We start from the raw sequence: 71,300 nt of genomic DNA, 5'->3' as shown, positions 1-71,300 counted from the left end.
GGGCCTGACCGCAGCTCCCTTCCGTTTCCCCACCTCTTTCCTGTCACAGGAAAAGTGCTTGTTCTCCTGAGACCCGGTTCCAATCGTCAGAACACAAGATCGTCGTAGCTTCCAGGCCACAGCACTGCACGAGGGGTCCCTGTGTGGGCAGAGCTCCCCCGCCTGCGGCCCTGCGGCCCGGCCTCCTGCTCAGCGCCAGCCTGGTTCTGTATCTCTGCCTGCAGATGAGGCTCTGCTGCTCATTTTCTCCCCCGTAACCCAGCTACTAATTACCACCCGGCAGACATGCTGCCAGCAGTTCAGAACTAACCAGCCAATGAAAAGCTTTCTCTCCATCAGCCTCTTCGGGCTGCTCAGCCACGTGGGAGAGCTGTGTTCCCTCACCTGTCGGCTCCACTCACACAGGCCGACCCAGGGACAGAGCCACTCCCTGCTGCCGCCAGGCCATCAGAGGTGTCTCAGGGAGACCAGGAAGCGGGGAGAGTGTTAGTGAGTGTGTGTGCATGCGTGTGAGTGTGTGAGAGTGAATGTGTGTGCGTGTGTGAGCACATGTGTGAGCATGTGTGTGTGAGTAAATGTGTTTGTGTATATATATGAATAAGTGTGTACGTGAGTGTGCACATGTGTGTCTGTGTGAGTAAATGAGTACATGTCAGTGCGTTGAGAGCATTGTATGTGTGAATGTGTGTGAATGATGAGTGAATGCGTGTGAGTATATGGGAGGTTGTGTGAGTAAATGTGTGTGAATATGCATGTGAGTGCACGTGAGCGTATGTATTTGTGTCTCCCAGGACCTCCTGGGTTCATGCCCAGAGGAATTTGAGCTGAGGATTACAGTGGGGACAGACAGGGGGTGCTGCTACTCCTCCCCGTTTCTGGAGGGGTTTAGGACCAGCTGAGAGACCCCACACCTGAGAGCGCTGCTCTCCCTCCTGAGCAGGCAGACAGGGCAGCAGACCACTGTCTTCATTTGGCAAATGGAGAAATGAGGACAGGTGTGTAGGCTGACATCCTGGCCTCTCTCGCCACGCCTAGCACTCTGAGCATCACGCACCAGCCCCACAGCCTCCACTGTCTGGGCCCTGCCAGCCGACCGCCCCCTCCCGGCAATGGGCTGCTCTGCTCTGTGCCCAGGAGCAAGTCACTCAAGCCTCGCTGGGACTCAGTTTGTCCTTAGCAATAGCCTTAGTAATAGCCAACAGCTGACTGGGCGCTGATTGGTGCCACATACTGTTATCCTCGTGAGCGCCCTCTGTGGAGGAGGAGCATCCATACATCTGTGAGTGTTTCCTTAAGATGAGGTCATGGACATGCAATGCACTCTTTTAAATAATTTTATTTTTTAATGGGGTGACATCAATAAATCAGGATACATATATTCAAAGATAACAAGACCAGGGTATCTTGTCGTTCAATTATGATGCATACCCGTCACCCAAAGTTAGATTGTCCTCTGCAATGCACTTTTGAAGGGTAGACAAAACGAAGGCTTCTAATGCGTCTTCCCAGTGGCCCTTCAGAAACCCAGTACCGCAGCGTGCTCCTGCCGGACAATCGCCTTCTTTGCTTGAAAATCTCAGTCCCACCTTTCTGAGCGCCTGGCTTGCAATCCCAAAGGCAACCCCTGCACCAGTGCTGCCAGAAGTTTCACAGGTCTCAAAAGACATCCCAGTAATCAGCCAAGGTGTTTTGAGGCTCCTTCCCCTTTTCACTCACACACATGTGGAAGGGGCACCCCGGCCTGTATACACAGGTACATATGTAAAATAATGTTTCCATTGAGTCTTCAACAGATTAGGGGCTTCCTACCCAGTTAAGAAAACCAATGTGAAATACAGGTGCTAACATAGATACCCAACAGCCTTGAGACAGTGGGGGTTGTGGTGCTAAGAGATGGAATGGCCAGGGATTCTATCGGGCAGGAGGAGGCTCTCCAGGTGGGAGGGGGCTGCTAGTTTCACCCACTTCTACTTTACAAAATAACTCATCAGCTTGGAGAACGAAGCAAGTCGCTGGCTAGTTCCCATCCCAGCACCTCCCAGACAACCTTCCGAGCTAAGGGCAGCTCTGCAAAACATTTCCAAACTCATTAGCCCTGCGAAAGCCCCATTTTGCTTACACAACTTCCACTGGCCCTACCGACACTCCCTAAAAGCATTTCCCCTCTTAAAAAAAAATGTCCCCTCTTTCATTCCATCCATTGGCCCGAATCTCGCAAATCTCTACCTGGCAAAAGGGTAGGCTCAAGCATTTGCCATCTACAGCAAAGAACCTGAACTTGGGTTTGAATTTGGTATGAGAAAGATGGGAATGCAGACTGGTGCAGCCACTGTGGAAAACAGTATGGAGATTCCTCAAAAAATTAGAAATGGAACTGCCCTTTGACCCAGCCATCCCACTTTTAAGAATATATCCCAAGAACACCATATCACTGACTGAAAAAAAGAAATGCACCCCATGTTTATGGCAGCATTGTTCACAATAGCAAAGATCTGGAAACAGCCCAAGTGTCCGTCAGTGGACGAGTGGATTAAAAAGCTGTGGTACATATATACTATGGAATACTATGGGGCTATGAAAAAGAAGGAAATATTACCTTTTGCAACAATATGGAGGGACCTGGAAACTATTATGATAAGTGAAATAAACCAGGCAGAGAAAGAAAAATATTATATGACCTCACTCATTTGAGGAATTCAAGGAATAATGAGAACTGAGGAACTGAATTGAGACAGAGGAGGGATCAAAGGGACCAGAGGAAAAGAGGACAGAGGGAAAGGGGATGATAGGATGAGATAAACCTGAAGGGAAGGGGGGAGGGTGCTTTTGGGAGGGGGACAAGGGAGATGTTGAGGGGAATGAGGGGAGGGGGGAGGCATTCAGGGTGACCCTAGAATCTATGTAAACACAATTAATTAAATTTTAAAAAAAAAGAATCAACAGGGTTAATAGAGTCTGTGTCCCTCACCATTCACAGCCCCCAGCCTGGCTTTCACGCACCACATTCTGTTCTCTCTAAGACTCCACACCTGGGGCTGGATTTGCCCAGGGCCAGGATGGGCTTGCCTGGCTCTGGACCCCACCTACATCCCAGGCTCCAGAGCAAACCCAGAGCCAACGACCACGGCCTCCCAAAGAAGCGCCTTGATTTACAGTCAAGCATTAGCACTGCAAATTTTCTTTTATTTTCCCAGAAACACATGAAAAACTTGGCTCTTTCATTTGCTGACACAAATCTTTATCTTCCCCCCCGCCCCCATTATTCCTCCTTCCCCAGTGCTCTTCCTCACCTCCCACCTCTGCCCGTCACCAGTCCATAAATGAAAAGCTATACTTGTAGAGGCAGGGAGATTGGATCAACTGACTCATCTTGCAAATAATTTTCCTTCTGAATCTGCATCTCCTCGGAAGCACACATCTGTTATCACACGTCACAGGCAGGAGAAGGCGTTCCCTGGCCCCTGGCTTGTGTCTGCTAGACACCCAAAGGGACCGCCCACTGTGAACTTGGGCAAACTGAAGAATCTGAGCCCCTGTACCCATCCTGAGGGGCTGGCACATGCAATGGGATCTCCTGCAACCAGCCTGCCCATGGAATCCTCACCCCTTCCCCATGCCCTCGCCTGCTCAATCTCCCCAAACTCCACCGTGACCGTGTCAGATGTATTTGGTGGCACCAAACAGGACAACTTCCCTGCCCCCCTCCATATGCCTAGACTCACTGAGGACAATCTCACAGTCATCCACAACACTACAAAGACTCAGAGCGAAGTTACAGGGCCACAGAAGCCTCGCAAGACAAGAAAGGCCCGCTCTTTGTCCCAAGTACCTCTGCAGAAGAGCCTACCATCCAAGCAAGTTGTTTGGTGTTTGTTGGCAGGAAATGGGGAAGCCTTTGGTAGTTTAATGTTGCTTTTGAGCCTTGGGATAGGGTCACCAACTGACTTGGGGGTATAGAAACCTGCTTAGGATATTTCATACCTCACTGGAGGAACTCATCACCTTGACGGGCAGCTTCCAGGCCTGTGATCTGTGACAGCATCAGCACTGCTCAGAGGCTGGGCCAGAGTGCCGCCCCACCCCCCTCCAGCCTTCTCCTCAGGACTACAGGGAGGCGAGCAACTGAATTAAGAATTCTAAGCGTTTGGCCTGACCTGTGGTGGCGCAGTGGATAAAGCGTCGACCTGGAAATGCTGAGGTCGCCGGTTCGAAACCCTGGGCTTGCTTGGTCAGGCACATATGGGAGTTGATGCTTCCAGCTCCTCCCCCCTGTCTCTCTCTCCTCTCTCTCTCTCTCTCTCCTCTCTAAAATGAATAAATAAAAAGAAAAAAATTTAAAAAAAAAAAATTAAAAAAAAAAAAAAAAGAATTCTAAGCGTTTGATGATGACAGAAATCATAGTATCCTGGCTCTTTTGAGTTCACTTGTCTTCCTGAGAGCCTTAAACATTTTCACAAAGACTGTCTTGTTTGTCATAAACAGTCCTATCAAAGTAGACATTGACAGAAAGTACATCATTGAGTTCCATAACAAAGTTGAGGCTCAAAGAGGTTAGGTCATTTGTCCAAGATCACACAGCATGTAAAGAAATAAAACTACAATTGGCAGTTTCTTAAAAGTTAAACATACATCTGGCATGCAACCCACTCGTTTCATACCCAATAAAAATGAAGTTATAATCACTGGTGCCCCAATATTGAAAGCAACTTTATTCAGAATAGCTAAAAACTGAAAACAGCTCAAAGGTCCATCAATAGGTGAGTGGGTAAACAGATTATGCTATATCCCTACAATGCAACACAACTCAGCGATGAGAAAAAAACCAACCACTGGTGCGTGAACACTGGGAATGAATCACAAAAGCATTATCCTAAGTGAAAGAGGCCAGACTCAAAAAAGCAAAATAGTACATAGAATAAATTACTTTTCTACCAAATTCCAGAAAAAGCTAACTAATCCACAGTGACAGACAGCAAATCAGTGGTAACCGGGGATGGGAGGGATGGAAGGGATGGATTACAAAGGACATGAGGAAACTTTCAGAGGAATATGTTCCTTGTCTTGATGCTGGTGATGATTTAACAGATGTATTCATACGTTAAAACTCAGCAAATTGTTCACTTTAAACATATACCGTTTACTTTGTCAATTATACCTCCATAAAGTTATTTAAAACGTTTACATGTAAAAAGGAGAAGGGAAACAAGACAAAAGGAAATGCAAGTAGGAAATCTGGTGCTAAAAATGAAGTTAGTGTGAGCCATGCTACCTGCTAGAAGCACAACTCAAACTGTTTTCTATGTTTTCCAGTAGTGAAGGCAAAGAGGGGGGAAATGAGTTCAACACCAAACAACAAAACAAAAACACAGCGTCTAAGAAGCTAGAAATAAATCCATTGTTTGGAGAAATCCCGTCAGGTTTCCCATCCTGAGCACATGAGGCTGGAAGTCTCAGTACTTCTCTGGAGCATAAAATGAACACTCATTGTCAATCAGATTTCTGAAAGCTAATGCAGGCAGCAGCCGTGGTGTGCTTGCTGGTAGGTGCTTAACAACCGGCCCTTGGAGGGGGGCAGTCCTGATTTGTAGTGTTTGCCAACTTCTATAGTGTAAATATTTCCACCACAGTCAATGTCAAACTCCTAACATGAAGTCATTGGGCACAGCCTTGGGAAGAGATGCTCAGTAGCATCATATAGTGTTACCACCACACAGATAGTTCAAGAGCATAGATAATAGCAAAATTATTTATGGGATATATATTAGGGAAATAATTAGGAAGTGGTGAGTTATGGGTACTTATGCTCCTTGCTTTTAATATAATTTAATTGTAAGCTTATATAATTTAATTTTTAATGATGGCTAGCCCATAAAATTTCTGGAGATTTAACAAATGGACCTCCTGATCCGCACTAGCCAGCTCCAGTTCACCATGGGCAGAAGCTAGAGGATGTAATAGCAGGGCCGTGTATCCCAAGGACCTGCAGTTAGATATGGTGACAAGAGCTGAGAAGCAGGAGAGGGTGACTGAAGCCACCTGTTAGACACAGATGGCAAGGCAGGTGCTAAGGACAGGTTCCCTGGCTTTGCGATAACAAAGAGCTAGGAAGCTACCCCCTGGCAGCCTCAGAGAGGAACAGATAGCACCTGTGAGGATTAAGTGATGGGGCTTCTTGCTGTGAACATACTTTAGGAATGTTCTCATTCCTTTAGTGGCCAACCATAGACTCACAGAATCCTGGGCCAGAAATCCAATGGAACCCAATGCCTGTATAAATGGCATCTTTGAGAGGTGTTTTTTTTTGTTGTTTTGTTTTGTTTTTGAGAGCAAGAAACAGAAAGGAAGAGATAAGAAGCATCAACTCATAGTTACAGCACTTTAGTTCTTCACTAAATGCTTCTCATATGTGTCTTGACCAGGGGGCTCCAGATGAGCCAGTGTCCCCTTGCTCAAGCCAGCAACCTTGGGCTCAAGCCAGCAACTTTGGGCTTTAAGCCAGAGACCTCTGAGCTCAAACCAGTGACCATGGGATCATGTTGATGATCCCACACTCAAGCCAGCAAGCCTGAGCTCAAGCCAGATGAGCCCATGCTCAAGCTGGTGACCTCAGGGTTTCAAACCTGGGACTTCAACGTCCCAAGCCAACACTCTGTCCACTGCGCCACCACAGGTCAGGCCTGATAGCTTTATGATAGAAGACTTTCATCAGCAAGGAACTCACTACTTCTTATCATTCATTCACCAAAAGTTTGCTGAGTGCCTACTCTGCTGAGGCACTGTGCTGGGTGCTGACCAGACAGCACTGAATGGGGCGGTGGAGATCCCCAACCTCATGCAACTTCAAGTCTGCTTCAACTGTTGCAAAATCACTCTGGGGGCTTTGGAATCGGGCCAACCAGGCCTTTTCTCAACTCTGCATCATCCTAGTTATGTGACCTTGGGAAATTTCTCACCCTCTGAGCCTCAGTTTCCACACCTCTAAAATGGGACTGACAGCCCCTCTGCATGATGAAGTCTAAAACTGATAAAGGGGCCTGGCTCACAGCGAGTGTTCGTGTAGGCTTTGCTCTACCCTCCAAAGCCACAGAGTACGTCTGATTCCTTCTGCACGTGAGATTCCTCCAAAAAAGTGGAAGTAACAACAATGATAACAACAATAATACACAGATCAAATTCTGTGCCTCAGGAACTGTTCTGGGGCTCTCTGTGCATTAATTCATTTAGTCCTTTCAATAACCATGGGAGATAAGTACTATTATTATGTAAATTAAAAATGGAGGCCCAGAGAGGTTGAGTAACTTCTCAAAGTCACACAGCTAGTAAATCATGGCATCAGGACTTGAGCAGGGGAAACATGCTGAAACCTGACATCCTCACCTCCCGAGGTGGTTTCAGGTATCACACCACCCTGGTTCCTCCCACTCCCTACAGCACCAGCATTGGACTAACAGCCCCACACATGGTCCCATTTCCCAGGGCAGAAGGAACAGAGCTGGTGGTCCCTCCCACTGCTGGGCTCAACCACCAGTCATTTCCAGCCCCTGGCCCCAGGACACTGTCTCCTCCCCTCTCTGCCCTCTTGGACACTCACTGGGCCAAGACAAAAAAAGAAAGAAAAAAAAAAAGGTGTTCTAGTAAAGTTACCAACTGCTCTTTCTTAGAAAATATTGTTCTTTATCCTAGACTGTCACTTCCCTTTTTAATGCCCTTTTTATGATATAATAATGGTGGCCTGTTTTTGACCATAGTTTTAATATCCTCAGTTATCAAAATTAAAAGTTTGTCACCACACGTAGTCCCAACATCAAGAGGCATAGGCTTTACCTGTCCATGAAAGCCCAAAAATTGGGGCACTTGGCTGTCCCTCTTCAGCCAGACCCTCCCTACAGATCCCCTGGTGGCCTGATGTCTCACTGCTCCCCGGTGCCAGCCCTGTGGGTGACCCAATGGAGGCCTCTAAGGTTACAACATGGTCATGGCTTCGGTTCTGGGGAAGGAGCAGGCTGGCCACCACCCATACTCGCTCAGCCCTGGGAAGGGTGTTTGTCTCCTCTCTGCTGTGCCCCAGCACCTCGCCAAAGAACAGAGCAATGAACTAAGTCACCACAGAACTTAGCTCCATTGTCCCATTCGATGCTGGCAACAGAAACTGAGTCTCAGTGATGTCAGGTTACTTGTCCAGTGATAAGCCTCTGTGCTGTAGAGTCCAGAGTGGAGCCCAGGCAAGCCGATCCCCAAGTCTGAGCTCCTAAGCATCGTGCTTGTAAATAAAATAAGACACTCAATATTAGTGGATGAATTTTTGTTTAAGTTCCCTGGGTGATTCTGATGAACAGCTGGGTTTGGAGATGTTCGTCGCAAATGGCAAATGCTCTCATCCAAAGTCCCAGCAGACGCTGAACTTTCCCACAGAAGCTCTGCCCCCTCTTGATTTCTGACAAACAGTCATCACATATGGAAAGCTTACTCTGGGCGGGCATCATCCAGGCACCTTACATGAATGGACTTCCTGAATCCTCCCCTTTAGTATAGCAATTGTTATTGTTCCCATTAGATAGGTGAGGAAACTGAGGCACGGAGTGGGTGGGGAGCACAGTCAATAGGAGACAGGGCTGGGATTCAGAGCCAGGCAGGGCAGACCCACCCTCCAGCTCCTACCCTGGGTGGCGACCCTTAGCGCCATTTCCCTGGCACAACCCTGGGCTGTGGTCCAGGTGGGCATTGGCATTGTTGAGCAGTGTGATTTTTATCTTGACAAGTGGCCCTTTCACAATTGCCATTTCCCCTCCACAGCCCAGAGCGGAAATGAAAAGGGGAGAAAAGGAGAGAAGGCGACAGCAGAGCCTGATGGATGTGCCAGGGTGGATCACACCTTAAACCAAAAATCCATTCTCCTTTGTCCACATGAACAATGTGTGCAGGAGGCTGGCAGGAAGCAAAGGCAACCCGCCCGCCTGGCAGGAGAGCTTGGCACACCTCTGGCCAGTGTGGGCACCCCCCTGCCGGGGAGTAGGCAGGGGACGGAGGAGGGGCAAACACATGGTGAAATCTCAAAGGTGGGGAGCAAGCATCATGACAACCCTGGAGCGTGGGTACTGGGGAGGACCCCAGACAAGCTGGAGAGAGCCTCACAGCGCCCCCCTACCTATAAAGGACCCTGAAAAAGTATCAGGAAAAACATTTCTTAGGTGGCCTCAAATCCCCAGAGAAACCCGGATCACCGTACCCTGAAACCAGCCAAATCTGCCCAGGACACCAGACTCGGGGGGACCTGGCGCCACGCTGTGGTCGGTCTATGGTGAAACATTGTCTGGGGCCCCTCTTACATGTGACGCCTGCCTAGGGGACACAGGAGGGGAGCCAGTCTGAGGGGCTTCCAGAAGTGAGTCAGACACATGTGAAGTGTGACACCAGGCAGGTTGTCTCTCCCCAGGGCCCAGCAGGTGTGTGGTCAATGAGCTGGCAGGATGATAATAATATCAATAAAAAGCTAACATTTATCCACTGTTGACTATGGGCCAGGCACCTACACTGGTTATTTTATGTAATCCTCCCAACAACCCTATGGTGTGGACACTCTGTAAAAAAAAACCTTCTGTTTTATAGATGAGAAACTGAAGTCCAGAGTGGTTAAGTAATGCATCCAAGATCACACAGCTGGTAAGTGACCTAGCAAGGATTTGAACCCAGCAGTCTGGCTTTGGAAGATGAATAGCAGCAAGGATGGGGATTTGGAGACTAAGACAGGGGCCAGGCAGAGAGCCTTGGGTCATTGGTATGAAGCAGGTGCAATCTGGGTGAAGAAGAGGCCATGCCCTGCCCCTTGCCCCCGACCTTGACCTTCTCTTTAGGAACCCGAAGTACCCATCTTTCTATTGATATAATCAGTCCAGAGTTGTTCTAAATGGGCACCGCCAGCCACAGAGGCGTGGAGGCATCCCAGAGTGTGAGGCAGGCCCAGGAGTGAGGCCGACAGAGAATTCTGGCTCCGCCCCTGGCGGGAGTGCTGAGGGCAGGAAAACAGTGTGTAGAAAGCCCAGCGCCTCAGTAAACATCTGCTGCCACCGGGCTCCTTACTGAGTCACAAGTCCTAACGCGCACCCACAAAGCGTCTCTCTTTCTGAACCACCACCAGTGGGGGCCCTTTTTGCTGTTCTGGGTGGCTCGGTGTCCTCCGATGCTCTGCCGGTCCCCTGTGGCTCCCAGGGACTCCGCTGTAAATGCTCAGCCCCTCCGCAGTGTCAGCCGGCCCCTGGGAAACGTCACTGGATGTACAAGCTCCAAAGTCCACATTCACTGGTGAGGGAAGAAAGGGATCATGTTGCCCATTGGGGACCCGGTGCTCAGGAGCCATAAACCATGCTGGTGACAGCCGCCTGACGGTTTGAGGGCCCTTGCCGGTCATTTGCACTCCGCTTTAATGGCCACGATGATGAGGCAGTCACTGTTTGAGAATCCCGCGCGGGCTACTACCAAAGCTTTAAATCTGTCACAGAGGTTAAGGGAGGAGCACCTCATTTCATCTTTTTGGGGGTGCCTGACCCCAGCCCTTTTATTTTCCTCTCGTTCCTTTTTTGTTTGAGGTTCCGAACACACACGTCGAATTCTAACTTGGGGGCTCAGGGGAGTGATGGCCACTGTATTTCCCCATCTTTCTTATTGTCTTTGGAACAATAGTTTGCTGTGTTTCAAAGCGTACAGGCTCATCTCAATGGGGCAGAGCATCAGAATTAAGGAACCGGGGCGGGGGGCAACGCCGATCTGGAGACAGCACAGGCACATCCGCGTCCATCGTGTCCCCACCGGCCCCGCCAGCCGCAGCGTGGTCTCAGCCGCCACCTCCTTGACTTCTCTCTCCCTGAACCCCAACCTCAAGCCCATTAAATGGCCTCTGAAAGGAGCTAGGACCAGTCCTTTCACCAGGGCAGAAAGTGTCAGGGTCTTAACCAGGAGGTAATCTCAAATTACCAAAAGCTGCTGGTGCTCTTATTTGATCTAAGATTCTGTGCGTGTGCGTGTGTGTGTGCATGTGTGTGTTGTGTGAGCATGCCCGCATGACAGAGACAGCAGAGGCAGAGAGTATTAAAAGCTAAAGGGAGTATAATATGAACCATCCATTGGCACAAGGAAAGAAAGAGCTAGCTAAGCATTGCTTGGCAAGCTATGAACCCCCTTTAATTAAGTGATAAATTTGGAAGCAGGGAGATGAGCGTCAGTAAAGAGACACTCGGTTTAATTACCCATTCATCTGTCTAGCTCTGCCAGGACACTGCTGTGCCACCATTGCCTAGACACACCAGCACACGGGTGCGCAGGACTGAGGCTGCCCAAATGCACATTCTGGTTTGGTTCCAGCTCCTTCCATGTTGAGAGAGAGAGAGAAGAGGTGGGAAGACGGCGACAGCACAGAGTAGCAGCTATAATTCCATCAAAGGGTTCTGGTGACACTGTAAACCACCAGACACGGCCAGAGCGGTTTGTCACCAGAGCCCCAGTGGAATTGACTCAGAAAGCATTGTTGCAGATTTTTCCTAAGTGAAGCCAAAATAAAGAAGCTGTGTGTGTTCAAAACGTGGCTCTCCATCATCTCGAGCCCTGTGTTGCTATTAAGGAGCACACCCGGCGGTATTGATCCCAAGTCCGACTCTGAGCCATTGCGTTGAGCAGAGCGGCCTGGCCACGCACTGTCTGCTCTTCAGTGCAGATTCGGCCGGCCAAGGGCTGGGCGGGGCCCCGGGGGGCAGGCTGGAAACCAGGAGCAAAGACTTCAGGATTCTATTTTTGTGTTCTCAGCAGACCTGGAGCTCTGGGTCTAACTGCAGAGCTCAGGGCTCTGGGGTCAGCTCCATGGAAGCCACTCACAAGACCCTCCAAAGGCCAGGGCCAAGGAAGTTGAGAAGAGCTGGGTGAGGGGGGACCCTGATCAATGTGGAACCTAGGTTTGGTGCTCTGGGCAGGATAGGCCTCCGGGAATCTGTGGTTCGGGCTCTGGAGCATTTCTAGAATCTGAGAGAACAGCAAAGTGAGGAGGCTTTGGGGTACCAGCGGGGGTCCTTTGTGTCACTAAGGTGACTAAGAAGGTAGCTCCCACCTCTATCAGGGATACCAAACCTCAGTCACTGTTTATAGAATGTTCTCGCTATGTGGAGGTATATGTAGGAATTTGTATTTCTGGAGGACTGTATATTATAGGGGAATAGGCATTTCTGTCTGTGTAGGGGATATGCTTATGGGATGGACCAAATCTGTCCTGCTTTGGCCTCTGATTCCTAAAATCTGCTCTCGTTAACAACTCACCAGACTTCCTCGGGCTGTGTCAGGAGTAAATGAGCCTGAAACAGCACAGGAGACTGCCTTCAACATACTCTCAACTTTAAAAACTAAGACAAAGAGAGCATTTGGCAAAGGACCATTCAGGTTTGGCCAAATCCAGGGCTTTGGAAAAATGTCTTGAGATGTTTCACCAAACCTAGAGCAAAGCCGGCAGGGACTGGCTCTGGTCATTATGGGTTATTTGCAGCTTGTTTCTTTCCAGAGCAATTATCTTCTAAGCTCCTCTGGCCCAGCCTGATTTCTGCAGCTGTTGTGTGCAGGTCCGTGCCTTCACAACCTGACAGGCATCTAGAGACGGCTCTGGCAGGAATGCGAGGGCCGCAGCTTCAGTCCAAGCCCGCGAGGACCCTGGACTGCTCTCTGCAGGTCCCAGGAGCATCCTGAACCGTGCCAGGGCGCATTGGGCACAGGAGAGGCAGCAAGTCAGCGTTCTCCCAGCTGGGCCCAGCCAGACTGGCAAAGTCTTGCTCACTGGAAGGCCAATACCATGGGATACCCAAGCTCTGACAGGCAGAGAGACACAGCAGGATGATGGAGCCTGGGCCTCTGGGGGAACCCTCAATGCACAGGCAAACTTGAGAAGGTGAGAGGCTTGGTGGTTGAGCCTTTGGGCTTTTCGCAGCTGGCAAATCGGGGCTCAGATCCTGGCCCACGGCTCACGGTGGTGACAGGGCCAGCCGTGTAAACCTCTGAGTCTCTGCTCCCACCGCCCCGTCTGGGCTCTTGTGCTCATTAAGTGTGCTCCCGTGTGGGACATTTCCTCTACGTGCATGGAATGGACCTTTAGACACCTTCTTACATCCTCTCCATCTTTTTTAAGTTTTGGGAGCTGCCTACCCACTTTCAGTCCATCTTCTGCTAAAACTGCAGCCCTGTTCACTGGTCTGTGCCTTGTGCCGTCCCCACGGCTCTGCCCACCCAATAGACAGTCACTCACGGACCTCAGCCCCCATGTCCACCCTTTACTGTGTGGGGTGGAGGCCACCTGCTGGAGACAAGTTCCCCAGAGACTTCCAAGAGCTCAAGAAGTAAATAAGTCCTCGGGGAGTGTATCCTCAGAACTTGCCTCTCGTCCTGATAGTGTGACCTTAAAGTCCATGTCGCCCACCTCTGTTCTCCAATCATGTGGCCAGACTGAGAAGGAAGGGGGAGGATTTTAAGCCATGAAAAGGCCAATTATCAGCACATATACCACATACGCAATGACCCTACTCCACCCACCCTCAGCACCTCCTGCAAAAAGTGAGGGTGGAGGGTGTTGAGACCTTCGGGAGAGGGTACCTCCAGGGGCACCCACACACTCTTTTCTTATTATTTCTGATTCGCATGCCCGTCAACACTTCCCAAGACAATAAACAAAACACCAAGGAACAAAGAGCAGCCTGCTCCCTGACACATTTATTTCCAGATGCCCTTGTATGCGTCTCTGCTCACCAAAGGGACTTTTCCAGCTACCCAAGTCAGTCTCAGGCTGTCCCCCGTGGGCCCACTCCTGGGCTGGGGCGACTTGTTCTTCCCCAAGCCAACCCTAAAAGGTAAGACCGAGAACAAGGGCTAACAAATTGTTCTGGCCCACGGAGCCTGTTTCGCCTGCTTTCCTTCCTGTTGCCCGACGATGGTAAATTGCAGGTACATCTGTTCTGAATATCGGCCCCTCGCCTTTGATCCTCTGCCCCGTGTCTGTCCCACAGCTGGGGACTGCCACGCCTCAGACACGGCTTCTGGCTCCTCTTGCGAAAGGCCTCGATTTAACTTAATGGACTAAACAGGGAACCATTTCTATATGATTAATTAATTAGGATCCTATTAAGAAGGATAATAATATAATAACTTAAATAAGACTGCAAGGCCTCGCTGCCAGTTTATAAAAAGACTACCAAGAATAGCACAATTACAAAGACATTAAAGACAGAGGGAGCATGGAGCAGTGGGCCCAGCTCTGGCTACGCTAGGCTTAGGTTGAGGGGTTCAATCCAGAGTTCGACTGTTTGACCTAAGATTTACTTGCCTTCTCAGAGCTTTCCTCCCCTTGGGCAGATGGCAAGAGTGAGGTGCATTTGTCAGTGCTGTTTGGAAATCCAACAGATGCAATGTATGAAAATTGCCCAGGACAAATAGATTTAAAATACATGGAAAATATTGCTCAGGAAATTCCAATACAGTAGCTGGTACTAAGGATAGAAATAAATAGAAAGAGGTCTGTCACCCTGGCCAGATAGCTCAGGTGGTTAGAGCATCATCCGGATACACAAAGGTTGCAGGTTCGATCCCTGGTCAGGGCACATACAGGAGCAGCTTGATGTTCCTCTCTCTCTCTCTCCCTGCCTTTCTCAAAATAAATAAATAAATAAATAAATAAATAAATAATAAAAATAAAAGCAGTCTGTCAAACATGGTCCATTCTGTTTTGTCAGCAAATGTCTTATTTTTCACTGCACTTCAGATCTGCACCTGACCTCAAGTCCTTTGGAAGTAAGTGATGGGCCCTGGCCAGGTGGCTCCGTGAACAAAGTGTCATCCTGGTGCACCCAGGTCTCAGGTTTGTCCCCGGTCAGGGCACAACTGAGAAGCAATCTATGAGTTCACAATTAAATGGAACAGCTAAGTGGAGTAACAAGTTGATGCTTGTTGCTTGCTTTCTCTCTCTCTCTTCCAAATCAAGGAGAGAAAAAAATTTTAAGTGGGTGAAGTCCCATCAAGAATCATCTTAGGCCTGACCAGGCGGTGGCGCAGTGGATAGAGCGTCAGACTTTGATGCAGAGGACCCAGGTTCGAGACCCCGACGTCATCAGCTTGAGCTCGGGCTCATCTGGTTTGAGCAAAAGCCTACCAACTTGAACCCAAGGTCACTGAATCCAACAAGGGGTTACTCGGTCTGCTGAAGGCCTGGGGTCAAGGCACATATGAGAAAGCAATCAATGAACAACTAAGGTGTTGCAACGTGCAATGAAAAACTAATGATTGATGCTTCTCATCTCTCCGTTCCTGTCTGTCTGTCCCTGTCTATCCCCCTCTCTGACTCACTCTCTGTCTCTGTGAAAAATACATAAATAAATAAAAAAAATTTTAAAAAAGAATCATCTTAGTTGATTACAAATAGATAAACAGTTTTTGTCTTCAGATGAGTAAATAACTTATGAGTAAAGGTGATTTTAGTTAGTAGATTTGCTGGTTGGCACTTGGGTATGTGGGCATTAGTACATATATTGGTGAATGGTCCAGGGCATCTCAGTGCCCCTCACAGGCCTCTCACCTCCCCCACACTGCTCCTTCTCCTCCCTTCCCCACCCTCCACACTCTTGGCAATATCACTACACAAGGTCATCCACCTTGGACCCTCAACTGACCTGGGACTGGTGACCCAATCCCTCAAGGCCTTGCCAGATATCTCTTCATCTAGACCTAAACTTTCATCTGTAAAGGACCAGATAGTTAATATATTAGGCTTTTCAGGCCATGTAATTTTTCAGTTCTGTCTTTGTAGCCTGAAAGCAGCCATAGATAATATGTCAATGAATGTGGCTATGTGCCAATAAAACTTTATTTACGGCCCTGGCCGGTTGGCTCAGCGGTAGAGCATCGGCCTGGCATGCGGGGGGACCCGGGTTCGATTCCCGGCCAGGGCACACGGGAGAAGCGCCCATTTGCTTCTCCACCCCTCCGCCGCGCCTTCCTCTCTCTCTCTTCCCCTCCCGCAGCCGAGGCTCCGTTGGAGCGGGGATGGCCCGGGCACTGGGAATGGCTCTGTGGCCTCTGCCTCGGGCGCTGGAGTGGCTCTGGTCGCAACATGGCGACGCCCAGGATGGGCGGAGCATCGCCCCCTGGTGGGCAGAGCATCGCCCCCTGGTGGGCAGAGCGTCGCCCCATGGTGGGCGTGCCGGGTGGATCCCGGTCGGGCGCGTGCGGGAGTCTGTCTGGCTGTCTCTCCCTGTTTCCAGCTTCAGGGAAATGCAAAAAAAAGGAAAAAAAATTAAAAAAAAAACAAAAACTTTATTTACAAAAACAGGTGATGAGCCAAATGTGGGCCAAGAATCTCAATAGTTCTTAGTCATTAGTGATTAGTATATTGGATCCAGAGGCTCACATTCTTACTTCCGGACTAGGGTTTTTCATACTTTATTTAGCCTTAAGTCATGACCAATGGGGGATGTTTTAGACTCCAGGAAAAGTGCGATATAAAAGATACTTGAGACGTAGGTGTCTTAAGTGTCTCTCAGTCACACTTGTGCCTAAAGCCCACTACACCTCATCGCCTCTAATGCTGGCATTTTCAAATCGAATTGCAGGAAGACTTCAAGCTTGCTTGTATCAGTGGCTCTCAAGCTTGAGAGTGCCACGGAATCCCCCAGAAGACTTGTTAAAACCCAGGTTACTGGGCCCCACTCCCAGAGGCTCTGATTTAGTAGGTTTGGGTTAGAGCCAGAGGATTCACATTTCTAACAAATTCCCGGGCAATGATCGTGATGTTGGTTTGGGGACCACGCTTTGAAAATCACACTGCTTGTTTAAAAAAATAAAATAAAATAATTAAATAAAGGTATACTGCCACCTAGTGGATTATTCATAGTAGTACCCTATGCCAACTTCCTTTCATTTTTAAAGTGCACTAAAAATCACACATCTTTTGTCATGGTGAAGAATCAAATTCATAAAGCCAATTTGTCATTTGTATACTTGGAATTCCATAACCACATTCTAGGTTTCTTTAAAGAAATGGTGGGTCATATTATTTACAATAACATGGCAACAATTTTAAATCAGCTTAAACCAGAAACAGATTCTTTTTCACCAGGGTAAAATAAAACACTTTAAATATCTAAATAGAATAAAACCACGGCTGGGTCTGTTCTCTAGCCACTCTTCTATTGCCAGATACACAGGCCTCTCCTGAAAAGCAAAATCCACACCTAAGCCCTTCGACCCACTATTGGTGAACCACTTCTATATGGTGCAACTGATGGAAGTCAGGACACAGGCCAGAATGAACCCGTTTCAGACCCTGGGCTTTGTGATCTCTGCACACACAGAACAGTAGCAATGGTAAAGGACCCTGGTGATAGGCCACTGTGCAAATATCTGCATCCCAACATACCCAAATGCAATTACCCATTTCCAACTACCCATCCTAGCAAAAGGCCAGGGTCCCTAACTCCACCTGGCACAGAATAAAAGGACACTATAGCCGCCAATAGCAGATGACTTGGGATTCCATGCTTGGCAGACTGCTGGATTCTTGTCAGTGTGGGGAAACATATTAGGGCTCTGCTACAAAGGATGGCGTGGTACCAGGAGAACGGAAATGACAGGGACCGGAACAGTTTTTGATGCCAACAGTTTATATTTGATCTCCAGATGCAGTGCAGCTGACAGCTAATTAGTTCAACTCAGATCTACACAGATTCCCCTACTTCTTTCCACACATGCTGTGGGCATGCTAGTGTGAAAATGTGTCTGCCTGGGGTTGTGCTTTGATTGAGAATTCTCTGGAATGAAGACACTTGGAAGCCCTGAGAACTCTGGAGCCCCGGCACGTGGAACATCTGGTGAGACAGTCTTTTCCCCTGCTGCTTGGCCCGAGAGCAGGTAACGCGGTGGTGGCTTTCCTTATTCGTGGCTGCTCCCAGCCTACCAAAGCTGGAGTAAATTGCTGTTTCGTGGTTCAGTGTACGAGGCCACCGTTAACTGCAAACCTCGGTGGTCAGGAGCTACTGGATGTGAATTCTGTGGCTACTAATGAAAAAGCAATTGTGGTGCATTAGCTGGTGAGCTGTCTAGGAGGAATGAGAAGGCCACGCAGAGCAGGATGGGAGCCCTCACTGACACGAGAGATCACATAATGAGACCGACATAGCTGCTCCCTCCCCTTTATGGCCAAATTCAAATGTTACATCTTCTGGGGAGAGCAGGAGCATCAAGACCCCGCTCTCCTCTGGCCTCAGAGGACCAGAGCTAACACTTATGGAGCCCTACTGTGCACTAGGCATTTTTAGATGCACTGTAGTCTTCACAACAACCCTATGGCTAAGGTGCTATTCTTACCTTCATTTTGCAGATGAGAAATCTGAGTCATGAAATCGATTGCCCCCACTCAAATGGCTAATGGATGGAGAAGCTGGGGTTTGATCCTAAAAGTCTGCCTCCAAAAGGTCATGCTCTTAACCAGTGGTCCCCAACCCCTGGGCCGCGGACCAGTACCGGTCCGTGGGCCATTTGGTACCATTCCGCAGAGAAAGAATAAATAACTTACATTATTTCTGTTTTATTAATATTTAAGTCTGAACGATGTTTTATTTTTTTTAAATTACCAGATTTCCACCTGACCTGTGGTGGCACAGTGGATAAAGTGTCGGCCTGGAATGCTGAGGTCGCCGGTTCAAAACCCTGGGCTTGCCTGGTCAAGGCACATACGGGAGTTGATGCTTCCTGCTCCTCCCCCTTCTTTCTCTCTCTCTCTCTCTCTCTCTCTCTCTCTCTCTCCCCCCCCCCTCCCCCACCCCTCTAAAATGAATTTTAAAAAAATTACCAGATTTCCTCTATTACATCCATCTAAGACTCACTCTTGACGCTTGTCTCAGTCACGTGATACATTTATCCGTCCCACCCTAAAGGCCGGTCCGTGAAAATATTTTCTGACATTAAACCGGTCCATGGCCCAAGAAAGGTTAGGGACCACTGCTCTTAACCACTACACCATAGTGAGTTAGACTCATTAGTCAGGCTTGGTCTAAACCATCCATGGCAATCCAAACCCTGGTGACTGGTCCAGGAAAAGGCAAGTGTGACCTTCACGCCCCTGTAGTAGAATTACACGTCACCCCTTTACCATGACTTCATAGCAGACTAAGTGATTTCCTGGCCTCTGACTTTGGGCTCAGCCACGTGACTTGCTTTGGCCAATGGGAAGTTTCACTACATGATTCAAGCAGGGACTCTAAATATGCTTGCACCATTGGCATACCCCCTTGTCCTAACAGGCCCTAGAATGAGGCATGGAACCAACCCAAGTTGGACTAAAGCCCAGAGCCAGGCCCAAGTGAACCCAGCCTTAGTCAGCAAACCCTAGCCAACCCACTAGTTGGGTACTATAAAGCATCATGCACTGATTCAGCTCGTGACCCCATTCTAGTCAATGATACACCAGGAAACTTTCCAGAATAAATGGAGCCTCCAGAGGATGAACATGAGGCCATTACCCCTTTTGACCTTGCCCTTGGCTTCATCCTTGGACACTTATGAGGACATAGTGCCTCATGCAGAGCAACATCTGGTGACCACAAGCAACAAGCACAAAGTCAAAAGGCCAATGCTGAGGAAGCCCACACAGAAAAAAGGACTGATCCTAGGTCCTCAAAGAACTCATCAAGCCACTGAACGATCTCCACTCTCCACATTTTTTGTGAAAAAAACAGTCTTCTCTGTTCCGGCCTGTTCGTTGAGATTTCTATTATGCACAGCCAAAGTCATTCCTGACTGCTATTGACTTTCTTAAGTACGGAAACACTTTTACAAATGCCTTATCTTCATATCTCCCTCTTTTCTTTTCTTTTTTTTTTTCTTCTTCCTTTTTTTTTTTTTTATAGTGAGAGAGAGAGAGAGAAGACAGGGACAGACAGGAAGAGAGAGGGATGAGAAGCATCAATTCTTTGTTGTAGTACCTTAGTTGTTCATTATGTTCTCATATGTGCCTTGACTGGGGGGCTCCAGCCTAGCCAGTGACCCCTTGCTCAAGCCATTGATCTAGGGCTCAAGCCAGTGACCTTGGGCTTCAAGCCAGAGACCCATGGGGTCATGTCTATGATCCCACCCTTAAGCCAGCAACCCCGCAGTCAAGCTGATGAGACTGTACCCAAGCCTGCAACCTCTAGATTTCAAACCTGGGTCCTCTGCATCCTAGACTGATGCTCTATCCACTGCACTACCACCTGGTCAGGCTATCCCTCTTTTTTCTTTAAATTGGTTGGTCTCTCCAGAAGAGCAGGAGGGAAGCCACTATTCGCTGTTAACATCAACCAATCGATGCTCTCTGCGCTCACCTTGGAGTGATCAGTTCAGATTCGCCACATGAGAAGCAGCTTAACTAACATCAGCCCTTGAATTTTGTTCATTAAGATATCCAAGCTCCTAGAACACTTTCTAGCATATCATAGATGCTCAATATAACGTGTTAAATGAATCATGTAGTTGAGTTGTCACTATTTCTCTGGGAATCTCTCTTGACCGTTTTGTCTTCACAAGGGGCCTCCTGGAAATCGCTCCCAAGAGAACTTTGTAAAGCCTGCATGTCAGACAGATGTTCCAAACTCAGTGGAAATCTTCTCATGATATGATTACAAACAGAAACCATCACAGCTTCATTAAGATGCAATTCTCATGCCATACAATTCACCTTTTAACGTGGATCAGTGGTTTTTAGCATATTCGCAGGGTTGTGTAACCATCACCACAACATAATTCAAGAACATTCTCATCATCCCAAAAGGAAACTCCATACTCATTGACAGTCATTCCCCACCACTCCCTCCCTCATCCCACCCAGCGCCTGGCAACCACTAATCTACCTTCTATCTCTATGGATTTGCTTGTTCTGGATATTTCATATAAATGGAATCATACAATATGTGGTCTTTTGTATTTGACTTCTGTCACTTAGCAAAATATTTTCAAGGTCCATTCATGTTGTGGCATGCATCAGAACGTCATTCCTTAATAACATTCCTTTATGTGGCTATACCATACCTGTCCATTCATCAGTTGATGGACATTTCTATTCTTTGGCTCTTTTATATATTTTTTTAAGATTTTATTTATTGATTTTAGTGAGAGGAGAGAGAGAAAGGTAGGGGAGGAGCAGGAAGCATCAGTTTGTAGTTGCTTCTTGTATGGGCTTTGACTGGGCAAGCTTGGGAGTTTGAATCGGTGGCCGCAGCGTTTCAGGTCAATGCTTTATTCACTGTGCTGCCCCAGGTCAGGCACTACTTACTATTATGCCTTATTAGCAGCTCTTATAAGTGATGCTGCTATGACCATTTGCTTACAATGTTTCTGTGGCAGTATGTCTTCAGTTCTCTCTGGTACATGTGTAGGAGTGGAATTGTTGCCTCATATGGTAACTCTGTATCTAACACTTGGAGAAACTGTCAGAGCAGTTGTACCCCAAAGCAGCTGCCCAGTTTTATTCCCATCAGCAATACATAGAAGGGTCCGGTTTCTCCACCTCCTCAACAGCACTTGTGATTATCTGTCTCTGATTACAGCTATTCTGGTGGAGGTGAAGTGATATCTCATTGTAGTTACACTTTGTTTTTCCCTGAGCATCTTTTTGTGTGTGTGTGACAGAGATAGAGACAGAGACAGAAAGAGGGACAGATAAGGACAGACAGACAGGAAGGGAGAGAGATGAGAAGCATCAATTTTTCATTGCAGCACCTTAGTTCATTTATTGCTTTCTCATATGTGCCTTGATGGGCAGGAAAGGGGGTGGCTACAGCAGAGCAAGTGACCCCTTGCTCAAGCCAGCGACTTGGGCTCAAGCCACGACCTTTGGACTTAAGCCAGCAACCATGGGGTCATGTCTACGATCCCACACTCAAACTAGTGACCCCACACTCACACTGGTGAGCCCGCACTCAGGCTGGATGAGCCTGCACTCAAGCCAGTGACCTCAGATTTCAAACCTGGATCCTCCGTGTCCCAGTCTGACACTATCCACTGCATCACCTCTGGTCAGGCTGAGCACGTTCTCATGTGTTTGTTGGCCATTTGTATCTCTTCCAAAAGTGTAAAGCCTGACCTGTGGTGGTGCAGTGGATAAAGCGTCGACCTGGAAATGCTGAGGTTGCCGGTTCGAAACCCTGGGCTTGCCTGGTCAAGGCACATATGGGAGTTGATGCTTCCAGCTCCTTCCCCCTTCTCTCTCTCTCTGTTTCTCCTCTCTCTCTCTCTCTCTCTCTCTCACTCCCTCTCCTCTCTAAAAAATGAATAAATAAATTAAAAAAAAGACCAAACAGCCTGACCTGTGGTGGCGCAGTGGATAAAGCGTCGACCTGGAAATGCTGAGGTCGCCGGTTCGAAACCCTGGGCTTGCCTGGTCAAGGCACATATGGGAGTTGATGCTTCCAGCTCCTCCTCTCTACTCTCTCTCCCTCTCTGTCTCTCTGTCTCTCCCCCTCTCTCTCCTCTCTAAAAATGAATAAATAAAAAAATAAACTTTAAAAAAAAAAAAGACGAAAAGTGTAAAGACATACATTTAATCATGTTCACATAAGCTAATTTTGCTGAAAACTTTTGTGAAGCTGCATTATGAAACCAAAATTCTTTTTTTTCCTACTGATCAATAAAATATTATTAAAACCTGATTAATTCACATGATTTAGAATGCCTGTATCAATAACAAAAGAAAAGGTGACGACTGTTTTCCCAGCCACCAAGATCCCATCACGTAATATATATGTCTGGCTTGGGAAAAAAATCAGTCCAGTTCAGAAGTGCAATCAGAATTAGTAAAAAGTCTTAAAAATGCTTAAATGGCTTTCAGTTACATGTAGTAACTGAAACTAGTTTACTGTGTACTTTAAAAGTACAACTTTTCTCACTTTTATATTTGTCTACTAATAAGTTTGTTCTCTTGAGTTGCTATGTGTCAAGCATGATACCAGGCTTATTCCAACTATTGGTTCTTTTTTTTTTTTTTTTTTTTTTTACTTTTTTAGATTTTATTTATTAGAGAGAGAGGAGAGAGAGAGAGAGAGAGAGAGAGAGAGAGAGAGAGAGATAGAGAGAGAACAGGGGAGGAACAGGAAGCATCAACTCCCATATGTGCCTTGACCAGGCAAGCCCAGGGTTTTGAACCAGCGACCTCAGCATTCCAGGTCGACGCTTTATCCACTGCGCCACCACAGGTCAGGCCCAACTATTGGTTCTTTTAAACTTCATGGGAACCCTATGAGGTAGCATGTGTGTATTAGTTATCAATGCCACATAACAAATCATCCCAAAAGTTAGTGGCTTAAAACAACAACCATAATTAATTATCTCTAGTGGTTTCTGTCAGACAGAAATTTCGAGAAGGCACAAGGGGTATGGCTTGACTCTACTACATACACATCTGTGTCTCAACTGGAGGTCATGGAATCTGGGGACTGAAAGACCAGATATCACTGGTAAATATCATCCATCTGGTAGTTGATGCTGGCTGTTCATTGAGACCTACACATGGCCTGTCCATGTTCTTCACTCTCTTGTTGGTGATCACAAAGGGTTATAAATATGCAAAAATTAAACTATTGTACACTCAAGATCGTTCACTTTACTGTATGAAAGTCAAAGTGTTTTAATTTAGCACTGTGGTTCCCATACTGAAGATTTCAATAAGCGAATTAAATTCCATACTCCACCCCTCAAGGGAAGAAGTATTTTTTTACAATGATTTTGTGTTAATGTTATTGCTAGGAAAAAGCCCAAAGTTTGTGACTTGGGTTTAAAAAAAAAAAAAATTATACTGATTTTTAAGCTATGCTCCTTAAGTGACACAAGGCGGCGCTAAACCCCTGCCGTGATCGCTTTGAGGCGCTGCTTTTCTTGCTCACCTCCTTTCTGCTTTCAGGCTTAATCCCTATGTTCACCGTCCTCTAAACTAGCAACCGGAGAGGACTAGACTGGTTCTTATTTAAGACCTTCTATTTTGTTATTATGAATGAGAAATGCTGATAGAGGATTTTGTAAAAAACTGTGGTATATTTTAAACATTTTACATTTATTTTACAAATATGTGGTGAACATCTTCCAAAAATTCTAGAGTATCTTTCTGAGATTGTTGGATATTTTTTTGCATCTCTCACCAAAGGACCATTTCCAGCTAAGAAACACACACCTGTCCTCTCCCAACTCACACACGGGTTCAGCTAGGGAAGATGCTGTCAGTGTCTTCCTGTTTCTTGGGGTCCATTGCAGCCTATAGAGCTCCCATCAGCCTGTATGTTTCCAAATAAATATATGACATCCCAATCCACAGGGACAAGACTAAACTAGTCATCCAAAATGTAAATATTTTTTATAGCTAAGAGGAGTTTTGTTTTGTTTTGTTTTAATGATTTGACCACAAATGCTCGTTCTATTACAGCAAAAAGTCAGGTGGGACCTCTGGTCCCAGATTCCTGGCTTCTACAAGTAGTTGTCATCTGTCAGAAACTAGATTTTGACTCTAACTGGAGAAGGAGCCCAGGCAGAGCTCACAATCCTGCGTGAGCGATGAGCTTCTGAAGGGAGCCCGAAGTACAAGGCCAGTGCTAGGAGCAAAGAGAGGTCTGGGGAGAGGGCGCTTCGGAGCTCCTGAGTCTCTGCCCCTTCAAACTTGCACACTGGCAGAGAGAGGAAGTCTCTGCTGGTAAAAAAAAAAAAAATACAAGACTTTTGGGGGCAGGGAGTAAGTCACATGGAAATCCTATCTATCTCAGAGATATCTGAATGTTCCGTAATGAGGCATTATCTTGATTTGGAGGGAAGGAAAGAGAGCAGACCAAGGAGAGGAACTGCCCATGAGTATAATATTTCTTTTCTTGCTTACTGTTACAACTCACATAGTGCCCACTACAAACCAGGCACCAGTCTAAGCACATTGCACCCACTGAAGCCTCCCAACGAGCCTCTGAGGCAGCTATTATTAACATTTTTTAGAACAGGGGAAACAAACACAAAGTGGGTGGGTGATTTTATGAGCTAATCTGAGTCCCCCCCCCCAAATTCATTTGCTGAAGACCCAACCCCCAATGTGACTGACTGTATTTGGAGACAGGACTTTTAAGGAAGTCATTAAGGTTAAGCAAGGTCATAAGGGTGGTGCCCTAATCCAATAGGACTGATGTCTTTATAAGAAAAGAAAGGGGGAGACACCATGAGTGTGTGAACACGGAGAAAGGCCATGCAAGGACACAGCAAGAAGGTGGCCTTCTGCAAGCCAAAGAGAGAGCTCTCACCACAAACCAACCCTGCTGGCCACTTGATCTTGGACATCCAGCCTTTAGAACTGTGAAAAAATAAATTTCTGTCATTTAAGCCACCCTGGCTGTGATATTCTCTTATGACAGCCCTAGTAATAAATGAAAGAACTGACATTTGAAACCAGATTGTTTAGCACCTTAGTCCATGATTTTACTGGCTTTTGCACAGAGCTTCTTGCCCTGAGACAGGAGAGAACAAGAGTCTTATTGGAGAATGAGCTACCAGCCAGTCCTCAGACATGTATTATATTTTCATGTCTACTAGTTCAATGTGAGTCTTTTTTATATCTTCTTAACTTCTTTTTATTTATTTATTTATTACAGAGACAGAGAGTGAGTCAGAGCGAGGGATAGACAGGGACAGACAGACAGGAACGAAGAGAGATGAGAAGCATCAATCATTTGTTTTTCATTGCACTTGCAACATCTTAGTTGTTCATTGATTGCTTTCTCATATGTGCCTTGACCACGGGCCTTCAGCAGACTGAGTAACCCCTTGTTGGACCCAGCGACCTTGGGTTCAAGCTGGTAGACTTTTGCTCAAACCAGATGAGCCCACGCTCAAGCTGGAGACCTAGGGGTCTCGAACCTGGGTCCTCTGCATCCCAGTCCAACGCTCTATCCACTGCGCCACCGCCTGGTCAGGCTCTTCTTAACTTCTTAATAACTGTTTTGATTTCTTTGTCTCTTAATTTGAACAACTGTATCAGTTCTTGGTAACTTTAATTTTTCTTCTCATTCTGAGTTCTATTTTCCTGTTTCTTCAATTAGATGCTGTATGTTATGTATTTGACGTTGTTGGGTACTGGGTAGTTGGGGGGTATTTTTTTTGTAATAATTATTCTTGATCTTTGTTCTAGGGTGTAGTTAAATTACTTATAAACAGTTTGATTCTTTTAGGGGCTGAACTTCTGAGCCTTTTAGGCAAGACCCAAATAGTGTTTACTCTAATGATAGTTATTCTCCATCGCCGAGGTGGGTGGGAAAACACTAGTAGTCCTGGCCTCTTCCAGAGTTCCGTGGGCAGCTGTCTCCTCTCCAGCACTCTGTGCCATGAGCACTTGCCACTGTGGTCTCCTGGGCTTTCTGTTCTATCTGCTCAACCAAGGGAACCATGGACTCCGCCTGGATTCTCCGGGATCACTGGCCTGGAACCATGGGCGTGCCATAGCCTGTAATCACTGGGATCACTGGCCTTTCTTGCCTGACTTCCAGCATCTTAAAAACTGTCATTTCATATATGTTATCCTTTTTTATTGTTGTTTCAATCATCATGGTAAATCCATTTCCTGTCACTCCATCTCGGTTGGAAGTAAAAGACTCCTATTTACTTCTTCAATGAGATTGTATCATCTTTTTTCACATAGGTCCGATGCCTTCTCATTACATTTGTCTAAATGTCAAACTTTTATTGTTGCAATTGGACTATTTCCTCCCATTTCCATTTCTGGGAGATTCTTTTCTTTTTTTAATTTTTATTCTTCCAAAATGAGAAGCGGGGCGGGGGGGGGGTGTCAGACAGACTCCTGCATGTGCCCGATCGGGATCCACCTGGCATGCCCACCAGGGGGCTATGCTCGGCCCCTCTTGGGCATTGTCCCCTGCAATCAGAGCCATTCTAGTGCCTGAGGAAGAGGCCATGGAGCCATCCTCAGCACCTGGGCCAAGTTTGCTCCAATGGAGCCTTGGCTGCGGGAGAGGAAGAGAGAGAAAGAAAGAGAGGAGGAAGGGTGGATAAGCAGATGGGTACTTCTCCTGTGTGCCCTGGCCGGGAATCCAACGTAGGACATCCACACACCGGGCCGATGCTCTACCGCTGAGCCAACAGGCCAGAGCCTAGGAGATTCTTTTTTTCTTTTTAAGATTTTTTTTCTTTCCTGAAGTTGGAAACAGGGAAGCAGTCAGACAGACTCCCGCATGCACCCAACTGGGATCCACCCGGCATGCCCACCAGGAGGCGATGATCTACCCATCTGGGGTGTTGCTCTGTTGCAACCAGAGCCATTCTAGTGCCTGAGGCAGAGGCCATAGAGCCATCCTCAGCGCCCGGGCCAACTCTGCTCCAATGGAGCCTTGGCTGCGGAAGGGGAAGAGAGAGACAGAAAGGAAGGAGAGGGGGAGGGGTGGAGAAGCAGATGGGCACTCCTCCTGTGTGCCCTGGCCAGGAATCAAACCCAGGACTCCTGCACGCCATGCTGACGCTCTACCACTGAGCCAACTGGCCAGGGCCTCTTTTTAAGATTTTATTTATTGATTTTAGAGACAGGACTCATAGTAGTTGCTTCTCACATGTGCCTCAACCAGGCAAGCCCAGGGCTTCGAACCAGCAACCTCAGCATTCCAGGTTGAGGCTTTATCCACTGTGCCACCACAGGTCAGGCTCTAGGAGCTTACTTCTAGAATAGAGAAAATGTATTGCTTTTGTATACATAATATTGTATTTAATTTGTTAACAGATATCCTGAATTGAATCATGCATTGGTCATAAATTTATTCAGTGTCATAAAACAAAGAAGGGAGGGCAGCATCTAGGGCGGGTACAGCTGCTCGGCTATGCCAACAGGGCCCAAGTCAGCTCCACTCCCCGCATGTTGACTTTAGTCCTCATGCTTGTTACTTCATGGCACAAAATGGCTGCTCCACTCTAGGATTCACATATGTGATCTAAGCAGAAAGAAAGAAGGAAGAAGCCGGGAATGGCAACTACCAGATCTGGAAAGCCAAAGATTTCTCAGAACAAATTAGATTGTCTTATTAGCCAGAACTGTAACATTTGACCACCTGTAACACCATGCCAGTCTTGGGAAGCAAGAGTTTCACCAGAAATTTTACCACAAACGCACAAGAAAAGATCAGGGTTCTGATTGGTGATGAAGAAGGAGTTGGACAGGCAACTAAGAGGTCTGCAAGCTACTCTTGCATTCTTAAAATAAACCCTGCTGGCTCACAGTGAATTCTTTTATTTATTTTTGTTTGTTTTGTTGTGGGGGTTTTTTGTTGTTGTTTTGTTGTTGTTTTTCTTAAGTTGGAAACAGGGAGGCAGTCAGATAGACCCCCGCATGCGCCCGGCCAGGATCCACCTGGCACACCTACCAGGGGGCGTGCCCATCTGGGGCGTCACTCTGTTCCAACCAGAGCCATACTAGCACCTGAGGCAGAGGCCACAGAGCCATCCTCAGCGCCCGGGCCAACCTTGCTCCAATGGAGCCTTGGCTGCAGGAGGGGAAGAGAGAGACAGAGAGGAAGGAGAGAGGGAGGGGTGGAGCAGATGGGCACTTCTCCTGTGTGCCCTGGCCGGGAATCGAACCCGAGACTCCTGCATGCCAGGCCGACGCTCTACCACTGAGCCAACCGGCCAGGGCTCAGTGAATTCTTTTAAATGCATTGCCAGATTAAAGTTGAGTTTTTTTGAAGTTGATTTTTTAAGGCTATTGTGACATTCAGGATCAAAGACTTGAACTAAAGTATAGAAGGATAGAAATATATTCACTATATTTTCAGAGGTGGTATCAAGGCCCTGTGACCAGACCTAAGTAACTGCACCTAGAAATGCCAGGAGAGGAAAACAGTGAAAAGAGAAATTGAAAGTACTGCATAACCTGACCTGTGGTGGCGCAGTGGATAAAGCATCAACCTGGAACACTGAGGTTGCCGGTTCAAAACCTTGCACTTGTCTGGGCAAGGCACATATGGGAGTTGATGCTTCCTGCTCCTCCCCCCTTTCTCTCTCTCTCCTCTCTAAAATATGAATATTTTTTAAAAAGTACTGCATAGATTTAAAAGAGGATAATGACCTGTGCTATTAAGTTAAAATTGCCTTTAAACACTAAATATTTGTGAAATCTTCTGAGTTTCAAATTTCTCTTAATTTGGAATATCCTAATTATGTGTTTAGCATTTTAGTCACCAAGTAGGAGAAATTATACCAATCTCTCTGCACTTGCTATGACAGTAGTCTTACGGTTTTTTAAAAATATCTGAAAAATACATACTGAAATACTTAGATAATTATACAGCTAGTATTTGCTTCAAAAGAACATAGGAGTCCTGGCCAGATAGTTCAGTTGGTTAGATCATTTTCCTGATACTCAGAGGTTGCTGGTTTGATCCCCAGAGAACATACAGGAACAGATCCAAGTTTCTCTCTCCCTTCCTTCCTCTCTCTAGTCAATTTTAAAAATTTAAACATGTGTGTGTGTGTGTATGAGTCATGGAGGGGAAAGTAGATAGAAATAAAGATGAAATGATATTGACCACCTGGCCTGTGGTGACACAGTGGATACAGCATCGACCTGGAACACTGAGGTTGTCAGGTTTGAAGCCCTGGGCTTGCCCAGTCAAGGTACATATGACAAGCAATCAATGAACATCTAAAGTGAGGCAACTATGAGTTGATATTTCTCATTCCATACCCCACCCCTACCCCCTCTTTAAAATCAGAAAAAAAAAAAATATTGATCATGAGATGACTAAAGCTGCATATTGGGGATTGGGGTTCTTTGTATTCTTCTTTGGAATATGTTTGGAACTTCCCATAATAAAAAAAAATTTTAAGTTTATGGAATGTAAGCATCTATGTCTGTATATATGCAAACTTTTTAAATGATTACCAGAAGGTTTAGTAGAGATTTTATTCCACAGGATATTTGCTTTGTAGAAGTGAGCAGTACATGGTCAATATTCACGGAAGAGTTCTGTTACTGCCTGAACTTGGTCATAAGCAGCCCTGGGTACAGCCTCCAGTAGCCACTGCCACCATCCTCATCACCGTCCCTACATCCAGAGTCCATAACCCCAAATGATTCCTGAGTCCAGTTCTAGATTCCATCAAATTCATAACATTATTCAAAATGACAATGTTTGGTACCAGCAACCTTAAGCCAAAAATGCTTCAAAGATTAAACAATCACACATTTAAAATACATAGAAAAATAATATAATTAGAATTTATACAAAGTAGATTATTACAAAACAAGTACACTACAAGAAATACATCTTATATCCAAGCACATAAATTTAGAAATATACATGGAAATATATGTTTAAGAAAAAAAAAAACATTTATTTTTCAATGCTGAGTGGGAAGGCATAGACTGAGTTGTTTACTGGTATAACTTGGAAGAGAATTGCAATTTGCTAGCAGAAATTTTCACTCCCTCATTAAGCTTCTAAAAACAGTTCCTGAAGGGAGATCAGACGGCTGTTCCTCTTTCCAAGTTCTGTTTAATTTCAGCTGTATATTTCCCATAGAATCTTTCTGCCTTCTTGTTGAATTTGGCATTCCTTTCATTAATGTAATCAATATCTGCATCATCGTTATAAGGTCGTCTCCGGCTATATTTGTCTCGTTTTTCAATTCTGAGTGAAAAAGAAAATCATTTACAAAATGTAAAATTTGCTTTCTTTTTTGGTCTTAATAGAACACGGCCAAACAGCTAAGAATAGAATCAGTTAGAATAGCACACTGCGGCGGGTTGTGGGGAGCCATTTTCAAGAAAATCAAATTAAAACTGCTAATTAACAGCACAATCACGGGTAAGAACCATGAAATCCAGTAATATATATAAACTCATCCTCAGAATGTCTCCAAAGGTACAATAACGAAACTAGACATATGAAGTACTACTTAAAAGAACATGATTCCAGTAATAATTACATTAATAATAACCATAGCTAATAAAAAGTACACAGCATCTGATACACACTATTCTTAATATTTCACATGTGTTAACTCCTAAAATACAAATTCATTCTATCTGCCTGATATTTACATCAGTAATAAGATATACAAATGTAATGGAGGTAAATTTGCCAGAACATTCTTACTTCAAACCAAATAGCAGAGCAGTTATTAAATAAAAGTTCTTGAAGAATAATTTTCTTTAGACCCTTCCCTGCTTCAATTATAGCAATTCAATCTTATCAATATTTTGATTCTCCATTCCAAATCATATGGACTCAACCCAAACTTACTGTTTGTCCCCAAAGCCACTATATATGCTGAGTCAGAAATTAGCAAGTATAATGTCTATCTGTTCAACTCATTCTAGTTATGTACATTTTGACATTAACCATTTAAAATTTCATACTGCTCTACTGAGTACTTACTGTTTTTCCAGATCTGTGACCATCCTATCAATTTCCTGTGTGGAAGGCACATGTGTTCCATGAAGAAGACTGTTGGATGTTGGGAAAAACTCTTCTCCACTGAAAAGACAGCAACATGGACTTATAGTAACATTATACGTGTTTCCCATTCTCAAATTTCAAACTAAACAACCATTCATGATGAGAGATAAAAATATATACATATATTTACTGTTGGATCCTCCCTTAACTTAAAAAAATAATACAGAATTGGAAGACACCTAATCAATCACTTTCACCTCCTTTCTATAGATGAAAGATGCAAGAGCCAGAGGTCAAAGGACTTGCTTCCAAGTCAAGTTACTTGTCTTTCTTTTTTTTTTTTTACAGAGACAGAGAGCGTCAGAGAGAGGGATAGACAGGGAAAGACAGACAGGAACGGAGAGATGAGAAACATCAATCATTAGTTTTTCGTTGCACATTGCGACACCTTAGTTGTTCATTGATTGCTTTCTCATATGTGCCTTGACCGCGGGCCTTCAGCAGACCGAGTAACCCCTTGTTTGAGCCAGCGACCTTGGGTCCAAGCTGGTGAGCTTTGCTTAAACCAGATGAGCCTGCACACAAGCTGGTGACCTCGGGGTCTCGAACCTGGGTCCTCTGCATCCCAGTCCAACGCTCTATCTACTGCGCCACCGCCAGGTCAGGCAAGTTACTTGTCTTTCCACTAAAGCTGGGATCAGCAAGCTAACCCATCTGTCTTTGTCAACAGTTTACTGGGAAACAGCCATGCCCATTTGTTTGTATGTCCTCTATGCAGCTTTCACATCACAACCGCAGAGCTGAGTAGTTGTGACAGAGACCACATAGTCCACAAAGCCTAAAATGTTTATCTGGTCCCCTACAAAAATAAAGTTCACGCATGCTGGCACTAAAGCATTCTGCCTCCTAAACTAATACTTGAGTGACTATGATCACCTGGGTATTAACCACTCAACACCCAGTCTTAGAATGCCCAGCTAGAGCCCTGGCCAGGTAGCTCAGTTAGTTAGAGCATCATGCCAATATACCAAGGCTGTGGGTTTAAACTCTAGTCAGGGCACATATAAGATTCAACCAATGAATGCAAAAATAAGTGGGACAATACACTGCTGTTTCTCTCTCTCACTCTGTCTCTCCCCCTATTCTCTCTCAAAGCAATCAATAAATAAAATTAAAAAAAAGAATGCCCAGGGCCTGACCTGTGGTGGCGCAGTGGATAAAGCGTCGACCTGGAAATGCTGAGGTCGCCGGTTCGAAACCCTGGGCTTGCCGGGTCAAGGCACATATGGGAGTTGATGCTTCCAGCTCCTCCCCCCCTTCTCTCTCTCTGTCTCTCCTCTCTCTCTGTCTCTCCCTCTCCTCTCTAAAAATAAATAAATAAATAAATAAAATTAAAAAAAAAGAATGCCCAGCTAGAAAGATAACCAGGTGGTGAGCTTAACTGTAGTGGAGAGAGCAATAAATACGGTTGTGAAGATTAGAAATCAGCCTGGCCTGTGATGGCACAGTGGATAAAGTGTCGACCTGAAATGCTGAGGTCGCAGGTTTAAAACTCAGGCTTGCCCAGTCAAGGCACATAAGGGAAGCGACTACTACAAGTTGATGCTTCCAGCTCCTCCCCTGCCTTTCTCTCTCTCTATCCACTCTCTAAAATCAATAAAATCTTTAAAAGTAAATAAATAATAAAATCAATAAACAAAATCTTTAAATAACTTTTAAAAAAGATCAGAAATCACTCCTAGACAGCTGTCTGATAACCCACACATAAGCATTACCTAAGCATTACTTATGTACACACACACACAAACGTATCTACATCACCTCAGGGTGGGAAAAATAACTGGCATTAATACTGACAACTTACTGCTTTTCTCTCAGACTCTCATATGTTTCCATGTCAGGTTTGATCTGTTTGGTCAACCGATGATACTGGCGTAACTGGGCAGCGGCATAATCTAAAAATAAAGTGAGAATCAGAGATCGTATACTTCCTTGTTTGGTTGCTACCACTCAGAAAAAAAAATTATTATTAGCAATATATGCACAAGACACCAATCTAAGCATAGCCTCTATCCTGAAGGTGCTACTACTAATACAAGCTTTGATTAATTTTACCACAAAAAATAAGAGAACCCAGCCAACTGAAGCACAGCCTTTCCTGCTGCCCCAGGAGACAGATTTGTACTGTTTTGCGTTTACACCCTTTACAGAATAACCCTGGCGGGGCCTATCCTTTCATAAACCAGAAACCCGGAAGGCAATGCTTATCTCACAGACTCAATCAACAAAATAAAAGCCAATTTCACCTGAAAATCCCAGGTCGGGGTTTTTCCTCTTCTTTTTCCTCTCCCATCGCTCTGCGTCTTCTGCACTGATCTCCAACAGCTTCACTTTCTCATAGTTCTCCCCTCTCGCGGCACATTCCTAAAACAATGGGAATAACTGGAAACTTACAATGACGATACAAGAAATTATTTGATCTATTTTAAATCAAGAAATATCGAATAAAGACATCTAGCAATACGTTTAAAGTAACAATATTCAAAGAACACTCAGGAATCTGCTGTGGTATATAAGAAATAAGCACAATGACATAAAGACAACACTTGTTCAACATTTATCAAGTGTCAGACCCTGTTTTAAATGTTTTATATGCACTGACTCATTTAATTTATAATTAACTCAATTATCATTATAGTCCTCATTTTACAGATGAGAAAACAGAGGCACAGACAGGTTCAACAACTCACCCAAAATGCTGCAGCTAGTAAAAAGCAGAACCAAGATCAGAACTCTGTCTGGCTCCAGAACCAGAGAAAAAAACCAGCATATTCTACTGGATCACTACAACAGAAAACTTGAGTAACCCCTTTATGAAGACAGCAAAGGAGTTCCTAACCTTTTTCTTTTCTTCTTCTTGTAGTTCCCACTCCAAACGAGCTTTTTTGGCTTCCCAGTTTGCAGGTAACTTAAGTCTTTTATCTTCTTCCACAACTTCTTGGTGATTTAATTTACGAGCTTCATTCTAAAACCGTAACACAAAAGTTTGAAGCTGAAACACCAAAATCAGTCCAAAGAGATCTTGCCTTCTTTGAAGTTCAGGGAAGACACATTAATGAGGGAACCCCATTTTATCCTAAAAGCAACAGAGAGCCATCAAAAGGTTTTAAGCAAGGGAACTAACTGCCTAACTGCATTTGTACAGACTCAAGAAAAGTGTTGGGCTGTACCGGTTTGCTGTTCCAGAGGCCTGGCAGTGAATGTCCACTTTGCCTCTGTATGGCCCCTTAGGATTGGATGGAACAGGTTTCAAAGTAGCAAAACATACAGTGGCACCAACCAACAACTATATATGGCATGGAAAAATATTAAATCACATGATTAGAAAGATGTTCTACTTTCAATTCTCTTTTAATCCTGATTAATTTATGGGGAAAACTTCAATTTGGGGCTGGGGCTTTAATACCTATATTAAATATCTCTACTCTTTTCAAGTCACCCCTCCCTTTTAAAAAAACTTACTTTTAGAGAGAGAGAGAGAATCACCAATTTGTTGTTCCACTTATCCATGCATTCACTGGTTGATTCTTGTATGTGCCCTAACTAGGGATTGAACCCATAACGTTGGTATATCAGGATGATGCTCTATCCAATTGAGCTACCTGGCCAGGGCCCCTCCTCCTTTATAAATATTTTAAAAACTAAATAAAATGTCTATTTGAATTACTTTGTGAAAAGTCTGTTTTAAAATAAATTTACCTATCCCTGACTGGATAGCTCACTTGGTTAGAACAACATCCCAATACACAGAAGTTGTTGGTTCAATCCCCAATCAGGGCGAATACAAGAAGAGATTAATGTTTCTCTCTCTTTCTCTCTCTCTGTCTCCCCCCCCCTCTCTCTCTAAGATCAATAAATAAAAATTAAAAATAAATAAACCTAACTGCATAAAACAAAAATGAGTATATCACCTTAGGACAAATTAAGACTGATGTTTCTTAAGTCACTGGCTGGTGGCAGTCAGTCCAGGAAGTCATGCTCCTAATTTCCAACCATATGTTCATTTACATAGTCCGTCCATGTAAATATTTCATTTACATAGTTTGTCCAAGTAATATTGTGTTTATTAGATTAATGTTTGAGGGCAAAGAGATATACTTTTCTCAACTACCACCCCTCATTTACTCTGGACTCTGGCAATGCCTTCCAGATGAAGACACCAAGAACACCTGAAGTCCAACATTGTGTTTGCAGCACTGAAGGAAGACACAGCAAACCATACGGAACTAAGGGGTTTCGGTGAGAGTGTGTTAGGAGGGGCTAGCTGTAGGCTTGGGTTTGTACCAGGCGACTGGGGTAAAAATTCAAAGACACTGTCAGAAAATTTATCTTAAATTTTTACAGCCTGACCTGTGGTGGCACAGTGAATAAAGTGTTGGCCTGCTGAGGTCACCGGTTTGAAACCCCGAGCTTGTCTGAACAAGGCACATATGGAAGATGACGCTTCTTGCTCCTCCGACGCTTCTTGCTCCTCCGCCACTTCTAGCTCTCTCTTTCTCTCTCTCCTCGCTCTATAAATGAATAAATAGCCTGACCAGGCAGTGGCGCAGTGGATACAGAGTCGGATTGGGATGCAGAGGACCCACAGTTTAAAACCTCAAGGTCGCCGGCTTGAGCGCAGAGACAGACTCCTGCATGTGCCCCAACCAGGATCCACCTGGCAGGCCAACTAGGTGCAATGCTCGACCCATCTGGCGTGGTGTTGCTCTGTTGCTCAGCAACTGAGCTCTTCTTAGTGCCCGAGGCAGAGATCATGGTGCCATCCTCAGCACCCAAGGCCAACTTTCCCCAAGCCAGCCATGGCTGCAGAAGGGGAAGAGAGAGAGAGAGAGAGAGAGAGAGAGAAGCGAGAGAGGGAGGGGTGGAGAAGCAAATGGATGCTTCTCCTGTGTGCCCTGACTGGGAATTGAACCCGAGACATCCACACAGGGACAACGCTCTATCATTGAGCCAACTGGCCAGGGCTTTTTTTTTTTAAGATTTTTAAAAATTTATTCATTTTAGAGAAAAGAGAGGGAGAGAAGTGGGGGAAGAACAAGAAGCATCAACTCCCATATATACCCTGACATATGTGCCTTGCTACCCAGGCAAGCCTGGGGTTTCGAACCAGCAACCTCAGCATTCCAGGTTGATGCTTTATCCACTGCGCCACCACAGATCAGGTGACAGGAGACAACTTTATAGCTAGAAATTATACTGTTGTAAATGCCATACTAGAGGTAGGAACAAAGAGCCTGCGGAGTACAGAGGAGAGAGTAATACAGTATGGGGGGCTCCAGGGAGTGCCTCACAGGAGACACCTAAACTACTGTTTAAAAGATGAGTAAGGTGTTATCAGACAAAGAAGTTGGAGGAAGAAATACCCAAGCAGAAGGAACAAATGCACAGGAAGAGAATTTGTATTAGGGGTAAGAGTCCAGGAAACAACTGGCTGCAACTGGAACTGAGAAAGAAAAAAAGCAGCTCTTGAATATTTCAACCTGAAGTGGCCTTATAGCCCAGGTGCGGTTCCACAAAACCCCAACATCACTGACTATTGGGGTGAGACAAAAACAAGAAAGTATACGATTTCTGGTTCTCACTTTATTTTTAGATTATGCCGCTGCCCAGTTACGCCAGTATCATCGGTTGACCAAACAGATCAAATCTGACATAGAAACATGAGACTGAGAGAAAAGCAGTAAGTTGACAGGATTAATGCCAGTTATTTTTCCCACCCTGAGGTGATGTAGATACGTTTGTATGTGTGATTTTAGGCTTTGTGGACTATGTGGTCTCTGTCACAACTACTCAGCTCTGCTGTTGTGATGTGAAAGCTGCATAGAGGACATACAAACAAATGGGCATGGCTGTTTCCCAGTAAAACTATTGACAAAGACAGATGGGGTAGCTTGCTGACCCCAGCTTTAGTGGAAAAACAAGTAACTTGACTTGGAAGCAAGTCCTTTAACCTCTGGCCCTTGTGTACATAAGTAATGCTTAAATAATGCTTATGTGTGGGTTATCAGACAGCTGTCTAAGAATGATTTCTGATCTTTTTTAAAGTTATTTAAAGATTTTGTTTACTGATTTTATTATACATTTACTTTTAAATATTTTATTTATTGCCCTGGCCGGTTGGCTCAGTGGTAGAGCATTGGCCTGGCGTGCAGAAGTCCTGGGTTCGATTCCCAGCCAGGGCACACAGGAGAAGCGCCCATCTGCTTCTCCACCCCTCCCCCTCTCCTTCCTTTCTGTCTCTCTCTTCCCCTCCTGCAGCTGAGGCTTCATTAGAGCAAAGTTGGCCTGGGCACTGAGGATGGCTCCATGGCCTCTGCCTCAGGTGCTAGAGTGGCTCTGGATGCAACAGAGCAACGCCCCAGATGGGCAGAGCATCACCCCCTGGTGGGCATGCCGGGTGGATCCCAGTCGGGCGCATGCGGGAGTCTGTCTGACTGCCTCCCTGTTTCTAACTTCAGAAAAATACAACAAAAAAAAAGATTTTATTTATTGATTTTAGAGAGTAGATAGAGAGAGAGAAAGGCAGGGGAGGAGCTGGAAGCATCAACTTGTAGTAGTCGCTTCCCTTATGTGCCTTGACTGGGCAAGCCTGAGTTTTAAACCGGCGACCTCAGCATTTCAGGTTGACACTTTATCCACTGTGCCATCACAGGCCAGGCTGATTTCTAATCTTCACAACTCTATTTACTGCTCACTCCACTACAGTTAAGCTCACCACCTGGTTATCTTTCTAGCTGGGCATTCTTTTTTTTTTTTTTTTTTTAATTTTATTTGATTGTTTTGAGAGAGTAAGGGGGAGAGAGAGAGGGAGAGAGAGAAACGGCAGTGTGTTGTCCCACTTATTTATGCATTCATTGGTTGAATCTTATATGTGCCCTGACTGGAGTTCAAACCCACAGCCTTGGTATATTGGCATGATGCTCTAACTAACTGAGCTACTTGGCCAGGGCTCTAGCTGGGCATTCTAAGACTGGGTGTTGAGTGGTTAATACCCAGGTGATCATAGTCACTCAAGTATTAGTTTAGGAGGCAGAATGCTTTAGTGCCAGCATGTATGAACTTTATTTTTGTAGAGGACCAGATAATAAACTAGATTTTTTTCAGTATGAAAATTCACTCGGCCCTTCCTATCTGCAAGTTTCGCAACCACAGATTCAATCAACCACAATCTAAAACAGTATTTTCACAAACCCAACCGCGGATCACAAATACAGCAAACTTTGACCTGTAGTGGTGCCATGGATGAAGCACAGACCTGGAATGCTTAGGTCAAGGGTTGTGAATACTGGGCTTGCCCAATCAAGGCACATAGGATAAGCAACTACTATGAGCTGATACTTCCCACTCCTCCCCCCCTCGCTCTCCTCTCTCTAAAACCAATAAGCAAAATCTCAACAAACAAACAAAAAAACAAAAACAGCTGACCCCTGAACAACGCGTGGGTTGGGGTGCTGCCTCCACACAGTGGAAAATCCGCGTATAACTAATACTGTTTTCACTTTGTGCGACTGGTTGAATCTAAATAAGAAAGGGCCTACTGAAGAGTCCAAAATTATCTACCGGTTTTTGACTGCAGAGAGTAACCGCCCCTAACCCTGCCGTTGTTCAAGGGCCAACCGTATTTTCAAAAGTGCTTACAATGTGCTACCAGGGTTGCGAACCACCGGGATGGTTCTTGCATCCAGCTCTACGGGTCTGTTAGGCAAGCTGATGAGACTTCCTCATCTCCCTACCACCACCACAACCACCACACACACACACACGCAGGGGCGTGATCAGTATCAGGTCTCAGCTGGGGATACTCACCCGCTTCAGATGCAGCTCCCGGAATTTGCGCAGTCTCTGCTCGCGCTTCTGGGCGGCCAGCTCCGCCGCCGCAGCGAGCGGCTGCTCCTCCTCTGAGCTGTCCATCAGCACCTGCGACAAGGAGGACCCGCTGTTGGCAAGGCAGGCTCGGCTTCTCCCGCGGTTGCCTAGGCCGATTCCCAGCGGGTCCCGACAGGCCGCGCCGAGCCCTCGCTGCCGACCCCGACTCCACAGTGTCTACTCCTCCCTAGCCCGGCACCCAAGCATCTCCTCCACCTTTCGCCCCTCTCCCACAGGGACTCTCCCCGACAAAAACTCCTGAGTTGAGCCAGTGTCACTTACCTTATCGGTTAGAACCGCAGCGGCCATCACAACCTTATACTCTCCACTTCCGGCAACAGCACAGCACTTCCGCCGATTATAATTTACAATACGCCCCGCCCCTTCCCGAAAGCCTCAGGAGCTTGGGACCAATCCCTGTTCCTTCTAGCGGTGAGCTATTTTCCATTGAGCAGGCCCTTGCGCAGCCGTAGAAGACCATAGAGAGAGCCGTGAGACTTGAGAGAAGGGCAGGAAGCTCTTGGAAGTGGGTGGGGAAGGAGCAGTGGCCGACCGTGATCCTGGTAGGAAGTCCCCTGAACTGCGTACTGCTCCGTCGATCGGCATGTGCTTATCCTTAGTGTTACCTGTTCCAAGGCAGCTCTCCCTGGACTATCGTGTCTCACGTAGGCCCTCAGTACAGTCCTATAGCACCATTTTAATTTTTTCAATAGCGTAAGATAGCTCTCTGTTCATTTTCCGTTTCCCCCATCAACGTTGTAAACTGCAGGACCGCAGACACTTCCATCTTGTTTACTCTTCCAACAAGATGGTGCTAGAATGAGTAACATTGCTTAAGTTAATAAAGTAAAGCTACCCTGACCAGGCGGTGGCGTAGTGGATAGAACATCGGACTGGGATGCTAGAGGACCGAGGTTCGAGACCCGGAGGTTGCCAGCTTGAGCGCGGGCTCATCTGGTTTGAGCAATAGCTCACCAGCTTGGACCAAGGTTGGTGGCTCAAGCAAGGAGTTACTCGGTCTGCTGAAGGCCCACGTATGAGAAAGCAATCAATGAACAACTAAGGTGCCGCAATGCGCAACGAAAAACTAATGAGTGATGCTTCTCAGATATCTCTCTGTTCCAGTCTGTCCCTGTCTATCCCTCACTCTGACTCTCTGTCTCTGTAAAAAATAAATAAATAAAATAAAGTTAGTGGATACAAGCATTTATTAAAATTATTTTTTCTCTGCACTAGTAACCACTAATTAGATGTAGAAATGAAAAGGCCACATAAGATATCTACCGTAGGAATAAAATTTAAACGGTAATATTTAGAAGAAAATACAAAATACTTTGAGGTACAAAAAAATTAAGTTTGAATAGATCAAGAATTTCCTGGTTGGAAGACAATGTAAAAACGTAGTCCCAAAAAAGAGTGCCTCAAGTGTAAGTGTAATGTTACTCCCATCAGTCTCAGTGGGTCGTTCTTTTTGTTTGGGAAACTGGATTATAATAGGACAAAAATCCAAAAGTTCAGTAACACTATATTGGCGAGACTGGTAGGACTGAACATCGGTGCAATCTCCGCGGCTCAGCTAGGTGGCTCTTGCCAAGGGCATGCAGCAGTGCCAGAAGCTAAGCTGCCCCGCCTCCAGTGACAGAGCTCAGTGGAAGCAGCCACCCAGGGCGGCAATTCCTGGAGCTGAGACCTATCAGCTGGCCTGGTCCCTTGCCCATTTGTCTGCCCATATGTGACTACTGTCATTCAGGTGTATGTATAATCTTCCAGTATCTCTGAACAGTGAAACTCATATTTTGGAAAACCCTGTTTCAAACCAATGATGATGAGAGACAACCAATAATGAGACACAGCTGAGAGTAGTCACGTCAGTATATCCCTCCTGCCGTCTTATTCACAAACTATAGCCCTTTCTGTCAGATAGATAAAATGGCTACTCAGCTGCCATCCCAAGAACAATGCAGGTCCTAAGGAGGAGGAAGGGCTGGAAACATTCTCATCCCCTCCACTGTAAGGTTGTAGTTAATTTGCTTTCTATTCTCTCCCTTATTGGCTTCCTGGCCTTTGAAATACCTTATAGCAAAGTTTCCCTTATGCAGGAATGTCAGGAAAAGTGTACATTGGGGCGGGACCTGACAATTGGAGTTTAAATGACAATAGTTGTTTGTGAAAGCCTAGCAACAGGATTTACTGGGGAAAGTTAGAGCCTGTAAATTTGAAACTTAGATTACGAAACCCAAATCTTTACTTTATAGCCTAAATAAAACTGAGTCCCTGTGAAATTTTTCACAAATAATTCCCAGGAGCGCCAGGACCCGGTTGTTCCTGGGAGATAACCTAACCCGGGCTGTCTTGAAAATTTACCAAGGCCAGTAGATAGGACCAGGCTGATAAGGCCTGTGCTGTATCAGAAAAAAAAACTTGCAAAGGAAGTGTTTCTGCAGCTGAACCCCTCCCTTCCTCCTTCTCAGTGTCAAGTCAGTGACCAAGGCCATAAACCAAGATATGCTAATCCGCCCCTAACCACTCCCTCCTGCAGCACAGCTTGGGGGTGGGGGGGTGCTAACACCCTTTTGTTGGTCTCAGCCCCCTCCCGCCCAGGTGCTTTTAAAATAAATATTCTTTGAACACACTAGCCTCGTGTTTTTGGTTCAGCTCACGGTTTCTGCCTTTCACTTTACCACACTGTTCCCTTAGGCAGTAAAATTAGAGATATAATACAGCCTGACCAGTGGCACAGTGGGCAGAGCATTGGACTGGGAGGCAGAGGACCCTGGTTCAAAACCCCAAGGTTGCCCGTTTGTGCATGGGATCATAGACATGACCCCATGGTCACTGGCTTGAGCCCAAAGGTCACTGGCTTGAGGCCCAAGATTGTTGTCTTGAGCAAGAGGTCACTTGCTCTGCTGTAGACCCCCCCCCCCAATCAAGGCACATAAGAGAAAGCAATCAGTGAATAACTAAGATGCTGCATTGAAGAATTGATGCTTCTCATCTCTCTCCTTTCCTGGCTGTCTGTCCCTGTCCCTTTCTCTGTCTCTGTCACACACACACATACACAAAGATATAATACAGTTGTATACATCATCTCCTCCCCCTACAATAAAATCAAGTTTCCTTTGGATGGCTTATACAAGATGACAGATAACATGTATTTGTAGCCTGACCTGTGGTGGCGCAGTGGATAAAGCGTCGACCTGGAAATGCTGAGGTCGCTGGTTCGAAACCCTGGGCTTGCCTGGTCAAGGCACATATGGGAGTTGATGCTTCCAGCTCCTCCCCTTTCTCTCTCTCTCTCCTCTCTCTCTCTCTCTCTCTCTCTCTCCCCTCTCTAAAAATGAATAAATAAATAAATAAATGTATCTTAACATGTATTTGTATTTATTTCCATACCTGTGCTAACAAACTTGATTTGTCCTCTTGGTAGCATGAAGTTCAAAAATTAAATCACCAGGAAGTTGTGGAGCAAGATAAAAGACTTAAATTACCTCCAAATGGAAGGTTTAAAAAAAGCTTTTATGGAATGAGAATTGCAGGAAGAAGAAAAGAAAAAGGTAAATACAATTCTGCCATCCTCATAAGCTATGGATCCAAATACTGTGTTTTGTTGAGATATGGAACATGGTAGGCAAGCTTTTTAGATCTGGTTTCCTCATCTGTACCGCAGAGAATTGTGAAAATAAAATATGTAAAACATTGGTGTGCTCTCCCTACAGGGAGTACACCTGCACCTTTCTATTCCCTCTCTTCTTCCCCTCACAGGTGTGCATCTCCTAAACTCTAAGGAGTCCCACCAGACTGCAACCAGGGGAGCAGAGGGCAGCAGGCAGCTCATCCCGGCCAAACCCCCAGAACCCCTTTTCTCTGACTCCAGTGAGCTGACAGGAGCCCACCCACCTTGGCTCAGTTCTTTGGCATAACACTTCTAGAGGGCCAAAGTAGCCTCACCTGGTCTCTATCTTGTTGTTTCTTCTATCCTAAGCCTTTCCTTGTTTCACTGTTCCCAGCTTTAATAAATGTATTCTCAAAGAAAAGGCAAAACATTTAGAACAGTGCCTGACACATATAGAGTCAGGTAAGCAATGGATATTACAGTAAAAGTCTAAGCTACCAAAAAAAAAAAAAAGTCTAGGCCCTGGTCGGTTGGCTCAGTGGTAGAGCGTTGGCCTGGCGTGCAGAAGTCCCGGGTTCGATTCCCAGCCAGGGCACACAGGAGAGGCGCCCATCTGCTTCTCCACCCCTCCCCCTCTCCTTCCTCTCTGTCTCTCTCTTCCCCTCCCACAGCCAAGGCTCCATTGGAGCAAAGTTGGCCTGGGCGCTGAGGATGGCTCCATGGCCTCTGCCTCAGGCGCTAGAATGGCTCTGGTTGCAACAGAGCGACGCCCCAGATGGGCAGAGCATCGTCCCTGGTGGGCGTGCCGGGTGGATTCCGGTCGGGCGCATGCGGGAGTCTGTCTGACTGCTTCCCCGTTTCCAACTTCAGAAAAATACAAAAAAAAAAAAAAATTTTTGGTGTTGTCCTGGAGGACAGCTGTGATTGGCTCCAGCCACCTGCAACCATGAACATGAGCGGTAGGAAATGAATGGATTGTAATACATGAGAATGTTTTATATTTTTAACGTTAATATTTTTTAAATTAAAGATTTGTCTGCGAGCCATAGGTTCCCGACCCCTGCCTTAGTGCATTTGTAGGTGTCTGAGTGGGCAAAGCTAAGTAGTTGCAAGTTCCAACCAGCAGGAAGGGGGATGGTGTGGAGGAAGCCCAGCCATAGCCTTGATAGGGAGAACTCAAGAGTTAAAATTTTAGCTTGCCTGACCTGTGGTGGTGCATTGGATAAAGCATTGACCTGGAATGCTGAGGTCATTGAGCTATCCACCCAGGGCTTGGTGTTAGTTACTATTATTATCATAAGGATTATGACTTTTACTGTTACTGTGTCCCTTACTTATGGAGGATATTTACTTTCATCATGTGCAAAGTTAAACTGCACTCTCTTTCCCTAATTATGGAAGACAGGTAATGTGCTTTAAGATCACAACTATTTTAATAGCAGTAGTGTAGTAGGGTGGAGAGATCTGTACATTTTGCAGAGCACAGCGTGTTCTTATTCAAGCTCTCTCATGTATGAACTGCGTAGGTTGGGTAAGTTCAGTAGCCACTGGTCCTCAGCTAGCTCATATGCCCATTGGAGTAGATGATTGTTTAGATGCCTTTTTGCAAGTCTGAATTCTATCTCTGAAATCAACTATGATTCCAAATTTTTCTATTTTTTACCAATAAACATTATCCAGTTTTGAAGGTATAGGATCTTTATAGCTACCACTTGCTCTTTCTCTCTTTTTTAGGGTATAGGAAATTTATTAAGTCACAGATTTATAAGAAGTGAGCCAGCTGGGCTGAATGGACTTAAGAAACAAGTTATAGAGACAAAACAAGGGCCCTTGCAGCTTAGGAGAAGGAGAGAGCAAGGGTATATATATGTTGAGGGCAGAAGAGGATCGGGAAAGGCACTGGTATGTCTGTGTGTGTGTGTATGTGTGTGTGTGTGTGTGAGAGAGAGAGAGAGAGAGAGAGAGAAAATACTGGGTCCTTTGTCTTAAGGGTTTTTAAAGGCAGGGATTTTAGGGAGATCTTAGGGGAGGATCTCAATAGACGATTCATCAGCTTCCCAGATGTGTCCTTTCAGGGTTCTGGTCTTTACTGATTGGTAGGCACTAGGGCCTGGGGTCATTAGTCATTGCACCTGGTCCTGATGTCAGTCATGGTGTTGCTTCATCTGCTTTTCTGGGCCTGGAGGACTAATTGTAAGGTTACCAACTTTTTTACAATGAAAAGGAGGACAAAAATAAATTGAAGAAAACAATATCTAAAAAAAGAAACATTTATTGCAACAATAATACACTATAATAAGATAAATGCATAATAAAAACTAATATTTTATATTATAATTATGCTTACATACCTATTAATTTTTAATAATAACTATAAGAAAAAATTACTCATTTAGATACAGATACGTCACATCACACGCAGTGGATCAACTCTGCATCGATCGAATATGGACATTTACAGATTAGTCTCCCAATATCAAAAAGGAGGACATGTAGGAGGACACTTTTCCAGGGAGGATGGAACTTACAAAAGAAGGATTGTCCTTGCTAAAGGAGAATGATTGGTCACCTTACTAGCTGTCATCTCTAGTATTTTGGGGACTGAAAAATAAATGGTATTTTGCAGTCTGGATTTTGGGGACAGAGGCGCTGGGAGCTGGTTGGAGCTGATGGTCTGCCCAACCCCCCACCTCACCAGCCTAATTAAGTTAACAAAGGCCTGTGCTTCAGTACTCCTACCGCCTGCCCATGTTCCCAGGAAGGACTAGAAGGAAGTTACTAAGGTTGTGTATGATAAGTATTGGTGGGGGGTTTTCTGCACCTGGTGGTTTTCTTGTGTTGCCTTGGAAACATGATTGATTTGCTAATGGCCCACCTCGTCCAGTAAATAAAGAAGGATTTTTCTGGGGGCGGCCACTTTCTTGCGGCTTGGCTAGGACAGTAGTGACTGTTGGCAAGGAGCTGTGGCATCCTCCTGAACCCTTCCTGTATATATCTTTAAGTCTCTATCTATTTTTCATTCAATTTTGTACCATTTCCCACTCGAGACCCTGGAATAGACTGATTGCGCGGATCGCAGCAGTTGGCACCCAACGTGGGGCTTGAGAAAGGGAAAAAAGAAGATAATGAAACTCCCCAGAGGTGTGCACACAAAGTAAGCAAAGCTTTTGAGAAGTAAAGCTTGAAAATAGAGTTTGGAGGGAAATTATAATAGTATAATTCGGGAGTAACAAATTATGGGACAGTTAGGGTCAAAAGTGAGGGACCTTTTTCTTTTTGTACAAATCTTTTTATTTGAGGAGGAGAAGTTATTTAACCAGAATGAGATAGAAATAGAGGAATGTAAATATGAGAAGAACTTGGGAGTCTGAGAATAACTTGGGAGATGAGAATATCACAGCTGTGGCCATTGTAATCTTTGCAGCTCTACAGCCCTCTGATCGGGATGCTCCCAAGGTCTTTGGACCCTTGAAAATCCCCGCTCTGGCAGGCTTTGGATCAGGCTCAAGATACAGAGGGCTCCTGACCAGGCGGTGGAGCAGTGGATAGACCGTTGGACTGGGATGTGGAAGACCCAGGTTCGAGACCCCAAGGTCGCCAGCTTGAGCGAAGGCTCATCAGGTTTGAGCAAAAAGCTCACCAGCTTGAGCCCAAGGTCGCTGGCTCCAGCAAGGGGTTACTTGGTCTGCTGAAGGCCCGCGGTCAAGGCACATATGAGAAAGCAATCAATGAACAACTAAAGTGTTGCAACGCGCAATGAAAAACTAATGATTGATGCTTCTCATCTCTCTCCATTCCTGTCTGTCTGTCCCTGTCTATCCTTCTCTCTGACTCTCTCTGTCTCTGTAAAAAATAAAAAAATAAATAAAATAAAATAAAATAAAATAAAAAGATACAGAGGGCTATATCAGAATAAGTGCTAATATTGAGCCTTTTGCCACAGCGCTTGGGGAGAGGCTTCCAGGATTTTTTAATAAAAGGCAGGACAAACCAAGGAAGAAAGGTCAGGGAAATGCTTCTGCTGGTGAATATTATTCCCAACATGGTGGCGATAAGAGTGGGTGCAGCGCGGCTCAGCTCGGCACCGCAGCACCTGGGTGCAGGGGAGCGAGCAGAGCAGTAGACGGTGCCTAGGCTGCACCAGACGCTGAGCTCACAGTAGAGCATGCTGGACTCCTTGGGGCCCACAGCCACCCGCAACAAGGGCCTGTTGCTGGGCATCCAACCTCCAAGCATGAATGGGTCCCCATAGGCAGGGGCTACTGCTGAGGAGCAAAAGCAGGGAGGCCGAAGGCGGAGCCTTCTCCGCCCCAGTAAACTAAGTCTGCCGCTTGGCTGGGGTTGAGATGGAGGGATCTCGGCTGTTGCAGCAGCTGTTAGAATTTAGGAGTGAATAGAAGACTCAGATGTTTTTTAAAGTTACAGCTTTTTCTTATTATTGACTCATTTTCTTTCATGTTTTAGCTATAATATCACTTTGTTTTTCCCTATTCTATGCCTGGAAAGAGGGTGAAAGGCACCTTTTTGGGTATAGCTAAACAGAATCTCACGCGGCTGCCTCGAGATTTTTCAAGAGAGAATTCTGTTTGGTCTTATCCTTCTTAAGTTCCCTCTTAAAAAATAGCCCTAAGTAAAATCAAGTAGGCAACTTTCTAATATAATTGTGCTTTGAAATCCCGGGTTTCACTCTGATTTGTCTACTTTGTCTGATTCTTGTTTGTGTTTGGTCTTTGTTTAATGTTGTCTAAATGTGATCTTTTTAAGGCCTGAATTAAGTTCTTGCATGCAAAAATTGGAAATGCTGGCTCTAATATTGAAAAAATCAAATGGTTTTATCCCCAAAAAATTTTAATTTTAATTGGAACTTGTACAGAGTGCTCATTTAAATTTAAATAGAATGAAATGTGGATCCTAAACACTTGCTAATTTGACCAGGCCGCTTCAGGCTGCAAACTGCTGCAAAGCTTGAAGCAGGGTAGATTTGCTTAACAAAGTGTAAAATTATTTTTTTACAATAGGAAGATAACGAAAGTCACACTGGATTTTTCCAGCCTTAATGTACTCTTTAAATTGCCTATTAATTAATGGGGTAGAGATGTTTTGATAAGTATAGGAATGTTACTTAGAAAAGCATTTGCTATATTTTGTCAAACTTTAGAGTTAACCTGGAGGCAGGTATTTTCTTACAATCCTCAGGGTCAAGGTATTATAAAGTGTGCCCACCAAATACTTAAAGATCAATTGTAAATAATACTAAAAATGGGGGAATCATATCCTGGAACTTCTGTAAATCTTCTCTATCATGCTTTTTACTTTAAAAAATTTATTTTGAATGCTGACATACAGGGCCATTCAGCAGCCAAGAGACTCTGGAATCCTACAAGAGACGCCAAACCTTTCTCCTGCAAACTTCTACCCTCTTTTATTTGATCCAGCTAATAACGCTGTTCTGGTTTTTCTTTCCAATCAGCTCCAGATATATGGAAAAAGTTTATATAGGCAGAGGAGGGCCCTCAAACTCCTCAGCGAGATCTTCTGAGCATGGCTTTTAAGGTCTATAATGACCAAAAGGAACAGAGAAAAGGCAGACAGAGCCCAAAAAGAGATCAGGCAAAATACCAGCTCTTGGCATACGCCCTTAAAGGCTCCTGCACCCCGAAGGGGCTTCATAGGACTCCAATCAGGGTCCTGCTTTAAGAGCGAAAAGGAAGTTATTGAGCTAAAGCCTGCCTGGCTTTTAGGCATCTGCCTGGGCCATACCTTTGCTGTGGGAAAAAGGAACACTGGAAGATAAGCTGCCCCCTCGCTCCTCAAAGGGAGGGTTCAGTCTCTTCCAGCCTGCTCCAGCTGCCTGTGACCTAACCTTGCATCACTGTGAACAAGCCTAGGGTATTTCTTCCAAGTAGCAGGTAAGCTGATCTCATTTCTTATAGACATGAGGGCCACTTACTCTGCTTTGCCTTAATATTCGGATTCTGCTCATCCCTCGAAGATCTCTGTTGTGGGTGTTGATAGCCTTTTTTCTGCTGCTTTGTTTAATATCTAGTGTCTCCTTTATTCCTCTTGCCTCAAAACCCCATGCCTATTTTAGGCTAGGACCTACTCCTAATTTAGAGCTCTCTTTCTCCTTTTTGCCAACTTTTGTTACGAAATTACCTCTACCACCCAGCATAATGTATTCCAAGGTTCTCCTCACCACCCCATGGCTGCAAAGCTCCAGGGAAAGGCCCCCCTGGGTTCATCTCTCTAGTTTAAAGAAAACGGAAGCTCCATCTCCATACATGCTGCAGATGGCTCTTCCAGTCTACCAGAATCAATGCCAGCTAGAAGCAGTGGTCATTGGTGTTATATCCTGGCGAGATAGGCCACAGCAGACACAAAGTGAATTTTATAAGTTTTATTGCAAACCTGCGCAGGGACTGCAGGCAACCCACGCCTCCGAAGAGACTGGAGCACTGCAGCCACGAGCTTCTAAAATGGCTCCTTTTTATAGGGTGGCTATCTAGGATGAGCAAGCATCATACAGAAGCTGATGTGGCCTGACCAGGTGGTGGCGCAGTGGATAGAGCATCGGACTGGGATGTGGAAGGACCCAGGTTCGAGACCCTGAGGTCGCCAGCTTGAGCGCGGGCTCATCTGGCTTGAGCAAAGAGCTCACCAGCTTAGACCCAAGGTCGCTGGCTCCAGCAGGGGGTTACTCGGTCTGCTGAAGGCCCACGGTCAAGGCACATGTGAGAAAGCAATCAATGAACAACTAAGAAGTCGCAATGCTCAACGAGAAACTGATAATTGATGCTTCTCATCTCTCTCCGTTCCTGTCTGTCTGTCCCTGTCTATCTCTGCCTCTGTAAAAAAAACAAAAAACAAAAAAAACAGAAGCTGATGTGGCTGTTAGTCATTGGCTAGGGAGGTCGTGCGCAGTTACGGGGGGGTATTACTCAGTGGAGAATTTCAAACATAAACTTCTGATAAGGGTCTCTGACTCATAAAATGCAGGATGTTGCTGAACTCTTTGTTTTCGGCGTCACAGGGACCTTGTACACTCTTGGCAGGCCCAGCATGTCAGTACTCCCTGAATCTAACATTCCCCCATCTCTTTTGGACATAAGTCAAATCCTTGATTCTTCATCAGTGGGGAGAATGGTATAAGGCTGGGGCTCATGAGAATTTTCTACTTTAGCTGTAGCTATAAAATAATTAGGTCAGGGGTCCTCCCTAGTATGTGCTGGCACGCTGATAGTGTGCCCTTAGTACTACAAGCTTTACGGACTAATTTCTTTCTGCCTTGCATTTTTCTTCTCTGTACTAACTTCTTACAACTTGCACAAACCTTCTGCAACTTACACAAACTTTCAACTTTTATGCACTTTCTTATTCAGGAATAACTGGCCTTCATAACAACTTGCTTTTCCTTTTCTTTTCAAAAGTACCTCTATACCTTATACCTTCTATTATCAAAACCATACAATTCCTTTCTAATTTATCAGAATTCTTAATTCCTAAAAACCTTAACCTTCAGCAAAGACTAAGTTAGTACTAAGTAATCCTCTTTTAAAGATTGCTTTTTGGAGGTGTCCTTTTCATAAGTAGCCTATTGGACACATGACCAATATTCACAAATTATTCTATAGTGGTAGCTATGAGCACATACATAACTTTCATTTACCCTGTAGCTTCTCTCTCAGCCAAGGGACTTACACTCCCTTTCTGTATGACTCATAGCAGTACATGCATCAAACCTTAAGATGACTTACTTGGCTTTCCTTTACCTTAGTTTCCCTCCCTCCCCAAAGTCTAATTAAAAGGAGGTCCTTAGTGAGTTCCTCTAGGCATTAGCCAAGCGTAGACCAGTTAACTTCTGGTTTGTGGCTGAAGCAGGGCATGTGGTCCTTCTCAGGGTCAGCTTACAAGGATTGATGGGGTCAGTCTTCGCTGTCCACAAAGGTTTCTCTGCTGGGACTGCAAGCTTCAGCTGGCTGCGGTAGACCCAGGCGGGTATGCCTTCTTCCTTGGCAGTAGTGGGAGTTGTCAGGATCATGGTGTCTGGACCTGTCTACGTGGGAGTCAGTCCTTGGGTGGTGTACTGCTAGAAGTGCCTCTTGGACAGTCTTTGAACAGTTTGCTGAGTAACCTATAAAACCTGTAAGTACTTAGGGAAAGGGTGTTACATTTCTACACTTTGCAGTTAGAGTTTAAGTCCTAGTGACCACTGCTTCTAGCTGGAATTAGCAGCAGGTCCCAGCCTATAATAGGCATGGGGCATTGAGATAAGAGAAATAAAGGAGACACTAAACATAAAGCAATAAAATCAGACTGTCAATACCCACAGTAGAGATCTTTGAGGGATAAACAAAACTTAAATATTCAAGCAAGGCATAGTAGATGGCCCTTGTGTTTACAAGAAATGAGATTAGCTTATCTGCTACTTGGAAGAAATACCTTAGGCTCCTGAACGATGTCCTTAGGCCTTCAGTGGCAATTCCCAGCACGCTGGGCAAGGTCAGGTCACAGGTAGCTGGAGCAGGGTTAGAAGAGACTGAACCCTCCCTCCATGGAGCAAGGGGGCAGCTTACCTTCTCATGTCCCTCTTTCCACAGCACATACGTGTCCCTTGATGGGGCCGTGAAGCCTGGGAAGCCTGACCTTTCTTTCCACTCTGGAGCAGGGCCTTGATGAAGCCCCTTAGGGCGCTGGAGCCAAAAGTTGGTATTTCCTGACTTCTTTTGGGCCTTATTTGCCTTTTCTGTTATTTCCTTGGTCATTATAGACCTTAAAAGCCATGCTCAGAAGATCTCACTGAGGGGCTTGACTAAGAGAGCAAAATTGGGAATACAACAACAGATCCTTGGTACAAAAAGGAAGTCTTTGTACTTGACAGACTATACAATTCTATTATGGCTAAAGCAGTGGGTTTAGAAGGGGCCCTATTCCCTAAATCTTCTCCTCGGGTCTGGCTCCAGATAGGAGGTGGGGATTCCCCGGAGCCAAAGCAGAGGAGGGCAGAGGCTGTAGCAAGGTGATGATAACCTCTAACTTACAGCGCTGTTATCTTTTGCCTGACCAAGCAGTGGTTCAGCCCTTGAGCCAGTGCCCAAGGAGGAGGGGCAAGTGCCTGAAACTGTGAGAGGAGCCTGCCGCTTCTCTTGCAGCCAGCTGCAGACTGGCTGCCTTTTCTTTCTCTACCTCTGCTGCTATACTGGCTGCATACTGACTGTGCCACCTGCCTGCAGGTGGGTGCTGGTGATAGTATGCTAAACTCTCTATGTTTTCTATGGGTCTAGCAATCCTTGGTTTGGCCAGTCTGCTCTTAAGTTGGCCATTCTAGGAGCAGACAAACAAACCAAATATGCACACAAAACAAACAAAACTTCTAAACCAAAACCAAAGGGAGAAGGCAGCGTCCTGCGTTCCCCGACCGGGTGGGGAGAAATCAGGTGGCGTCCCGCCTGCTCCACTACACCCTTTTCTAACCAGAGCTCTGTTTCCAAATATTCAAAGAGGAAGCTTCCTTACCAAACAGTCTCAAGACTCCAAATGTTTCAAATAAGCCAAATTCCGTTTCAAACGGCAACTGCCGGAGGCTGGCCAGCTACCAACATCTGCTGCAGCCCACTCCGTGAGGAGGGGTCTTACACGGCCAATCTCGCTGGGGCCTCCATCTGTTACATCCCGGCGAGATAGGCCACAGCAGACGCAAAGTAAATTTTATAAGTTTTATTGCAAACCTGCGCAGGGACTGCAGGTAACCCACACAGGGGAACCCTGCAGCCCCCCAAACCTGCACAGGGACTGCAGGTAACCCACACAGGGGAACACTGCAGCCCCCTAAACCTGCGCAGGGACTGCAGGCAACCCACACCTCCGAAGAGACTGGAGCACTGCAGCCCCCCAAACCTGCGCAGGGACTGCAGGCAACCCACGCCTCCGAAGAGACTGGAGCACTGCAGCCACGAGCTTCTAAAATGGCTCCTTTTTATAGGGTGGCTATCTAGGATGAGCAAGCATCATACAGAAGCTGATGTGGCTGTTAGTCATTGGCTAGGGAGGTTGTGCGCAGTTACGGGGGGGGTATTACTCAGTGGAGAATTTCAAACATAAACTTCTGATAAGGGTCTCTGACTCATAAAATGCAGGATGTTGCTGAACTCTTTGTTTTCGGCGTCACAGGGACCTTGTACACTCTTGGCAGCCCCAGCATGTCAGTACTCCCTGAATCTAACAATTGGGACTTGAACTCTAGCTGCAAAGTGTGGAAATGTGAACACAACTCCAGTGCTTTGCAGACTTTTCCTGAATGTGAGTGACTCCTGCTCCTTGGGACAGTCCTCAGACTGAAGTGGGGTTGGGTTGTATTTACAAAAAATGTGAAGTGATGATAGTGTCAAGATGGACTTGGTGAACATATTTAAGGACATTCAAAACTGCAAAGATTTTATTTTAGATCCTGCTGTATTAGTTAAGACTTTGCTTGATAATCTAATAGGCTTTTATCACTTCATTGTATTAAGACACTTAATTTGGTATTTGTTAGTATTGGCTATTTTAATTTTGTTGTTTATTTTATATTTTTCCAGTCTGCCTCCAAATCAGAACATGAGAAATCAGATGAGCATGAATCACAGCACAAATTGAAGTTTAAAAAATATAAAAGGGGATCTGTTGGGGACAGAAAAATAAACAGGGTATTTTGCAGTCTGGATTTTGGGGACAGAGGTGCTGGGAGCTGGTTGGAGCTGATGGTCTGCCCAACCCCCCACCTCACCAGCCTAATTAAGTTAACAAAGGCCTGTGCTTCAGTACTCATCCTGCCTGCCCATGTTCCCAGGAAGAACTGGAAGGAAGTTACTAAGGTTGTATATGTTAAGTATTGGTGGAGGTGTTTCTGCATCTGGTGGTCTTCTTGTGTTGCCTTGGAAACATGATTGATTTGCTAATGGCCCACCTCCTCCAGTAAATTAAGAAGGATGTTTTCTGGGGGCGGTCATGTTCTTGCAGCTCTGCCAGAACAGTAGTGACTGTTGGCAAGGAGCTGTGGCATCCTCCCGAACCCATCCTGTATATATCTTTAAGTCTCTGTCTATTTTTCATTCAATTTCGTACCACTTCCTGCTCGAGACCCTGGAATAGACTTGTTGCGCGGGTTGCAGCACTAGTAGTTTGACCAAAACTCTATCTCTGTGGTCAACAGACCTGAAGGCTTTGTTCCCAAGATTATTTGATGCGAGTCAGAACCTCATTGTCCTGAGAGCTTAATGCTTAAGATTTAGAGTTGTTTGCAAGGGTTTGTATGAGTCGTATTAGGCTTTTCTCCGGCCCCCTTGTCCCTTCTCCAAGGGGGTCTAAAGCCACGTGACTAGTGATATGCTAGGGAAGGAAAGGTCACCCTGGGTACAAGGTCCTAGCCTACAATACTTACTTGTTTTCCTAGTTTTGCCCATTGTTAGGTACCTAGAATCTGCCCTGGTGACTTTCTGTACCTGGCTTGTGCTTCCTGTTCTGCTCATGCCTGTCTAACCGCCTACTCTAACAATATCCCCTCAAGGATGCTTGGCTCTGGATTATTGGCTCTGAATTTTTGAGAACCTATACCCCTTTCCCTTCTTCTGTAGCTGCTTCCTGCTGAAGAGGGGCAGAGTTTTACTTCAGAGCCAAGTGATCCTTGTTCTTTCTCAGGGGACAATGCGGCCTGGGCACAGGAGGCTGTGATGTCTAGAGTCGTCAGGGGCAGTATTCCCAGGATATGAGTAGGGCTTGTAACCTGGAAAAACTAACATAAACCCTGTTAATAAGCAAAGAACCAGGCTTTTTCCATGAGGCCTTTATCAGCTTCCAAAGTCTATCCTAATTTCTGAAAGTTTACTGGTGACATCCAGAGTGTAGGCATGTCTCTCTCAAACAGGACATTCCAGTCAGTCTTGGTTAATAAAAACAGTTTCTAATTTGTCCTCCCAGGAACTCACATTTAAATTTTTATTTATTTATTTATTTATTTATTTATTTATTTATTTATTTATTTATTTTGTATTTTTCTGAAGCTGGAAACGGGGAGAGACAGACCGACTCTCGCATGCGCCCGACTGGGATCCACCCGGCACGCCCACAAGGGGCAACGCTCTGCCCACCAGGGGGCGATGCTCTGCCCCTCCGGGGCGTCGCTCTGCCACGACCAGAGCCACTCTAGCGCCTGGGGCAGAGGCCAAGGAGCCATCCCCAGCGCCCGGGCCATCTTTGCTCCAATGGAGCCTTGGCTGCAGGAGGGGAAGAGAGAGACAGAGAGGAAGGTGGGGGGGGGGGTGGAGAAGCAAATGGGCGCTTCTCCTGTGTGCCCTGGCGGGGAATCGAACCCGGGTCCCCCGCACGCCAGGCCGACTCTCTACCGCAGAGCCAACCGGCCAGGGCCACATTTAAATTTTTTAATTGGACTGACCTGTCAGTGAATAAAAGCGTTGACCTGGAATGCTGAGATCGCCAGTTCGAAATCCTGGGCCTGCCTGTCAAGGCATATATGGGGGTTAATGCTTCATGCTTCTTCCTCCTTCTCTTGAAATGAATAAAAATAAATAAATATATATTTTTTAATTAATTCAAAGTTTCAGGTTCAGTCCCCAGGCAGGGCACATAATGGAAGCAACCAGTGAATGCACAGCTAGACAGAAACTTGCATTTTAAAAGATGGCCCAGACAAGAGTTCTTGAAGACCAGGTATTTACATTTCAAAAGTACCACCACCTGTTCTTTCTCAGTGGAGAGTTCTACCCAACATCTAACGGTCTTCTTCATGGAACACATGTGCCTCCCACAGAGGAAATTGATAGGATGGTCATAAACTTAGAAAAGTTGAAGTACGTACTACAAATGCAAACTAAATTATTTATACTGATTTCATGCCAAGTGACAAAATTAACTTTATTGTATTGAAGTGTAGCAACTGGATAGAAATTAAGAAATACTTGAAATATTAGTTTGAAGAATGTTCCCATTCATCACCACTTTTATATTTGTGTTTTTTTTTTTTATTAACTTTTCTTCATTGTACCCCTCCTATGCCCCATGCAAAGTATCATATATTTGTTTTTGTTTTTTTAGCGAGAGACCGAGACAGGGACAGTCAGGAAGGGAGAGAGGTATCAACTTGTTGCTGCACTTTAGTTCTTCATCGATTGCTTTCTCATGTGCCTTGACTGGGGGACTGTAGCTGAGCCAGTGACCCCTTGCTGAAGCCAGTGACCTTGGGCTTCATGCCAGTGACCTTTGGGCTCAAGCCAGGGGACATGGGGTCATGTTTATGATTCCACGTTCAAGCCAGCAACCCTGCACTCAAGCCGGCGACCTCGGAGTTTCAAACCTGGGTCTTCAGCATCCCAGGTTGATGCTCTAGCCACTCACCTCCTGGTCAGGCCAAGTATATATATGTGTTGTGAATGGGGTAATAATTATGCAAAATCAACAGAGTATAAAAATTCAAAGTAGAGCAACGTGTCACTGTCCTTACATTTCAGCATGACCCTTGGTTATTTCCTTAACTTCAGACCGGATCATCTGACAGTACTTTTTACTTACACAAAGAAAAACTCATTAAGCCATGGCCACATAGCTGTTAGTTAGAGCAGTGGTCCCCAACCTTTTTTGGGCCATGGACAGGTTTAATGTCAGAAAGTATTTTCACGGAACGGCCTTTAGAGTGGGATGGATAAATGTATCATGTGACCGAGACAAGCGTCAAGAGTGAGTCTTAGACAGATGTAACAGAGGGAATCTGGTCCTTTTTAAAAAATAAAGCCATCATTCAGACTTAAATATAAATAAAACGAAAATAATGTAAATTACTTATCCTTTCTCTGTGGACCAGTACCAAATGGCCCACGGACCGGTACCAGTCCGTGACCCAGTGGTTGGGGACCACTGAGTTAGAGCATTGTCCCAAAGCACAGAGGTTGCTGGTTTTATCCCGTCAGGGCACATACAGGAACAGGTAGATGTTCCTGTTGCTCCCCTTCCCTCTCAAATACTTTCCTCTCAATTAAAAAAAAAAATCAATAAAAATCAATAAAATACTTTTTTTTTTTAAAGGCGGCTCATTGAACACTTATTTTGTAGGATGTTTTCCTAAAGGTGCTTTCAGTCTTGACTATTAAGACCAAAAAAAAGAGCCCTGGCCAGATAGCTTGCTTGGTTATTGTCCTCCCGATATACAGAGGTTGCCAGTTGGATCCCCTTTAGGGCACATACAGAAACTTATTGATGTTTCTCTTTTCATCTCACTCTAGAATCAATTTTTCTTAAAAAGACAGAAAAAAAAGTTTTGTTTCCATAGAGCTAAAAAACGACAAATATAGCCAGAGACGACCTTATGACAATGCATATATTGACTACATAAATGAAGGAATGCCAAATTCAACAAGGCAGAAAGATTTTATGGGAAGTGTATAGCTGAAATGAAAAACTTGGTAAGAGCAACAGTGGTCTAATCCCCTTCAGGAACTGTTTGACTGCCAGACTGCACCAGTAAGCCAGCACTATTTTCCCTTTTATAATTTATTAAGAAGTGTTCTGTAAAATGTCTAATTTTGTGCTTATGTATTTTTCACTCGCTTTAGAAAAATGTCATGTTTCCATTTTGAAAGCATGCTTAGTGTGCCCCTTGCTATGCTTAAAATTCTTTGCTACAAACAAGATACTCAGCAGTCCTAAAATTTGTCATGTTTGACTTGACCTCACCTTGAAATTGAGAGCTTCAAAACTGGGTACTAAATTGACACTAACTTTTCTTTTTTATTTTTATTATTTATTCATTTTAGAGAGGAGAGGGAGAGACAGAGAGAGAAGCTGGAAGCATCAACTCCCATATGTGCCTTGACCAGGCAAGCCCAGGGTTTCAAACTGGGGACCTGAGCATTGCAGATTGATGCTTTACCCATGTGCTTCCACAGGTCAAGCTCAAAAAGCAAGTATTTGTTGGAAGTAAAACATTTGATCAAACTATTAATATACAATGTGGTAAAAACAAACAAACAAAAACCAGCCTAATTATAATTTTAACCACATTTCAACTGTAAAAAAAAAAAAAAAGGAACATATGGTTTGATAGGTAATTATGGGAAATACAGAAGTATCCCATAAAGTGAAAATAATCTTATTTGTACCATACTATATGAATTAAAAAAAAGTGAAAAAATTAGGGTCAGTAAGCTGGGCACACCAGTAGGAAGCTGATTTAGGGAATGGGCTAATAATGATACTGTGCTATTAATAAAGGTACCATATATTCCATGTGCAGTGAATAGGTAAATTTTAATGGCACACTTATATAATTATAGATCCACATAGCAGGTGCTTGATCAATGTCTTTTTAACATTGAGATTCCAAATACCTTTTTTTTAGTGAGAGACAGGAAGGGGGTGAGATGAGAAGCATCAACTCGTAGTTGCATCACTGTAGTTGTTCACTGATTGCTTCTCATACACCTTGACACCAGATGGGGGCAGGCTCCGGCTGAGCCAGACACGTTGGTCATGCCAGGAATCTTGGGGCGTCAAAGCCAATGACGTTCAAGCTCAAGCCAGTAAACTTCAGGTTTTGACCTGGGACCTCAGTGTCCCAGGCTAACATTCTATCTACTGTACTACCACTGGTACGGTCCATAACATTTTGCAGTATCCATTGTCACCTAGGAACATTATTAATAATTCAGATTCTAAATCAGGTCTGAGGTGGAGACTCGAGATTCAGTATTTCTCATGAACTCCCATGGATATGGATTTGAGGGTGTAGCAAGGCTTTAAATAAGAAATACCTCCTTATCCTTCATCATTAAAGACCCATTATGTAATATATGAATAGTACAGTAAGAATAAAAGAGTAAAAATAAGTTTATTAACAAATATATACAACACAGTTCAATTACTGTTTCTCATAAATTTCATTTCTATATAACCAATCACTATTACACAAATTATTTATAATTGTATATACAAGATGCCCACCTGTACGTAACTCTGGTCCATCTGTGCTCTCTTCTCTGCAAGAGAACTCTAAAATGCTAACAATTACCACTAAATTGCCCACAGGAATGAAACAATGCTGTAGTTGTAGAAAATACAAACTTGCAATAAAGTGCATTTCAGACAACCTTAGCCATCAGTTTTCTTTCTTTTTTTTTTTTTGACAGAGTCAGAAAGAGGGACAGACAAGAAGGGAGAGAGATGAGAAGCATCAATTCTTCATTGAGGCACCTTAGTTGTTCATTGATTGCTTTCTCATATGTGCCTTGACGGTGGGGCTACAACAGCAGACCAAGCGACTGACCCCTTGCGCAAGCTGGCAACCTCAGGGTCTCGAACCTGCATCCTCTGCGTCCCAGTCCGACACTATCCACTGCACCACCGCCCGGTCAGGCAGTTTTTTCTTTCTTTAAATGGGTTTCCACAATCCGTATGGACTTTTTTTCTGTTCTACTTTTAGGGATCCTGAAGAGGTCTCTTCAGTAGTAGCTTTAACTGGTTTCTGAAGCATTGGCTTTGCTACAGAATTCTGTAAGAAAACATTCTTAAGTCAACTTTCCAGACACATACGTTATATACACTTAAAACATTTGCTTTTTACATTAAGTAATTCCATTTAGGAACGAAATTTAAGAGACACCAACCAAATACTAAGTGTGGACCTGATCTGTAACTCAAACTGAGAGGCCAAGAAACTGCCAGGTAAAATCAGACACTGTGGTATTAAAAAGAACAAAATACTGTAAACAGAGAATGAAGATAGTAGATACAAAAGGAGCCCATTATATCGATCACTTGTGACTTAGTAGGCCCCAAATTATCACTGCAAAGATGAAAAATGAGTTTTTCAACAAAAAATAAAAGCCCACATAATAGATATATGTTTTAAGTCCAATTTTTGAGTAGTCAGTGCTTAGATATACTTACATCAGAGCTAATGCTTTTTTGCTGGGAAGATTTTTCATTGGCATTTTTAGTTCCAACTTCTATTAGCTTTCCTGACAGCTAGACAGGAAGAGAAAATAATTTTTAAAAAACCGCACCTTTGGTTTACACTACTGTATACAAAGCAGCCCAACTGTGTATCAATTTAGTTACAGAGGCAAAACTAATCAAGTTGGATCTAACCATACAGTTAACATTCAAAACTATACTGTTGTTTTTCCCCGTAACAAAACTAATGCAACAAATGTGCCTGATGAAGACCCACTTCTCCATAAGGCAGTACTGTAAGTCCCCAATACAAGGTCATGTAACTTTGAAAGTTAAGCCATACCAGAAAATACCTAGTTTTAAAAAACTGAGGAATGAGCCAGTTGGGAACCAGCTCAACTATAATCTTATTTGTCTATTACTAATACTTAAGCATACCCATATCTGGAACTGAATGACAGGTTCATCTAGATAACATCTTTCCATTTAAAGTGACTATCAATTCCTAACCACTTTAAACCTTTAAAGCTATGGATTTTATGCTTTGGGTTTCAACAGAATTTAAAGAGCACAGTACAATTTGCCAATGCACATCCTGCACACTTCTAGAGAATTACAAACTTATCTGCAAGTGAATCAGGCCTCTTCTTCTGTTATCTCTCAAAACATCTGGAATATATTGCATATATTACGAAAGGGACATCTTTATCACAGATGTCCGAACATTACAAAGTGCACTTTAGTTTAAAAATTGTCTTCATTTATCTTATCCAAATAGTACCTATCCCAAATTCTAGCATGCACATGGATCTACCAACAAAAACTAAGCTTTCAGAATGTGAACATAAACTTCAAATTAGTTAAACCTCTGAGGCTTATGCCCATGTATCAATTACCAACAGATTTTCTTCAGCAATGTCTGGAGACCACATTCATGATTTCTATAAGACAGAAATAAAGCAGATAAACTATACTGTGTTTAATACAGAACTTTCTGGGAATATAATGCTGCAAAGGAAAACTACAGATAACTCTGTAAAGACTAGTTAGAAAAATTTGGTAACTATACAGAAATCACCAAATACCAGCTACAATCATGAAAGCAATACTGTGTCAACTGAAAACAAAGTTCATTAATTTCCCACTTTCATGGGAGAGACAAAGTCTAGCACTGTCGGATGTGCTTCTTTGATTTTAACAAACTGTATAAGTAGCCTTTCCAAGTAGTAGTCTAAGGTAAATTAAATAAAAATGCTAATGAGACCGTTCTGGCAGTAGCTTCCTGAAGATTTTTTTCTGGATTCACCTAAAACACTTACCTCAAACTTTGCACCATTATTTGATACAGCTGTTCCTCGGTTTGTTTCTTTAGACACAGGAACAATTCTGAGACTAGGGGGCAACTCAAAGTTGGTTGTTCCTAAGGCTTTTGCTACATTGGCTTTTGCTATTTCTAACAGCTCCAGTCGATCTACAAAAGAAACACAACATATGCCTTAATCTTGTAACATGCATTTCCCCAAAAGGACTTAATCACAAAATAAGATTGTTTTTGTTTTATTTAAAATAGCAAATATAAAAATATTTTCAATAGATTCCGATTTTTCTTATTAAAGACATAATATTCATAATGTGTTTGCTTTCTCTTCAAATGTGTTCTAAACATTTTTGTTAAAATTTTTTTACACAGTACTTGCGTCACAAATAAACCAATACTGGTAAGTTACTAAATCCATTTCCGGACTTCAGCTTTTTTTTTTTTTTTAAATCTAATATCCTTTTCTCCAGTCCATAAGCCTATGCCAGAAATGATTTGTTTTAAAATGCTGGGAACAAAAATCCATATTTTTCCCAATACGGCATTAACTTTTAAAAAGGCATATTTTGACGCCTTCAACAACTACCTTAACAGGAGCTTAAGGCGGGTAAACAACTTCGTCACTACCACTTACAAGCTCCACTAGCAAGTGCCAGCCCCCAGGACGAAAGGTTACCTCCACCCCCAGCCAGGAACACCTGCAACCTAAGCCCAACCGGGCAAGGCTGGCTGTTTCCAACCTGGGAGTCAAAGGCAGTTTTTACGTCCTCCCTCCCTTCCTCCCCAGGAAACTACTTCAGCCGGCGAGAAATGTAAAAACACTAACTGTAGAGTTGTTTCGGGTCCCCGCACTGTGAAAGGGTCAAGGGAGGAATCACCTGGGACCTCGGGCCTCACCTTTTTCACTTAAGCGAAAGGGCGTCGGGCTCCGCGTCCGGGACCGGGACCGCGCCCGCCAGCGCCGGCGCTCCTCCGGGTACGGCGTGCGCCCGAAGCCGTGGTGGCGCCGCCCCCGCGCGACGGCGTAGGCCCGCCGGTAGTACGACCGTCCCCGCGAGCGGGAGCGGGAGCGGCTGCAGGACCGGCCCGACGACGGGGACCGGCGGTGCTGCTCCCGGAACCGGCGCCGGCTCCGGGACCCCGACCGGCTCCGCGAGTACGACCGCGAGTAGCGCCGGCACCTCCTCTGGTGGCGCCGGCGGGACCGGGACCTGCTCCGGCACCGGGGCCGGCTGCGGCTCCTGGACGACCACCGGCTGGACACGCTCGAGCGGGACCGCGAGCTCCTGCTGGAGCGGGACCGTGACCGGGCCGCCGAGGACAGCCTGCTGGACCGGCCCGAGGCCGCCGGGGACTGCTGCGGCGAGCCCGGCCACATGTCGTTCACGTAGTTGGACATCGCGGCCTGCGGCTGGAACTTCCTTATCTGAGGGTCCTTCCCGGAAACCGAGTTTCTGAAACAAACAAGGGGGAGGGGTGAGGCCCCGGAAGCGCGGCCTGCGGGCCGGCGGAGGGCGGGGCCTCCAGCGGGGGGACGGGGCTCGCCGGGCGCTCTGGGCCTCGCCGCCGGCTCTCCACCCGCCCGCAGTCCCCTGTGCCCCACGCAAGGCCGCACTGTCCCCACTCCCCACGCTAACAGTCCCGTGGGTCCGGCCTCGCCACCAGGAAACTTACCACAGGCCGCCGACGCCGCACTTAGGCCAGAGAGAAAGGCCCAATGGAAGCCTCCCTTTCAAAGGACAAAGAAGGGGATTTTTCGCAGCTGTTCTCCACAGCGTACTAGCACCCTCCACCTCCGACGTCCGGACGCGAACTGAGGACGGCGCCTGCTGACGCGTCGAAAGTTCTAGAAGCTGACTTACTGAGCATGCGCAGAGACGTTGGTGCAATGGGCGTTGCTCCCATCCTGCCCAATGGCCACCCTTCTTTTCCTCCCCCCCCCCCCCCCCCCGCCCTCATCCCGCCTCACAAAAAGGCCTGCGGGACGCTCATGCGCGATCGAGCCGCGGGGGCGGTGCACTTTATCAGCGTGTTGGCAGCCTGTGGTTGTTTTTTGTATTTTGGTGGTGGTGTTTTTTGATGGGGGGGTAGGAGAGGAACGAAACTTTGTGAGGCGACTCCACGCGGCGCGACAGGGGGCTCGGGGACTCTGTGCCCCGCTGATGCTGACTGGGCCGCTCCCTTCACCCTCTGGGGCTGCAGACTGGGCTCTCCCTGGCCCCTCCCTGGCTCCTCCGGACCTGTGTCCGCGTCCGGACTCCGCCGGGCTGCCGGCCGCACCCTTCCCCGGACTCACAGGATCCCTGAAAACTCAGTATTAGCCCGGGCCGGTTCGCTCAGTCAGTCAGTCAGAGCGTCCTCCAGAAACACAAGGCCGGGTCCCTTCAGGGCACACGGGAGCGACCAATCAAGGCACAACTATGTTCAACAACAAATGGTGCCCTCTCCTCCCCACCCCCTTCCTCTTTAAAGTCAATTAATAAAAGAATTTTCAATATTAACTTAGGAAAGCTTCAGTTCCGTGTTTTGAGTAGTGTCAGAAAGGTGGAGACAATGCAAACACCCCCAGGTGACCTTTAATCATGAGGAGCAGAGTGACGTCTGTGTCATTCTGAAGACAACATGCTTGGTGTTGGTTAAACAACTGACTTTTATTTCCAAGGATTTGTAAATAGGATACATTCTAAACATACTTGTCCTTAATAAAGCATGACAATTGCCTTGAAATAACTTCTCTTTGAATACCTGTGGTAGGTAGGTAGGTAGACATGAGCAGAGCAAGGACCAGAGGCCAAGTACAGAAGGCTGCCAGGGTGGAAAGCCCTGAGTGCCTAGTGTTGGAGGAGAGCCAGAGCGCCCAGTGACTTTCTGTTCCCGTCCTGGGGAAGTGAAAGTCAGACCAAGCACACATGACTGAAGGCGGTCTTGCTTCCAGGAAGGCCTCAGGAATCAGACAGTAGATGGGGTGGTGTCATGTCTCAGAAAGGGCAAGGGCAATCTGATCAGTTTTACAAAACTAAATAATAAAATTGGACATTGTATTCTGATTGTTAGTTTCTCACGCATGGTGTCATGTTCCTGCTTAATATATTGGATAGCTGATCTCTCCAAGGCACCTCAATCCTGGAGAGATCAGGGTCCTCCACTTGCAGTATTGTTGCTGCCTCATTCCTTTGCGGCTCCTTTGTTGTATTCGTGAAACCCTGAATACAACACCTAGCAATGGGCAACACTGGGAAAATGAGGACCTCACCACCCACTCCTAGCTGGTCAAACGGTTTAGACCCCTTGATTTCCTATCCTTGGTCATGGGATTGAGACCTTCCCCTGTCCTTTCCTCCTCTGAGTATCACAAGTCCTGCGGTTTAGACCCCCTTAGAGGAGTAAAGAAGCAGAGAATAGCTTAAGCATTAACCCCTAGAGATAACATCCAAAACTCAGCTATGTTTCAGCTCCAGGGCCAGAAAAGCAGCAAAATTAGACAAGGGAAACGCACCGATGAACTCGGAAACAGCTGCATTGACCAAGGACCTGCTGGCCTGGTGCCAATCAGTCAATGAAGAACAGGAGCCTGAAAAAACACACCTGGAAAGCTGATTAATATTCTATTGATATCTTCTCCTGGGACCGCCTCTAAATCCCCACCCCTAAAACCCCTTAGGACAGAGTTCTCGGAGTGCTCACCCTTCTGGAGTACCCCAGGCCTTTCCCTTCCCCCTCGCTGCCTCTTCTTTCCCCCAGGCGCTTTTCTTTGCCTCTCACTTTCTCTTAAACTCTAAGGGACCCCCCCCCCCAGACTTGCAACCAGGAGAGCAAGTGAGCAGCAGTAACTCGTCCCAGTCTAGCCCCGGAAAGTGTCTCTAAGGCCCCTTTTCTTCTGACTTTCTCCCCATATGGCCAATAAGTTCTTCCTTGACTTGCTGCATTTTGTCTCTTGGTTGGAAGGCATTTTTAGCATTTTTACAAAAGCCACACTTTCTTTAGAGGAAGATACACTTTTCTCTTGTTCACCTGCACCCCACATCCCCATTAAGGTGTCAGTGTAAGAAACATATCTGTAAGAATTATTATGAGTTTATTTGAGCCAAATGGTCGACAATTGGCAGGAAGTAAAATCTCAACGCATTAAGGTAATGCTCTGGAAAATGGCAGTTTCACCATTTATTTTATATACATCAGAATCAAAGGAGAAGATGTAACGGGATTCCACTGGTGATAGATTAGGGAGGTGGGAGAAAGCAAAGCAGGGAAATCTTATGGATTAGATTAAAAGTAAAACATATACAGTTGTCCCTCACCATATCGTGGTTCACTTTTCGCGGTTCATGGTATTGCAGATTTTTAAATTGTATTTATATATTCACTGGTGAGTACTCATATAAAATTTTATGTTGTTAAAATTACATAGGTTTAAGAGTGTAGAAAGTGTTTAAGAGCACAGGAAGTGTTTATAAGAGTGTGGGCAGGGTTTATAAAGCTTTAAAATATATATAAATAATAAAATATAAGGTCACTACTTCGCAGATTTTCACCTATCTCGGGGCTTCTGGAACCTAACACGTAACTTCTTTTCCACAGGCAGGTAAAGGCTAGTTAGCAGTTAACAGTTAACATGGTAATAATAATGAGGGGATGTGTGGTTTCTGCTCTGGTGGGATGGTTGTGCCCTGAGGAGGTTGGAAATGAAGATGAGTCTTTTTTCAAGGGCATGTTACTCTTACATTTTAAAAGTATGTTATTAGGTATGTTATCTTAGATGCAAAAAGACAACAGACAGGCTCGACTAAGGTGAGCATTGACCTTTGTTAGAGAAAAATACTGCCTGATCTGTGGTGGCACAGTGAATAAAGCATTGATCTGGAATGCTGAGGTTGCTAGTTCTAAACCCCAGGCTTGCCTGGTCAAGGCACATTCCAAAAGCACCTGCTATGAGTTGATGCTTCCTGCTCCTTCCCCACCACCTTTCAATCTCTCTCTCTCTCTCTCTTCTAAAAATCAATAAATAAAATATTTAAACAAAGAGAGAGAGAAATACCACCCTAGGACATGACTACATGCCATGAACTGCTTCTATTTATTTATTTATCTTTTAAGTGACAAGGAGAGATAGACTCCTGCATGCGCCCTGACCAGGATGCATCTAGCAACCCCTGTGTGGGGTCAAGTTGATGCTTAAATCAACTAGCTATCCTCAGTGCCTGAAGCCAATATTCAGACCAACCAAGCTATCCCCAGCACCCAGGGCCCATGCTAGAACCAATCAAGCCACAGGCTGCAAGAGGGGAAGAGAGAGTGAGGGGGAGAGGGAGGAGAAGAGAAGCACATGGTTGCTTCTCATGTGTGCCCTTACTGGGGATAGAACCCAGGACATCTGTATGTCAGGCTGACACTCTATCCACTGAACCAACCAGCCAGGGCCTGAACTGCTTTTAATTAGAAAGTTTTAATTTTAGACCATCCTATACGGCTACTTTAGATCTCTGAGTTTGCAAGGCCACCATGCAGGCCTCCCCTGAGCTTGTCAGGTTCAGCATGTGACCCTTTTTCATCCACATGGAGACTATGAAAAGCGAAGACAGGCTCTCCCTGAAATACCCACCCCTAGTGCAGAGACACAGTAGGAGGGATCTCCTCAGTCCTGCATTGCTCCCAAAGGAGCCGTGGGTTTGTGCCCTACATCAGGCACCCCAACCTTTGGGGTCTGTGCCAGAGATGAACTCTCAAAATGGCTGGCTTAGAAAACCAACCAGGCTGATGTCCAAGGGCCCAGAGGGCTATGAGGACCTGAGATTCTCCTTTTAAAGGGCTTGCTTGCATGTGATCTCACTTGATTGAAAAGCGCCTAGACTACACATGAAAGAGATTTATTTGATCATCTTAAAGCATCTGCTAAAGGGGCAGGGAACAGTTGAAACTCCATAAAGATGGAGGCGCTAGTGGACATTTTTGCATTCTGTGCTACCCTGCTAGCCCAGGCGGCAAGCTTGGACAGGGCACCCCCACCTGGCCTTGCTAGGACAGGCACAGTCCTATAGCTTTGCTAAAACCTGAGTGCAGGGCCATTGTGACAGGGTCCTGCCAGCTCCAGCGATCACAGTATTCTGCTCCTTCTCTAAAGCCTCGGAGTGCAGTCAACACGGACACTCCTGCTGCACGCAGAAGCCAGCGCACACTCAGAGCTCAGGCATTGTCCTGCTGCCTTGTTGAGGACAAGGAGCATCCCCCAAACCCTACCATTTCCAGTTGTCTTGCTAAAGCCAAGGGGTTCTGCAATCCACACAGGAGACGCCCCTTGATTACTTGGCGCTGATGACTGAGGGAGCCAGCACTTCTGGGCCCCTCAGTACAGTGATAATCAAAAGGACAGTTCCAGCCCTGGCCGGTTGGCTCAGCGGTAGAGCGTCGGCCTGGCGTGCGGGGGACCAGGGTTCGATTCCCAGCCAGGGCACATAGGAGAAGCGCCCATTTGCTTCTCCCCCCTCCCCCCTCCATCCTCTCTGTCTCTCTCTTCCCCTCCCGCAGCCAACGCTCCATTGGAGCAAAGATGGCCCGGGCGCTGGGGATGGCTCCTTGGCCTCTGCCCCAGGCGCTAGAGTGGCTCTGGTCGCGGCAGGGCGACGCCCCGGAGGGGCAGAGTAGCGCCCCCTGGTGGGCAGAGCGTCGCCCCTGGTGGCCTGCTGGGTGGATCCCGGTCGGGCGCATGCGGGAGTCTGTCCGACTGTCTCTCCCCGTTTCCAGCTTCAGAAAAAAAAAAAAAACAAACCAAAAAAGTACAAAAAAAAAAAAAAAAAAAAAAGGACAGTTCCTGGCAGGCTACCACCCTCAGGGCACTGCATAAACAGCACACTGAAACACAACCCCCAATCTCCCTGTAAGAAAAGGTCTATTTACTAATTCTGGAGCTTCAACCTGTCAGACAGGCTTCAGGTTTCCTATACATTTAGAGACCATTGAGGTGTTTGTTCCCAGAGTAAGCAGGGACCCAGAATCCTTGCTTACAGATCCATGACAGAAGAGCAAAGACAGTTTACCCAATATAACAGTTATGGTCTGAATGTTTGTGCCCCCCCCCCATTCATATGTTGAAGTCTAACCCCCAAGGTGATGGTATGAGGAAGTAGGACTTTGGAGAGGTGATTAGGTCATATGGGCAGAGCCCTCATGATTGGGATTACTGCCCTTATGAAGGAGAGCCCTCATTCACCCCTTCCACCATGTGAGGATACAGCAAGCAAGCTACCACTGGCAACCTGGAATAGGGTCTTGATTAGAATCCGACCATGCTGGCACCCAGATCTTGGACTTCTAGCGTTCAGAACTATGAGAAATAAATTTGTGCTGTTATAATTCACCCAGTCTGTTCTGACCAGGTAGTGGCACAGTGGATAGAGTATCAGACTGAAACACAGAGGACCCAGGTTTGAAACCCTGAGGTTGCTGGCTTGAGCGCAGGTTCATCGGCTTGAGCGGGGGCTCACCAGCTGGAGTGCAGCATCGCTGACTTGAGCATGGGATCATAGACATGACCCCATGGTCGCTGGCTTGAGCCCAAAGGTTGCTGGCTTGAGCCCAAGGTCGTTGGCTTGAGCAAGGGGTCACTCATTCCTCTGTAGCCCCCCCATCAAGGCATATATGAGAAAGCAATCAATGAACAACTAAGGAGATGAAGAAACTGCAATGAAGACTTGATGCTTCTCATCCCTCTCCCTTCCTGTCTGTCCCTCTCTCTCTGTCTGTTTCTGTCACAGAAAATATATAATAATTCACCCAGTCTGTGATATTTTGTCATAGCAGGTGGAACAGACTAAGTATGACAAGTGGGAAGGCAGACATAAGTACAGGTAGAGGTAGAATGGATGTGCTCTGCTGATTTTTTTCGCCTAGTGAAATAAGCAGAGGGACAGGAGATTTTGAAAGGTGAAGGGCCAATAGTCATCCAGGATGAAACTGATTCAACTATAGGAGAGTTAGGCATCACTTAGAGCCACTTGAAGTTAATGACCATAAGTTTAAAATGAGACCAATCAGTATTATTTTTCCTCCAGCATCTGCTCTTACCATATTGGAGTTTTTCAGTATTTAAATAACTAAATAGAGTTAATATTAAGTTTATTTGTATGCATCGAAGAGATTTTTCAATTTGCTACTTATATGTTAATTGAAAATTGACTTTACTAGCTTTTGTTAAAATTAAAGACTTTAGATAACAGCAAAGAATAGCACATCCTAGTTCAGTTTTTCTGATTAAGGTATTCAGAATAAACAAGGCTTTTGTTTAGTGCCTTTTTTTTTTTTTCTTTATTTATTTTTAGAGAGGAGAGAGAGAAACGGGGGGAGGAGCTGGAAGCATCAACTCCCATATGTGCCTTGACCAGGCAAGCCCAGGGTTTCGAACCGGCGACCTCAGCATTTCCAGGTTGACGCTTTATCCACTGCGCCACCACAGGTCAGGCTAGTGCCTTTTTTTAAAAAGGATTTTATTTATTGATTTTACAGAGAGGAGAGAGGGGGAGAGCAAGAAGTATTGACTCATAGTTGCTTCACTTCAGGTGTTCATTGTTTACTTGTCATATGTGCCTTGACCAGGCAAGCCCAGGGTTTCAAACTGGCAACCTCAGTGTCCCAGGCCAATGCTCTAGCCACTGCGCCACCACAGACAAGGCTTTAGGGCCTTTATTTCTCTTGAGGATGTTGTTGCTGAATAAAGAAGTTTGTAAAACTGACAAATAGTTTTAAATCTGTCCATTTACGTATTATTTTCAGAAAAGAGGGAAACTAGAAGTAAATGGTAACTTCTTTAAGGATCTCACATTAATTCTCTAGAAATTTCTTTCTACAATTTGGAACTATGCTTAATTATCCACTCAACAAGCATTTTCCTCAATAACTCTTTTTATACCAGTTACAAGAAAATCACAACTAAATTAACCATGATTTCTACCTTGAAATATATCATAGGCATCTGGATGTTACATTGTTTTTAGGAGAGGCAGATACTACTTTTTTTTATTTTCTTAAAGATATTATTAATTCATTTAGAGAAAAAAAGAGAGAAGGGGAAGGATCAGGAAGCATCAACTCCCATATGTGCCTTGACCAGGCCAGCCTAGGGGTTCAAACTGTTGACTTCAGAGATCCAGGTTGACGCTTTATCCACTGCGCCACCACAGGCCAGGCCAAAAGAGGCAGATACTACTTTTAAAGAACTTGGTTTTATGTAGCATCATATAAAATTAACACTAGTAAAGAGAATTTTCTAAAATTTGTCAAAATAGAAAATTCAGGCCCTGGCCTGTTTGCTCAGTGGATAGAGCATTGGCCTGGCACATGGAAGTCCCAGGTTCAATCCCCAGTCAGGGCACACATGAGAAGTGACCATCTGCTTTTCACCCCATCGCTCTTTTCTCTCTCTTCCCCTCTCACAGCTCGTAGCTCGACTGGTTTGAGCATTGGCCCCAGCTACTAAGGATAGGTTGGCTGGTCCAAACATTGGTCTCAAGCAATGAGGGTAGCTTGGCTGATTCAAGCATCCGCGTCAGATGGGGGTTGCCATGTGGATCCCAGTCGGGGCACATGATGGAGTCTGTTTATCTCCCCTCTCTCACTTAAAAAAAAAAAAATCAAACATATAAATTGAACACACTATATGTGTACACACACACACACACACACACACACACACACATAAAATCTTTCCAGTAGGACCTCTACCTTTTTAACAGGAAAGAGTGCTCGAAGACTGCTTGGTCACAACTACAATCATGTGCTTCATAGTCTTAATTAGAATATAAAATTAGAGTCTTAAGATTTTTTTTAAATTTTAATTTAATTTTATTTATTTTATTTTTTTTTACAGAGACAGAGAGTCAGAGAGAGGGATAGACAGGGACAGACAGATAGGAACGGAGAGATGAGAAGCATCAATCATTAGTTTTTCATTGAACTTTGCGACACCTTAGTTGTTCATTGATTGCTTTCTCATATGTGCCTTGACCGTGGGCCTTCAGCAGACCGAGTAACCCTTTGCTGGAGCCAGTGACCTTGGGTTCAA

At 45.3% G+C, this 71,300-nt stretch overlaps 2 protein-coding genes and 1 long non-coding RNA gene across 3 annotated transcripts; 1 reads left to right on the top strand and 2 right to left on the bottom strand.

The window, feature by feature from the left end:
- Window positions 1-29,945: 29,945 nt before the first annotated feature.
- SYF2 (SYF2 pre-mRNA splicing factor) lies at window positions 29,946-39,753 on the bottom strand. The gene is made up of 7 exons (XM_066265133.1): window positions 39,666-39,753; window positions 39,324-39,434; window positions 34,357-34,482; window positions 33,764-33,881; window positions 33,322-33,412; window positions 31,437-31,535; window positions 29,946-30,686 (listed from the first exon to the last, which is right to left on the bottom strand). The coding sequence occupies exons 1-7, from the start codon at window positions 39,690-39,692 to the stop codon at window positions 30,521-30,523; spliced, it is 738 nt and encodes a 245-aa protein (XP_066121230.1). The 5' UTR covers window positions 39,693-39,753; the 3' UTR covers window positions 29,946-30,520.
- Window positions 39,754-39,880: 127 nt separating this feature from the next.
- LOC136329184 (uncharacterized) lies at window positions 39,881-43,305 on the top strand. The gene is made up of 3 exons (XR_010730159.1): window positions 39,881-39,946; window positions 42,811-42,937; window positions 43,146-43,305. It is a non-coding gene; the product is annotated as an uncharacterized lncRNA (long non-coding RNA).
- Window positions 43,306-58,848: 15,543 nt separating this feature from the next.
- RSRP1 (arginine and serine rich protein 1) lies at window positions 58,849-63,102 on the bottom strand. The gene is made up of 5 exons (XM_066270070.1): window positions 62,924-63,102; window positions 62,147-62,703; window positions 61,251-61,402; window positions 59,926-60,003; window positions 58,849-59,527 (listed from the first exon to the last, which is right to left on the bottom strand). Exons 2-5 carry the CDS (start codon window positions 62,646-62,648, stop codon window positions 59,408-59,410), a joined length of 852 nt encoding a protein of 283 aa, XP_066126167.1. The 5' UTR covers window positions 62,649-62,703; window positions 62,924-63,102; the 3' UTR covers window positions 58,849-59,407.
- Window positions 63,103-71,300: the final 8,198 nt, after the last annotated feature.

Source organism: Saccopteryx bilineata, chromosome 3 (genome assembly GCF_036850765.1).
Source record: "Saccopteryx bilineata isolate mSacBil1 chromosome 3, mSacBil1_pri_phased_curated, whole genome shotgun sequence".
Taxonomy (NCBI): domain Eukaryota; kingdom Metazoa; phylum Chordata; class Mammalia; order Chiroptera; family Emballonuridae; genus Saccopteryx; species Saccopteryx bilineata.
This window is presented reverse-complemented; position numbering and strand designations above follow the sequence as displayed.

Bases quoted from the DNA above. Each gene is read 5' to 3' on its own strand.
- SYF2 (XM_066265133.1), bottom strand. From the start codon at position 39,692: ATGGCCGCTGCGGTTCTAACCGATAAG. The intron at 34,483-39,323 runs GTGAGTATCCCC...TTACGGTTTTAG, and splicing joins GGGAGCTGCATCTGAAGCGG to AATGAAGCTCGTAAATTAAA. The intron at 30,687-31,436 runs GTAAGTACTCAG...TTTTTCACTCAG, and splicing joins GTCACAGATCTGGAAAAACA to AATTGAAAAACGAGACAAAT.
- RSRP1 (XM_066270070.1), bottom strand. From the start codon at position 62,648: ATGTCCAACTACGTGAACGACATGTGGCCGGGCTCGCCGCAGCAGTCC. The intron at 60,004-61,250 runs GTAAGTGTTTTA...CTTCCTGTCTAG, and splicing joins ATAATGGTGCAAAGTTTGAG to CTGTCAGGAAAGCTAATAGA. The intron at 59,528-59,925 runs GTAAGTATATCT...GTTTTCTTACAG, and splicing joins AAAAAAGCATTAGCTCTGAT to AATTCTGTAGCAAAGCCAAT.